Here is a 71,925-nt window from a genome sequence, read left to right as displayed (position 1 = left end):
GTTTTGGGAACTTAGCAGTTTTATGTTATGAGGCAGTTTGTTGTAGAATATTTTTACCTGATTGTTTTGAGATATTGAGTGTCTGCTGTTTCACTTGTAATTATTTTCCTTCTTGTGTTGTGTATTTGACTGTATTTTGCCCAAATTCGTAGTATTTAGAATAATTGTTATTGAATTCTAGATGTAGGGAGTAATAATCCTTTGCAAGATGACTTATACTTGTCTGAACATTATTTTTAGTGTTCACTTTTGAAGCCTTAGTATTCTGGTAGTAATTAATCTGTAATGTAGGCATTTTTCTGATAAATTAGACTCACTTAGTTGTTTCACCACATAGAAGTTGCATGATGGTTTACTGCTGATGATGCTAATCTGCTCTTCTTATGTACTATGTACGATGTAGCTTATTTGAGTAATTGGAATTTTGTACTGAACATAGGATTGCTTGTCTATTTTATTCCTATGTTGTTGAGTTTGTCCATATATGCCTTGGAAGAATCTAGATATATTGTGTTTGAAGTTTTATGTTTCTCTAAGGTTTCAGCTATGTAGTTTCTCACTCTGCTATCGGTGTGACTAATGATTTCTCTTTCTGAATGCCATGTTGGTTTCTGTTTATTCTTTTTTGCTGCTTGAATCTGACTTAGGTTGTTTGCTTTTTTATATATCTTTTATGTTTTACTTTTTTAGATATTCTTTTTACATAAAAAATTCAAAGTACATTGTTAAAGTCAAAGTGTTAAAATTATTTTTTCAAAATTAAAGTTTTAAAAGTACAATTTTTTAAAATTGAAAGTTATAATAGTACATTTTTGGTAAGTTGTTAGTATTGTTTGTTAGTAGTTTGTTTTGTTGTTAAAGTAAAATATGTTAGTTAATGTAAAATTAAAGTAATTAAAATTTAAAAATTGTGGAATTATTATAAAATAGCATTCAAAATATCAAAATAGTAAAGCCATAACAAATACAAAACAAACAAACAAATATAGATCTAAAAAAAAAGCAAACAACCTAAGTCAGATTCAAGCAGCAAAAAAGAATAAACAGAAACCAACATGGCATTCAGAAAGAGAAATAATTAGTCACACCGATAGCAGAGTGAGAAACTACATAGCTGAAACCTTAGAGAAACATAAAACTTCAAACACAATATATCTAGATTCTTCCAAGGCATATATGGACAAACTCAACAACATAGGAATAAAATAGACAAGCAATCCTATGTTCAGTACAAAATTCCAATTACTCAAATAAGCTACATCGTACATAGTACATAAGAAGAGCAGATTAGCATCATCAGCAGTAAACCATCATGCAACTTCTATGTGGTGAAACAACTAAGTGAGTCTAATTTATCAGAAAAATGCCTACATTACAGATTAATTACTACCAGAATACTAAGGCTTCAAAAGTGAACACTAAAAATAATGTTCAGACAAGTATAAGTCATCTTGCAAAGGATTATTACTCAATACATCTAGAATTCAATAACAATTATTCTAAATACTACGAACTTGGGCAAAATACAGTCAAATACACAACACAAGAAGGAAAATAATTACAAGTGAAACAGCAGACACTCAATATCTCAAAACAATCAGGTAAAAATATTCTACAACAAACTGCCTCATAACATAAAACTGCTAAGTTCCCAAAACATATACAAATACAATCAATAAAAACTACTTGAAAAGGGAAAACTGACTACAGTCTCACAGACTTGATGTAAAATAACAGCAAAACTTAGAAGCATGCACAGTCAATAGTGCTCAATTTGCATACAGTTCACATGCAAACTCTCATGAAAAGGTTCAAAGCAGTCTCCCAGCTCAGTTCTCATCTATACTTGGACAACAAAATCCTGCAAGAAATTCTCAGAAATCCTACCTTTCCTACACTTGCTTGAATAGCTAAAGTGCAATCTTCATACTAAAATATTGAAAAAAGGCATATCTATGTACATAAAAGTGTGAACAGATGTGTTTGTCTGTGTGTACTCTTAGATAAATTGATAAAAAAAGCAATATAGTTATAAATCAAAGACTATACCTAATAATATTAATTTCAAAATAAGCTGATAGAAAAAGATATAATAACTACAGTATAAGCTTTTAATTTTTGTTAATTACAAAAAAATAAAAGTTAAATACAGTAAATAAACTTGGTCCCTTACATTGAAAAAGGAACATAAATTGAGAATATTTGAAAATAAAATCCTTAGGAAAATACTTGGGCCTAAAACAGATGAGGAGACAGATGAGTGGAGAAGATTACATAATTTAGAAGTACATAATTTGTATTCATGTCCAGATATTATTAGAATGATTAAATCAAGAAGACTTAGGTGTGTAGATCATGTGGTACGAATGGGAGAGGAAAGAAGAGTATACAGGATTCTTGTTGGGAAACCTGATGGTAAAAGACCAATAGGAAGACCAAAACAAAGATAGAGGGATAATGTAGAGATGGACCTAAAGGAAATTGGTAGGGAAGGAAAGGAGTATATAGATCTTGATCAGGACAGGACAGATGAAAGGCATGAGCTTCTGCAGCCATGAACATTCGGGTTTAAGAAGACTAGAGAGTTAGTTAGTTATACATTAAATAAGCATAATATTTGGATTGTAAGTAGAGAATATAACAAATGTACAAAGCATTGTGCGAAAACTATGTCAACTTTGCATTATAAGCAGAAAATTAAACCAGTTTGCCTTAGAAATACATTTTAAGAATAGCACAAAATAGCATGCGTAATAGAAAATTAAGGAAACTTTCTGATGCATAAAAGTACTGACTAGTGCTGAATGAATCAATTACTGTAAAATATTATTCTCTGATTCAAGTAATTTAACTGTAAACATTATCTTTTGTGTGTAAAATATAATTGTTAGTTGCACTGATAAGTACAAATATTAACTTTATACGCATTCATATACTCTAAATAACATAACTTTGATATATAAATTAGTAACAATTTGTTAAAATTAAGTTAAACTGTAGAATTGTTTTCTTAAATAAATATAAAGTAGTAAAAATACTAAACAAATAATTCCTTCTTTTCCTATTTAAAGGATGCCAAACAGTGTAAACCAGTGGTTAGTGGCTGAATAACATAAAATTTGAAGGCAGTAACAAAATTTTTAAAAAATACTGTTTTTACCTAACTTTGTGAATTAAATACTACTATATTTTGTCAAATTATAAATAAAATATACCTATTTCTTTGGTATTTGTACTAAAGTGAAGAAAATGTTACTAAAACTTGGCTAGTACAGTAAATCTGAGAGTTTTAGCTTTATTTGTCCATAACTGGATATAATTGTAACTTGTTAATCTCGCCAAACACAATCTTTACCTCAATTTTGGAAGCTAGCTGAACTTTAGCGTTTCGAATTACATATAGTGAAGGCCTCTATAGTGGAAAAATACACCCAGTCTGTAAAAATTTGGAAATGTTGTCTCCTTCTCTGTCGAACCAGACCAAGAGTGTTCTCAAGTGTTTCAATATATTTCTCAACATAACTAACTTTTCAAGAAAAGAATACCTTGTGCCCAGATAGCTTAGTTGGTATAGCGTTAGGCTTTTAACCTATCTGTCCAGGGTTCGAGTCCCTGTCTGGGCGATAACAATTTTTAAATTTTGTCATCGGGTCTTTAGCAGAATGGATATAAAATATGTTTACAGTCTAACAGATTATTATTTATCTAAAATTTTGCAAATAACCTTTTAAGTTTCTCAAATATCAGCATCTTTAGCTAACAGTACAGCATAACCAGTATTATTATAATAGAAATGTTCTGGTGGTAGAACCTACACCTACTGTAATATCTCTGTGGTATTAACTTACATGCAGCCCATAACTTTTGGGACTGTTTCTCCTCCGTTACATTTCCTCGCCATTTACCCTTAGCGTCGCGATTAGCCTCAGAAGCAAAAAAAAAGCGAAATCTTATATTTGTTCTTTTTATATCTCTGAAACCACCTATACTATAGAACTACATTTAATGAAATTTGCAGTCTTCCTGTTTGATCTGTTAAATAATCCAGTCAATAAAAATATACTTACATAGAAAAATCCTGATACAGTTGGATTCTCAAAAATATGTACAATCAGTGTTCTTGATACATTTAGCACCTGAGATAGTATAAATCAAAATCTAGTTAGTGTTGGCCTGTGTGCTTCTGGTACATGTAGTTACTTGAAAAAAGCAAATATTGGTTGTGTAAAAAATAGCCTCCTAGTGAAACAGTAAAAAATCAACCTCATTTCCTCGTAATATTAGCTGTAAATGCTTCTTGCAGGTTAACAAAGCTCTGGCGTGTGATCCTACATCACCTAAAATCCTTTGTAAAGTTCGTGTTGTCCTATAAATTGTCGATATACATACTAAGTCTCTAGTTACAGCCTAAGCTTTTAGCTTCAATAAATGTATTTTAGTCCTCGGAGACATATATTGATCTTAGAGTAAAAATAAACCTCGTATAATATAACAAATGCAAATAACACAGATACTGATGCACCCAAAAAAGCCAGTAATACTTCAAAAGTACCCTGAAAAAGGCTATAAGGATAAATTATTCTTCTAGCATAGAAAAAAGTTTAGCAAATGGACCTATGGTTCATATAGTCAATCGTGTGTGAACTTCGTCTTGTCCTGTGAATTGTCAATATATTGATAAATGGTTATATTTAAAAAGAAAAGAAACAATGTTGGTAAGCGTCCAAATATGGACCCTCGATAAAGGGGTTTCAGACCTCATAGATACACAATAATTTTCGTTACACTAAAAAATTGCCCTCGTATAAAGGCAAATAGTCGAAATGTTAAACATTTCGTGTACTTTATCCAGTAAGCCTTAGCTAGAAATACAATAACAGCGTTACAGACATAAAAATTAAGCAAGCTTTGATATTCTAGTGGCACATAATAAGTATAAAATATCCTTTAAAATAATGGATGGGGTATCTGAGATCAAAATTTTCAAGCCCTCTCTCCTGCATAAATAGGCTCTAGAATTCACTAAGCCTCAAAATAATATTGGGTACATAAAATAAAAAGCTGATGGAGAGTGATGCTGATCACATCATCTCCAAACAGCAAAAACAAAAGTATATGGATGGAGCCCTACCTCATATATTTAGGAAACTTTACCTAGTATAAAAGTTACAAAATAGTCAGCAAACTCTAAAATAAACAAACTTTCCTACATAGCAGGCGTAACCTGACCTAAATAAATACATATAGAAATACAAAACAAAAAAATGGCATAGTGGAAATCAGTAAACCCTAATAATAATAATAATAATATATTCTGTGGATTACATTTTAGCTAAAAGTACTTTTTCTTTAGTGTTTTTGAAAAAATTTAAATAAATACTAAACTCTAAGTTAAAAATTTGTAAATGTATATATGACACAAAACAAAATAATTAAAAATTAATACATACCCTGCAAAAAATCAGTAAAAAGTTGAAAACATCTCTTTGTGCATCCAAAATATAGTAACAAATCCTTCCTGACTGGATTAAATTGTGTTATTTGAGTAATAGTAAGCCTAAACTTGTAAAATAAAAGGGTAAACCTTGACGAAACACACTTCATGTGTATAAAATTTAATTCAAAACACCTCTCTCTTTCTCTTTCTCTCTCTCTCTCTCTCTCTCTCTCTCTCTCTCTCTCTCTCTCTCTGTGTGTGTGTGTGTGTGTGTATCTGTGTGTGTGTGGATGTGTGTGTGTGGATGTGTGTGTGTGTGTGTGTGTGTGTCTGTGTGTGTGTGTGTGTGTGTGTCCAAACACGTTCAAATCGTGTTATTTGAGTAAATATTAGGCTAAACTTGTGAAATAAACAAATAAAAGTTGAGCACACACACTTTGTGTGTCGAAAATATAACTAAAAGTATTTCCTGAATAGTATAAATAGTGTTATTTTGGTAAAAATGGGTATAAAATTGTAAAATAATAAATTAAAAAGTTGTGAAAATATATTTGTGAGTCCAAAATTTAATAAAAAATGTTGCCTGAATAGTACAAATAGTGTTATTTTGGTAAAAAATTAATATAAAGTTGTAAAATAATAAGTTAAAAGTTGAAAAATGTCTTTGTGAGTGCAAAATTTAATAAAAAATGTTGCCTGAATAGTACAAATAGTGTTATTTTGGTAAAAAAATTAACATAAAATTGTAAAATAATAAGTTAAAAGTTGAAAAAAAATGTCTTTGTGAATCCAAAATTAATGAAAAAATGTTGCCTGAATAGTATAAATAGTGTTATTTTGGTAAAAAATTAATATAAAGTTGTAAAATAATAAGTTAAAAGTTGAAAAATGTCTTTGTGAGTGCAAAATTTAATAAAAAATGTTGCCTGAATAGTACAAATAGTGTTATTTTGGTAAAAAATTAACATAAAATTGTAAAATAATAAGTTAAAAGTTGAAAAAAAATGTCTTTGTGAATCCAAAATTAATGAAAAAATGTTGCCTGAATAGTATAAATAATGTTATTTTGGTAAAAATTAACATGAAGTTGTAAAATAATAAGTTAAAAGTTGAAAAAAATGTCTTTGTGAATCCAGAATTTAATGAAAAATGTTGCCTGAATAGTATAAATAGTGTTATTTTGGTAAAAATTAACATAAAGTTGTAAAATAATAAGTTAAAAGTTGAAAAAATGTCTTTGTGAATCCAAAATTTAATGAAAAAATGTTGCCTGAATAGTATAAATAGTGTTATTTTGGTAACAATTAACATAAAGTTGTAAAATAATAAGTTAAAAGTTGAAAAAATGTCTTTGTGAATCCAAAATTAATGAAAAAATGTTGCCTGAATAGTATAAATAGTGTTATTTTGGTAAAAATACATAAAAACTTGTAAAAGATTTGACATAAAGTCAAAGTTTGGTAAAAAAAAATAAACTCAATGTTATGTTAAATAGCACACAGTAACATAAATTTACTACCTAAATCAATAATCAAAGGGTCCTAGGTTTGTTACCCCGTGATAAAAGCAAATAGTGAAAACTGTAGGCCCAGTCCCTGATAGGTCTCCCTTTTTCCTAGTACATATAATAAACCCCTACGCTTCGTTCTCCTTGTTCAAAGTAAAGTTCTCGCTCCAATCTAATTGGGTATCCAAAAACCTCGCTAAAGCGTCCTGTGCCTTAGAGCAACCCTGAGCGGAATATTAATTGGCGGCGGAAACCGGTTCTACAAGCGACGCATAGCTTCAGAGATTTGACCATTGCTGCGCATTCTCAGACATCCTTTGTTGTCTGGTTGAATCCCTCCCCTGCCCTACGGCATTGCATACCTTTCTCCTGTTCTTGCGTACTGGTTAACCTTGAAAAAACCGGTTCTGAAAACCTACCGACGCGATCTCTGATTGGTGAATCAGGTTCCTTCTTTGTTCTGACATTGTGACGTCATTTGACCTTGAGCGCACTTCCCCCAAATTCCTTTCTCCTCTACCTGCGCGGAGTTCACCCTTGTCTGTCTGGCATCAGACTCAGCTCACACGTTATACATAGTTCGTCTCCGCTCAATATATTACATGCCATATAACATTATTACATAGTACACAATAAATATTACCGTTGCATATCGCGGGTTCGAGTACCGGGACCGTCTTCTTTCGTACCGTTACCACCGTTCATAGCAGTTCATAAACCATAGAAAACTTATTTTCAATATTATAAACATTAATATTATAGTTTCATACAATACATACTTTGCAGTAATGAATATAAAACCATATGCATAGCGTTTAGTACCTCTAATTACCTTCTATATACATATTTTTCATAAAATAAATAAATATATATTCATAAAAAGTTATAAACATGCAAATACATAAATGTAAAGTATTCTAAGTACATGCAAATAAATTCTAAGTACGTGCAAATTAATTAAAACCCGTGCAAATTAGTTATAAGTACGTGCAAATTAAATTGCGAATATTAAATAGCGATTGAGCTTATCTCAGATACCAACTACTGTTCCTCGTTCCGTTAACTGTTAATATTGTTCTACAAGCAGTTCATTTACTTTCGTAATGCTCTGTACTTGAAGTTTCCATTTTCGTCACCAACGCACTTTTACAAACTTATTTTAGCGAGAAGCATCAAAATGTAATAATTCGTACATGTTATGTGTTCGTAAATTTAAAAAATAATGATTTTCCCATAAATACGACTATGATAAATGAGTCACACCATGTGGAAAACTATTTACGTGGACTAGTATTCCATTCCTATTTTCCTTTTTAATTTCTTCCACTGAAAACATGCTCTTTGTATCTTTTCACTTTTTGTTTACCCTGCAGGAAATATGCATTTAAAATTCTCTTCCCCGTTTTAATCTCCGATACAAGAGAAATAAATTAATATGTTCAACCCTTGATGAGACCATTACTGTAGTGGCGAGAGTTGAAATCGAGTGATTATTGGATTTTTACGATTTGGCTGCTCTCCATTTAACAAATTGTTGAAAGGAGACGAGAGAACAACTATGAAAGCGCCTATGTAACATAAGAGAACAAAAAAGCAGATGATTGAATCTAGAGTAAAATGGCCTTAACGCTGGTGCGGACCGCAAATTGGTGGAACAAGTGGACAGCGGTCAGGTGCAACATTTTGGCAACGTTTTCAAATTACACGAATTAGCAGGAGAAGCTTTTTCTAGTTGCATCGCAGTACACACCTGTGTAAATTTCAATGCTGTACCAAAACAGTAAGAAACTTTTACACGCTGTGTTTCTGGTCTGTGTTTGCCGCTTAGTTTAATTAAAAAACTATGTCCTTTTTTTTTTAAAAAATAATATTATTTTTGACTTATTTTAAAAGGAACGTATTCAGATATGACTATCGTTACTATGTGGTAATCACGTAGACAAATTGTAAAGATGTAAAGTAATGGGATAGGAGCATGAGTGAAAAGAAATGCAGATAATGAAAGCATCTATTCATCTATTAAAATTAAATAATGCTATAATGTAATTTTATTTACATAGTGTACAGAAATGAAGTATAAAATTTCGAATTACAACAGAAAAAACTACAAGACAGAAACAAGAAATTATACTTCCACAAACTGTGGAAGTTTTATGTAACATGGTCGGTGAATCCTTCAGGATGTCAAAGTTATCTGTTGAAAGGCGTGAATAATGCGCGCTCGAAGGTCCACTTTTGACGCCACCCTTGTCTTGTACTGTGTGTTCTTTTGAAGCTCCAACGAAAGAAATCTCATGGGGTAATTTCAGGAGAACTGGGTGGCCATTCAATCGGACCATCGCGTCCAATCCAACATCGAGGTAAATGTTGTTGTAAACAAGCTCTAACCTGCCAACACGAATGGGGAGATGCACCGTCCTGCTGGTAAATATTGGGAACATTCCGTATTCTGGATTCATGGAATAACAAATTGTTGAACATTGTGTGTTCTCATCAAGGTTAAAAAATTCGGTGATAATTAGTTCCATGCAATAACCAGAGCTGTTATGAAATGCCTAATAGGGGCATACGAACGACATTTCACACAGAAAATATAAGGTTCTAGACATAGAATGCGATACAAATATTCATAATTAGCTGATTTCATAGAATTATTAAGTACTTTGTAGTGTTTCCTAACAAATTAAAAAAAAAGGAGTATGATGGCATAGCCTGAATGCGTGAAAAGCATTAACGAAAATGTGTTACGTGTGTGACGCTTTAGAAATGTAGCCAAATTTGATTTCATTTGTCTGTGAAGCATATACGCTACAACTGTAATGATTTTTGTTGGTGAAATTTGCAAATTATATGCATTCGCAATCATCGAAACATTAGTGCAATTAATAACAAAAAATATTTCCAAATTAATTTATTTTATTATAAACATGGAGTAGGACCACTTTTCGTGGAATGCTCCATTTCATGAAACTCTCAGACTTCTGTACTTATAACAAAACCGCTAATAAAACTGGGTTCTCTTCAAATGATGCAATTTTCAGTGATTCGTTTTTGGAGTCTCTCCACACGGATAAGCTAGTGACTGCGCGTCCACGTGTAGAATCGAATTTTATCCCTAAATTGCCTTTCAAAGAAGGCACATGTTCGAAATAGCAATACACATGTTTCCAAAAACACATTAAACAATATATTGATTGTTAGGCCTCCTTTATTGCAAAAACAATTTCAATAAAGAGAAAAATATGACTTTCATTTTCCTCATGCTTCTTGCTATAAACAATACACGATGAGACAATATATCTGGTGGATAAATGGAATGTGTGGACACGTTAACCTTTCGTCTGTTGCCCACTGTCTCTAGTTCCGGGTGTGTGCTTTACACGTGGCCATTTATTCATGATTATTTTGGCCAGAACCACAACGAGTTAAGAACATTTATGGCTTTAAATGTGTTTTTAACATAAGGTTTTTATTCCTTTCAGATGTGTCTAATCAAAACTCTTTGTTGCTGCCACAGAGAAGGCTCCTTGTTGTTGATCTCCTCTGACCTTCATGACCTTGACCTATTTTCGGCCGGCTGCCGGGAGATTTCCCACCTCTCCCCGGAAGGTAAGCAGACTATGCTCTTAAGTTACTCGGCCTTTTTTTAATTCATTAAACTTATATATCGCAGAAGCAGTTGTAAGATGGAAGCACTTCGTTCATTGGTTCAGAACTCCAAGCACCCAGGAAATAGGTATTGCAGTATTTTAAAAGGCACATTAAAATATTTACATACATACATACATTTAGCTTTTGGGTGGCTTGCCAGAAGGTTGGCCCTTACACCCCACACCTTCCATATGGCTTTCTTGATTATCACATAAGCAGTCGATGCTCAAAATCATTTGAAAACTATATTCAAAAATAGGTATATCCAGTGACGGTGCAACTAGCGACTTTGGGCTGGGAGAAGTTATTATCCCCGACTTTGGCTATTTTTTATAATCATAAAAGGAGCGAAGAATGCAATAAAAGCAGCATATCGGACTGTAAGGTCAAACACTCCCTCTTACGAAAATCCTGGACACGCATCTGCTACATCAGATTGCTAAGCCAAGCATTTACATACCTATCGCTATTCTGAGTTATTGCTTTGGAGAAGTAGCAATTATCCAATCCATATGTCATTCGCGATCTGTTTATGGAAACCTAAGGGTTATACAAGTACGCAATTACTTACAAGCGGATGCCACGGTCTAATTGTGGGTTGTGACTGGCTTCACTCTTGAACTTAAAACAACACAAGCAACCAAACCTTTACTTGTATATATTGTATTCGTTTATATACTATGTCAATGGCTGAGGGCCCCTTAAAGGCCTAATTTTCTCCGGGCTCTCCCGCACTGCGGCTTCTAGATCCAGCACTGAATGACGGTATCAACAAACTGATATCACGCTATGGCGAATGCTTAAATGGGCATGAAGTGGAGTGAAGTATGTAGTTCTCTGTAGTTTTCTGTACCATAAAAGATATTATTTGCAGTTTGTGTTTTACACCTAAAGGTTCCTTTTTACTGGATGACCCTCATATGTACAGAACACAAGATGAATACATCCTGCGAGACTGTTGCTTGTTCCCCTATTTGCTCCCTTGTCCCCTGTTTCACGTCTCGCAACATCTACGGCGTTTTTATTAACAAGAATTATATTTTTTAAAGTGATTTTAAGAAAGAAAATAAGATGATAAAAGTACAAAAAAATATATGTTCAATAAAAGAAAGCATACATTACATTCAATTATTGAGGTAGCAATAATGTTGTTATTATAATAACAACGTTACTTTACGTATTTTCTGGATAATTTAGGTGATGTCTCTAATTCCGAATCCTAGGCTGAATTTCACACACAAGGACAAACCAGGAGAGCACATAAATTGTAGAATGAAAAGTGTTGTATTCGCAGTTTAGGCAGCTGGAACGACCAAAATGGTTTAATGTTTTTAAATTTATAAACATGTTATATTTAGCACGTTCGAGTTACATGGTCGTTACGATTTTTAAATATTTTTCCTGGATTCATAATAATTCTATTTTCACAAATTTATGACATCCTAAATTACGTATGTCAACTGTTTACGAAACGCGTTTCTATTGTCGACTTAAGTAGTACAGCAAAGAGAATTCCACGCCCGAAAATGAGGTATAGTGAGGTACACAGTGTTGCCAACCTCTTACTCGAAAAAATAACCAAGGTTTTTCTTTTTCGGTCTAACCTAACCTCAAACAAGGAGCTGGCAACCTTGCTTGAGGCTTTTCTCGCAGTGTTGCCAGCTGGGGCTCGGTGGGGCTCAGTGCCAACCTCTTACTCGAAAAGTTACCAAGGTTTTTATTTCTTGGGCTAATCTAACCTAACGCGAGGAGCTGGCAATCTTGCTTGAGGCTTTTCTCGCAGTGTTGCCAGCTGGGGCTCGGTGGGGCTCGCAGTGTTGCCAACCTCTTACTCGAAAAAATGACCAAGGTTTTTATCTTGGTCTAACCTAACCTCAAGCAAGGAGCTGGCAATACTGCTTGAGGCTTGTCTTGCAGTGTTGCCAATATTTTACTCGAAAAGTTACCAAGGTTTTTATTTTGGTCTAACCTAACCTAAGGCAAGGAGCTGGCAATCTTGCTTGAGGCTTGAGGCTTGCTTTAATTAATTGCATAAATCAAGGTTGCCAACCTACTGGTATTTCTACCATGGTTTTTTTACAAAAAAAAGAGAGAGGGGGAAGAGTTAAACAACCGACAATGCTGCCAACACCTACCTATAGTTTTTCTTACTTGATAAGGGTTTAGCCAATTTATACACTGGCGTAACATACACACACTGTGCAATAGAGCCGGCAACAAATATATACTGCCGTAAAAGAGAGATGGCAACACAGTGCGTGTGTGCGTGTATAATATGTAGCATTATTAACTAGAGTGTGTTGGCAACCTACCTGCAATTAAAAAAAAACTAGAGACGTCAATGTTGCCGTAAGATAAAGAGGGAGACTAAGCTGGCAACAGTGGTGAGCGAATATGCCTTATTTCCAAGTTCTGGGCGTCAATGTATATCGGGATTTTTGTAAAAATCTTATCGCGGGAACGATGTGCTGCACATGCATATGCGCGCACCTGTATTGTGACGCAAACAAACAAATAAATAATTGTTGTTTTTTAGGATTCCTGGCCCCTAACCCCGCCAGGGTGCGTGGTGCCCAACCCAAAAAGGTTCTAACGGCTGCGACTCTAGATAGTCGCACCTCTGTAGGGTTTCACGTGTTTTTTTTTGTATGGTAGTGGTGGTGTCGGCAATAGTGGGTGGGTTAATTGTTGTCGTAATATTTTGGTTATTTGGCAAAATACTGCTAGTAACTAGAGGAGTTAGCGTGGGAACGTGAGGCGGCGGCATCTAATTATCTCCTTCGCCATTATCCCCACCGGAAGGTCTACTCCACCCAGTTACGGCCAGTTTTTTTTGTGCGGGTGACCTCGGTGGGAATAATGGCGGCGGAGACAATCAGATATTATCGCCTCACGTTCCCACGCTCATCATGATTTGGATCGCTGCCTTTGGAGCTTTCTGCGTCACTGGCGTGCCCAGCAGCGAAACCAACACAATATCACCGGAAGGTCTACTCCACCCAGTTGCGGCCAGTTTTTTTGCTATTCTTCGCACATCAGTTGCAGTCGAGTATTGCTACTGGGTAGTCGCATAAAAGTGTACGCTATACCAAGTGTAAATATCAAGTGTAATAGAAGCCGAATTAGTTTGGTCTGTCAGGTGAGTACCATATCAGCATAAGTTATACGCACACAAGTTGCTTGACTAGCTATAAAACTAAAATTTACGCAGTAAGGCTAATCGAAACTGGGTCTACAGTGGGATCCGAACCACTTCCACTGGGTATCGAACTTGGAGTTTACAATTATACAAGTGTACAGGGGAAATTTTATTTTTTTTGAATTTGTTGATACTCTCGATTGGATTTTGTTGTTTTAAGTCTATTTTATGCATAGTAAGGCTAATCGAAACTGAGCCTACAGCGAGATCCGAACCACCTCTGCAGGATATCGAACTTTGAGTTTAAAATTATACAAGTGTACAGGGGAAACTCTATTTTTTGAATTTGTTGATACTCTGGATTGGATTTTGTTGTTTTTTAAATCTATTTTATGCACAGTAAGGCTAATCGGGACTGGACCTACAGTTTCAAGAACTACTTGTGCGGGTATCGAAGCCGAGATTACAAGGCTATTGCAGTGCTATCGCAGAGGCTGTTGGAAGTACTGATTGATTTGATGTTTTAAGTCTATTTTATGCACAGTAAGGCTAATCGGGACTGGACCTACAGTTTCAAGAACTACTTGTGCGGGTATCGAAGCCGAGATTTTTTGATTATAATGCTACCGCTGCGCCATCGCAAAGGCTAGTAGAAGTACATAGTTATTCGAATCTTATTTATTTAGACTTACAGTCTAAAAAAATATCATGGTATTATTATTTCTGCAATTATTTGCAATCTTGGCCAGAGAGAGGAGAAGAGGAAAAAAAAATAATATTTTTGTTTCAATATCGAACCTATATTTTAAATTTATACATGTGTGTATGCGTGCAGGGAGTATTTTTTTTTGATCGGGTGGGTTGTAAGGTGAGTGAACATGTAGGAAAAATACTGGTATATTAATTGATTGATTGATTGATTTAGTTTATTTTATTTTGCGTTTTGTGCCTCTTGGCTAATTTGCGAAGATGGGGGTGAATGATGAAATTGATGAATGGATATTTACAAACAACCAAACCCAAACGGGATTCGAACCCGGGACCCTTGGCATCGCAGCACGATGTCCTAACCACTTTTTTTTTTTTTTTTTTTTTTTTTTTTTTATTTCCTTTACTATTTACATCTGATTATAACAAACTTTTCATGATTACTATACTGGTTTTACAAACTAGGATATATTACATTTAGAAAATTCGCATAGACATTGTTCTTTTTGTTTGCCGACATATTTTGAAATGTGTGCCTTAAATAATGCACAAATTGTTCATGAAAGTCAACTTGCTGATAAGTAGAGGCAAACCAAGCATATTGCCCTAGTAACCACAATACACTGTTCTGTTTCTTTTTAGGGAAATAACTAAAATTGGGAAACAGAAGATGATCAATTGTAATATTCTTCTCATTGGTACGACAGATGACACTTACGAGTTTCGCAACATATTTCCATGACGTAGCGGTTATTAAGCATTCACTGAGCTTATGCACTAAACTATCAGGCACGTTACATATTAAACATAATGATGAATCTGCCATGTTCAGATCATAGAGTTTCACTCGAGTCAGCAGTATTTGATGCACTATAACGAACCACGCCGATCGTATTCTTGTTGCGAGATGCCTCGCGTGTATATTTTTCCACACCACAGGCCAACGACCTTCCGGGTGTCTTGCAACTATCTTTACAGCCTGTTGAGACGCTACACGCATTCTTCTGTACATGTGCGACACCACTGGAACAGGCAGGCTAGGAGTTTGTAACAAGCCATAGCAGATCTCTACTAAGGTATCACGGAGGTACCTAAGGTTGTGGGGGAGGTTAGTCACGTTTATGGGGGGATCCAACTGTATATGGGCCAAGCAGTCTCGAAGAACATGACTTGTAAGGCTATCAGGGCTCTGAATCATCGTCTCTATGTCCGCTTGAATGCGGAGCGCCTGGCTCTTGTGGTGCAAGTGTGCAAGATTCAAGCCTCCCCCAGCATTATCTAAACACAAGGTCTCGTGATTTACACGTAACAACTGCCCATTCCAAACAAACCAGTTGACTGCACTTTTCAGCTTTGTTACATCCATCATTCGCATCGGAAGTATTTTGGCTATAAACCACACTTTCGAAAGAGCATACACATTAACAAACGTGACTCGTGATTGCAAGCTAATGTTTCGAAACTTATTAATTTGTAGCACTGCTTTTACACTCCCAATCACTCTATCATAATTTACTTGTATCATTCCTTGCAAAGAAGGCGTAAATACTACACCAAGTATTTTTACAATGTTTACAACAGGGAAGTGTTGAACTGGTGTGTGTGGTGGAGAATTATTTAAAAACATCAAACAGGATTTCTTTACATTTATGTGAAGGCCTGAATACACCCCAAATTCAGTCGTTAGTTTATGAACCGTATCCACATCAACAGGTGACTGAACTAAAATGGTGACATCATCCGCATAAGCTAAAACTTTTAGCGACTTTGACAGAATAGTTATTCCTTGTAACCGTGCTTCCAGAGAGGCAAGCAGGGGACTTAGGGAAATACAAAAAGCCAACATGGATAAGGGATCTCCCTGTCGGACACCTGTGACAATGCTAAGCGTTTTTGTTAGAAACCCATTAATCTGTATTTTCGATTCAGCATTGTTATATAGCCCTTGCAGTGCTGAGAGAAAATTCCCCCGTATGCCCCTTTTGTGGAAAACATGAAACATATAATTATGGTTCAGCGAATCAAACGCACGTTCGAAGTCCAAAGCTAAAATCGCTTGATCCTTTAACTTTTTCTTATTATGATTACTGGTAACCACTTCACGCAGCGTTTGCAACACTGCATAAATGTTTTTATTTTCACCATATACATATTGCATGTCCCCCACCAAGTTGCTTGAGTACGGCATTAAACGTGCAAGCATACATCGTGTGAAAATTTTATAGTCGGTGCACAGGAGTGTAATGGGGCGATAATGAGTGATCTCTGTCGGCTTTGCACATTTCGGTACTAATACTATAATACCTGTCTTGGAAGTCTTGCCCATTTTATGTTGCTGAAAGGCCGCGTTGACCCACTCAGTTAAAGTCTGCCCCACTAGCGTCCAAAATGTTTGAAAGAAGCACGTAGGAAGCCCATCCACACCAGGGGCGGAGAAAGGCTTTGACGCTTTCACCGCTTTATATACTTCTTCGAATGTGAAATCCTCATCAAGCTTAGTTCTATCATCATCGGAAAGTACTTCCGTAACTGCATCCACAACAGAATCATAATTTGAATTGGCAGGTTGGTGCTGCGAAAACATCCGAACATAATGCTCATATATTGTACGTTGTATGTCCTTAGGTGCTATGATTTTATTACCCGCTCCATCTGCGAGTTCAGTAATGAGTTTCCGTTGTGCATTTTGTCGTTCTTGTATCACGTGACTAATCGACACCGCTTCTTCAGGGTCAAACTGAGGCAGTCTACTTCTAATTTTTGCACCCATACGTTTGTGGGCGGTCATATTTAAGAGTATTGCTTGTATACGTTTAATTTCCGTATGAACCGGTCGTCCTGCCGATGCTTCTTCTATTAATTCACGCAACACACGATAATAAAAGTGATATTTATTATTCCAGTCACGAGACCTCTCTTTACAGAATGATAAACAGAAACGTTTAACTGCCGGTTTTAGGATTTCATCCCACCACCGAAGGATGTCAGTACGTCGAAGGCGATGCGTCTCCCAAAATCTCCATTGCTCATGAAATGCTCGTTTAAATTCCTCATCAGATAAAATGGACGTATTCATTTTCCAATACCCATATCCCCTAGGCACTAAGGGAAGATCAATGTTAATTGCCATTATCACCGCCAGGTGGTCCGAAAAACATGTAGGGGTGAGAGAAATCGAAGTAACTTTCTGACGCAGTGCCGGGGTAACATAGAACCGGTCTAGCCGGGACGCACAATTGTCTCTAATATAAGTATACCCCTGCTTATCAAAATATTTATCTGTCCAAACGTCCACCAATTTAAAACCAGACACCAATTTTTGGAGGGAATTAGATGTTGCAAAACCAGGACGTTGATCTTGTGGAAGCAAGACGCAATTGAAGTCGCCGCCACAAATGATATGTTCCTTTACACCTTGCAGTTCAGCCGCCACATCTGTCGCAAAAAAATTGTTCCTCTGTGATCTCTGATTTGTACCTGATGGGGCATATATATTGCATATCCAAACATTTGCCAATTTCGCACATATAATTCTCCCATTAGGGTGACACACAACGTTAGTAATGGGCACCGTATTTTTCACGAGAAGCGCCGTCCCCGTTGCCTGACAATTTGCATTATTATATACTACTATAGATGGGGGCAGTTCAAAATTTATCACTTGAACTTCCTGGAGAAAGGCTATATCGAGAGACGACTGGATAAAAAAGTCACCCAGCGCCTCTTGTTTATTCCTGTTTTGTAATTTGTTAATGTTAATCGTGCCTATTCTGAGTGTTGTAAACATATCTATTGTAATCGTCCTACATGTTATCAGGGACGCTGTATCCCCCTTATTGCCAAGGCTCTCCTTGTAACCATTATACCCGACATTTACACCACAATACAATAAAACCAATAGATGACAAAAGTACCACATCAAGTAAATGGAACAGAGTGGTACAAATCGTTGATCTTCTTTACAAAAAGAAGAAACTTATATATACAAAAAAAAAATATATATATACTCAATCACTCTATCATACCTATCAGTCCCCTATCAAAAGCCCTTCTTATAACCACAATCATTACACTCTTACAAAAATTACTTAAACCTCCTCAACATTACTACTCAGTCCACGCAATCAGTTTGTGGAAAATTTAGTACTATTAACACTGTTACCTTTAGGTACATTGCCTAATTTTTTTTTTCTAACTAACCTGTTTATAATCATGTTTAGTGTTGTCAGTATCCACTCCACTCTCTCGAAGAAATATTATAGAAGGTACACCTGCAGTATTTTTCTTCTTTTTTTTTTCTATGACGCACACGACAAATAACTTTGGATACTACACTAGGGGTGGTCACTCCTTCCTTTCTTCTGTTAGTGCAGATACCCATGGGTGTGGACTCAGGACTCCCCAGATACCTGTGGATGTTGAGGCAGAGCTCCCCCTGGTTTTTTCTTCTTGCTTATTGGCGGGACGAATCGTGGTCTGGATCGCTTGTGTCTTGAAGAGCGTCGTTGTCCTTTATCCGTGTTAATTGCCGGAAATTCATCCTCTGTTTTCGATTCATCCCCGGATCCACCTTCTGTGCCGGTGTCTACTTTCTGGAATTCTATCTTCTTGTCTGCTTCATTTCCGAGTTGTGAGGGAATTCCTGAGGTGTGTTGTACCTTGTCAGGTCCATCTAGTGTTGTTAAGGGGTTGGAGTTGGAGCTGGAAGGTTGGCTACTCTCTTCATTTTCACCTACACTTTCACCTTGTTGTTCGTTATGTATTTTGTCTTTTTCGGTGCTCTTCTTTTGGCTTGGGTCGTTTGGTGTTAACTGTGTTTGACGCTCTGGATCCGTAGCGGGTGTCTCTATTGTTTCATTCGTGAAATGGGGGTTGGATCTATGGCAATTGACCTCTTCTCTTAATGTTGTATTCGAGTTTTGGGGTCTTGTCAGTACTGGAAGTACTGTAGGTTGGGATACCATAGGGGTCGTTCCAGTGGTCAAATTAACAGGGACTCGTCCAGTTCTATTAACGCGGGGTCGTCGCGAGGGGCATTCTGAGAAGTTATGTCCCTCCAAATCACACCCACTGCACGTACGTACTTGACCAGAATAAGTTACCCAGTACCTGTCTCCTTGTATGGTAATGTACGAAGGGATTGCTTTCCGCAGGGCCATTTTAAACACAATGCGCCCCGTTCGTGTTCTATAAATATGTTCTTCTGAATACCTCTCTTCCTTTACGTTCAGCACTTCACCGTATTCACTAATTACATTACGAATCGCATCGTGGCTTAATTCGTCTGGCACTACATGCACACTTACAAAAACACTCTGCTGGTCTGCCCATTCCACGTCTATTTTATGCCGTCCGTCTGCATCATAATAGGGTACTTCAGCTCCATAATCATTTAATAATCGCTCACCCACAACTTTCGTTACAAATTTCACAAATACACAGTTTCGATAGTAATCAATTTCAAAACTTTGAACTTGGTTCGATGTCACACCGTACGTGTTATGAAACCACTTATGTAAATCCAGCGAAGTAGGTCTAGATTTTACACTACGAAAAATAAATTTCAACGTATTTTGTCTCTGTACCGGCATGTTTGTCTTCCTTCTAGTCTTTCTCACTTAGCATGTACGTACTACAAAACAGTGCTTGCTCAATTCAACTCAAGAGTATTTGCCTTACCTGCCACACGGAAAACAGCGAACGCGAAAACACGATCTGCACGCGGCCGCGTGTGCAGCTAGACTGTACCACTCGGCCACAGGGTCGGACAAGTACTGGTATATGCATAGACCAAAGTTACATGGTTCTAGGCCCCATAGGAGCCGAGAAAATCAATGTCTTGGAAAATGTCTTAAGACAAATATCTTAATCTTTAAGAAAGTCGACTTCCGGTCTGTCAAGATGTTACTTCCGGTCTGTCAAGAAAATTTTCTTAAGACAAAAATCTTAAGATGTTTTCCAAGACATTGATTTTCTCGGCTCCTAATTGAGCTAGGATGATGATTTTAGGTTTGTTGGATAGGATTTGACGAGAACTATTCGACTGGCAAATAAAATCAATTCCACCCCCTCAAGTTTCGGAAATACAGACAATTTTTTTATTTTTTGAGAAACTTGATTTGCTGGCTTAGTTTTTACCCTATTTCGAAAATTTTAATAGTATTCGATACAAAATTAGAAGTACTCTACAACCTAATGGAGGGATGATGACTAGTGCCTGCTGTTTTTGAGTTATTTTGGATTAAAATTTCAAGATGTAATTTCTAAGATGTTTTGTAATTTATAAACTATGGGTTGTAGGAAAACGATTCTTGCTCTATCTGCTATTGCCCGACAAATACTATAAACACAAATAAATTTTTTAAAAAAATAAAGATCGAAAATAATTTTGTTTTCTGAAAATAAAAAATATGTGTATGGAAAAAAATACGATTGTGTAATTTTTTTATGATGTATGTTTGCATATAAAAATAAGTATACCTGAAAGTTTTAGAATTTCAAAATAACTATATATATATTTGCTATTATATCAGCCAAAACAAAAAAAATATATATAAACAAGTATATTTTCATAGTTTCACACCTCTACTAGATTGGTAGAAAAATATACTAGTGGGCAATAAAATCTGAAGAAAATTCGTGTCTAGCGAAAGTAAGCTAAATAAAATTACACATACATACAATATTTATTGTGTTTTTTTCCATCTACAATCATATTTTTCTTATATATTTTTTTATATTTTTTTATAGAGTTGATTAAAACACATATTTGAGGAAGACAACGCTTCCCATATATAAATAAACATACCCCGAAAAAATGCCCTCTATGAAAAGTTGCCCTGTGTGCAAAAAAACTATATTAAGCAAAAATTTTGCAAGACATTGTCGCACCTGCGTGCCAGACAAGCATTTGGCTGCCACTGAACTGTGTTCCGGATGCAATAAACATATTACGATTGCGTATGCCAAGAAACATAAGCTTACTTGTCTAAGCAAAAATACATCTGGGGCACAGCCTTCGACCTCCACCAAGAGAGAGGCAGAAGCAGCCACCATCAATGCACCACCCGCCAAACGTGTCAAGCATGTGGCGAAAGCGAACCAGTCTGCTTTCCAGCATTTGTTAGAAGACTTTCCTTTTACTTCGGAGGACTCATGCGACGTGCGTAGCTTTTTGGAGAACGTGCAAGCCCAAATTATTTCCATTCTCGGCGATGCGCTTGCAACGCACTCTACCAAATTCTACGCATCGCTTTGTTGCTGGTACAAGAAGCCGTCTGATGAAATTTACAGCTTCTGCCACAACACCAAGGCGAAGACGCTGCATTTGGCGGATGTCGACAACCTCGAGGACATCTACAACAAGTTTGTCGAGGAGCTGCTGGCAAAGCAAGAAGAACATGAAGCTAAGGGCTCGGGGGGTTCGCTGTGTGGTGAGCCTCACGAGCTGCGCGTCAAACTTTCCAAGTTTGTGCCTCTCTCCGCCTCCAGCTACGTCCGCTTACCAAAAGCAATTGCGGCAAAGACGGCCGTCCTGAACATCCAAAATAAAGATAACAAGTGCTTCGTATGGTGTGTGCTTGCGGCGTTGCACCCTGTTCACTGGAAAAACCATCCACACCGAGTTAACCACTACCTACCCTATGAGCCAGAGCTGGAAGATGCCATTGCTGGGATTGACTACCCGGTGGAGGTCTCGGACATTCGCAAGTTCGAGGCCCGTACACACAACCCTCGGTTGGCCATCAACGTTTATGGCCTCACCGACAAAAATGTGGTGTACCCCATCCGGGTGAGCGACATAGACAACAATGATGCTCGAGAAATCCATCTCCTACTCATCAAGAACGAGACCCATCACCACTACACTCTTATTCGCTCCCTCTCTAGACTTGTGTCGAGTCAAAAAAGCAAGCATCATGGTAGCATAGAAGTTTGTCGAAAGTGTCTGATCACTTTTGACAACCAACAACAAAAACACCAGAGCTTACAAGAAGAAAACATCGCTGCCGAGAAGCTTGCTAACCACAAGCTCTACTGCAATGCCAACGAGCCGGGGGTGGCAGTCTTACCCAAACCTGGCACCGTGGAGCGTTTCCACATGCACGGTGCCATGGTGGAGCACCCCGCTATCATCATCGCGGATTTCGAGGCCTTCCTCAAACCCCTGTCCACTTGCGATCCCGATCCTGAAGTTTCTTCCACCACCCCTTACCAACTCCACGAGGCATCCAGTTTCGCATATGTTGTGGTGCGACGAGATCAACACATCGCCCCCGAGCCCTACGTGTACCGTGGTCCCGACGCAGCCAAACACTTCCTCGAGAGGATGGTTGTCGAGGCCATCGAGATAAGGAGGGTACTGTTGACCCCCAAGCCTATGCTCCCACTGTCCCCCAACGATCAACGAAGACATGACGAGGCCATCGCTTGCCCTGTCTGCGTCGAGGAGTACACCGCCAACAACCGTAAAGTCCATCACCACGATCACTTTAACGGTAGGTACGTTGGTCCTTGGTGCAACAGATGTAACCTTAAGGCCCAGGACCCGCACTTTATCCCTGTGTTTTTTCACAATGGCTCGGGATACGACTTCCACCACCTGATCAAGCATCTTGGGTACGACAACGCAAGAATCAATGTCCTGGCACAAAACGAGGAGCGTTACATCAGTGTGAGCAAACAAGTGCCGATCCCAGCATCCGACTCTACCGTCGAGCTTCGCTTCCTCGACTCCCTGAGGTTCCTCCCGGCAAGCCTCGATGCTCTCGCAGGGAAGCTTAGCGACGAGCAAATACTCATCACCTCTGCAAATTTTCCGAACTTGGACGTCGGTCTCTTCAGGCGTAAGGGGGTCTACCCCTACGAATACGTCACCGACTCTACCAAGTTTGCGGAGACGTTGCTACCTCCCCAGGCGAACTTCTACAGTCAGCTACGAGGCTCGGGCATCACCGACGAAGAATATCACCACGCCCAGTCCATGTGGTGCGAGCTGGGTTGTCGAACTCTCGGAGACTACCACGACGCCTACCTCAAACTTGATGTGACGCTCCTCGCCGACGTGTTCCAGACGTTCCGTGCAACCGCAATGAAGATTTACCAGCTGGATCCCGCCTACTTCTATAGTCTCCCCGGACTGGCGTGGTCAGCCATGTTTCTGGTAACGAAAATCAAGCTTGAGCTTCTTTTGGACGTGGACATGGTGCTGTTTGTGGAACGCGCTATCCGGGGTGGAATGGTCCAGGTGTCGCAACGGCACGCGCACGCCAACAACCATCACATGGCTACTAGCTACGACTCCACCCAACCGTCGAGCTACATCATGCACACGGATGTGAATAACTTGTACGGGCACTCCATGATGCAGCCACTCCCCTTTAGAGGGTTCGAGTGGGCTGATCCTTCCAACTTCGACGTTGAAGGTTTTGACGATTCGGAACATGGGTTCTTCGCCGAGGTGGACCTTGAGTTCTCCAAGAACGTGCAGGATTCGTTCTGCGATCTTCCCCCTGCACCCGAGTTCAAGTGTCCACCCGATTGCAACCAGAAGAAGCTCGTCATGGATTTCGAACCCAAAAAGAATTACGTCCTTCACTACCAGAATCTCCGGTGGTTGATGCAGCAAGGGGTCACAGTCCACGCAGTTCACCGTATCCTCAAGTTCGAGCATTCTCCGTGGTTGCGTCCATATATTGAAGTTAACACTGAACACCGCACCGCAGCCACGTCCGAGCTTGATAAGGATTTCTTCAAGCTCATGAATAATGCGGTGTTTGGCAAGACCATGGAGAATGTACGGAATCGCGTGGACATAAAATTGGTGACGAGGAAAGAGCGATGTCGTCAGCTTGTCGCGAGTCCATTGTTCAAGTCTCGAACAATCTATAACGAGCAGCTGGCTCTGATTCACATGAGGCAAGGTGTGGTGAAACTCACCAAGCCCATCTACGTTGGAGCCACGGTTCTGGATCTGAGCAAGCTCCACATGTTCGAGACATACTACGACATATTACGTCCACACTACGGCCACAACATCTCGCTTCTCTACACGGACACGGACAGCTTGGTGTACCACGTTCACACAGCCGACGCATACGGGGATATAGCCACAGTTCCATCTTTGGTTAACCTCTTTGACACGTCAGGCTATCCCCAACCGAACCAGAGCGGTATCCCGGCCCGCAACAAGAAGGTGCCTGGCAAACTCAAAGATGAGAAGGACGGAGATGTGATTCTCGAGTTTGCAGGTCTTCGCGCCAAGGCCTATACCATCAAAGCCGAGGGTAGCGTTACCAAGAAGGCCAAGGGTGTCGGCAGACAGGTGGTTCGGGAGCATCTCACATTCGAGGACTTCGTGGATTGCCTCAAGACCAGGTCGTCGGTTCTAAGAGCAGAACAGCGCATCCAGAGCGTCGACCATGTGTTGACCACCAACAAAGTGAGGAAGATTGCCCTGGATCCCAACGACGACAAGAGGTGTGTTCTCCAATGTGGAATCCACACACTGCCGTGGGGGCACTATCGCTTAGCAGAAAGCAAAACCTGCAACATATGCCCATCTTCAACAGAAGATTCATAAAACAAAAACAAAAAAAAACAAAAAAAATCATTTTGTTAGTTATTACAAAAAAAAACACTGACTGTCATTACAAAAAAAACTTTGACCGTATTTTAAATAACCAGCATACCTATGAATCTCTTTGGTTTCCGAAAACAAACCAACATGGAGACTGTACACCGCGCGACGACAGATCATGAATTTCTACCTTCCATGTTAACTAAACTCAACGGTCTACTGATTGTTCACCTTAATAGCATTTGGACGAAATTGGATGACGATGTAGGCAAGATGTTTTATGTCTTTAACAACAATTTACATTTTTACAAAATTCCGATCGATGGAAAACTTCAAATTACCGTGAATCCGGAAAACGTAGGCGAAATCAAAATATCTACCGGCAAGAACATTTTTCGAATCAAGCACGACAAGATGCTTTCTAACATTACGTACGATGTTTCTGCAGGAGATTGTTTATACGTGGAACTCCTAGGAGATTACGACAAACTTATTCCTCTCTTCGTAGAATTACGAATCGTCTATCCTATTATAAATAACCGTTAACCAAAATGCCTAACGATATTTTCGGCAACACCAAGCGTGTAGACCACGCAGAAGAGATTCTCATGTTGGACGTCCGAATTAAAAAGTTGAGGAGCGATTTGATTGCTTTGCAGGAGACCTTAAACAAAAGTTTAGAGTCCGAGATCGCTACGCTCCAAACGCAATGTCTCGACCCCATTCTGAAAATCGATTCCGAACTGAAAACGCTCATAAAAAATTATGTCGACGTACCTTCTTACGACAACGTTCAAAATATACAGTTGAGCGTGGATAAGCTTCAAAATGATTTGGCCAAATTGCAGCAATTTCAATCGAAAAATGAAGATTTGGAAAAATTGAAACTCGAAATCGAAGAACGAACTTCGGCAATCGAAAAGAATTTCTCTGAACTTCAAACCGTCGTGAAGGATATTGATGTAGAACGCTTGCATGTTGTTGTTTCCAAATTACAAGAAGAATTCGCCAGCACGTTGGAAGAAATTAAATCCAAGTTACAGACTTTGGAAGATACCATGACGAACCTACCATCGTCAGACGAACTGCAAGTCATCGGCAAAAGCGTCGCGAACATAAAAATTCAATTGGAGGCTTATCAAGATTTCGAACACATTCAAACCACCATCGCTACGCTTCAGGCATCTCTGGAGTTGATCAACGAAGAAATTAAAAATATTCACGCTGAAGCAAACGCGTTGACGAGCATACAAGACACGTTGAGCACGGTTCAGCAGAAGATCGAATATTTAGAAAATTTGAACGTCGAATCAAACCTTGCTCATTTTCATCACGTACTGGACAACATACAGAATGACTTGGAATCGTTACGGACGAGCGTACCTTCGAGCGAAGATTTGGAAAAATTGAAAACGGCGGTGACGGCACTATCCGATTCGAGCGACATCAAAAGTTCATTGAGCGATCTCGAGAGTAGGGTGGCCAATCTCCCCACCTCAAAAGAATTACACGCTTTGAAAAGGAGCATATCACGTATGCTGAAACGACTAGAAACGGAAACGGCGAACGTGGAACAGATTCGAGACGAACTTGCTTCGCTGGTGTCGACGCTGCCCACTTCGCAGAGCGTCGCCGACCTTCACACGCAGTTTACCGAGATGCGAAGCATCGTGAACGATCTCACCGAGAAAAGTTCGAAATTGAATCAAGTCGAGAACCTTCAGAGTATCGTCGTCAACATCAGAGATCAAGTTGGAGTGTTGGAATCCACGCAGGAATCGACGCTGGCCTCTTTCGGTGCCAAATTACAAGAACTCAACGAAAACTTCAAGCAGTTGAACGTGGAAGTGAAAATCAAGCCGTCATTTTCTACAGTAACGGATACCATCGTCGAACATTTGTTGCCCGTACAAAATACACTGGGACAGCTTCACAGCAACCTTGTTAGCGTCGATACTAAATTCGCTAAACTGCATTCTCTGCAAGCCATCGAAATCAACAGCGTACCCAATCAACAGAGAATCTCCACGTTCGTCGAAGGTAACAAACTGTACATGTTACATCCTTATCATCCGTACTACAAGTTTCTCCTCGATGGCACGATTCAGATAAATGAATTTTCGTACTGGTCTCACGGCAGAAAAGCTAGCGTTCCCACCATGACCTTGATATCGAATCGTGGTGTCCAGAAAGCAGGAAACATTCCTCTGGCACGTTGGAACGAAACGCGCAACATATATGAAATACACGAAGACGAAGATCTTACCGTTTTTGACGTGAGTGCCGGCGATAAGCTGATCGTTCAAAACACGAGCGAAGTGCCACCCTCTTTGAATCCCATCACGCTGGTGCTTCTCTTCAAACGTAATCTCTAAAAATGTCTAGGCAAGCCATCGTCGAAGAATTGCATAAACCTGCACGTCGCAACTACGAACGTTTGGCGGTGGTAACCAAGGGAATCGATGACCTCTGGCAAAGTGACCTCGTGGAGATGAGTAGCGGCAATTTGAAAAATGTGCATAAATTGAACAAGGGCAACAAGTACCTCCTCACCGTCATAGACACGTTTTCGAAATTCGCATGGGCTCTACCTTTGAAAGCCAAAACGGGGACATGCGTCACGGAAGCATTCAAGACAATTTTTCGCGAAAGCGACAGACGGCCTCGGTTTTTGCAAACGGACAGGGGGAAGGAATTTTACAATGCCGTATTCCAAAAGTTTATTCAAAAACATGACATTCGACATTATTCGACCTTCAGTTACATCAAAGCCAGCATCGTGGAAAGATTTAATCGAACCTTGAAAACACACATGTGGAAACGATTCACGCTTCGAGGAAATTACAAATGGGTCGACATACTGCCGGAACTCGTCGACACCTATAATAATACGGTACACAGAACGATAGGCATGAAGCCAGCTGACGTTACGAAATCTGACGAGCAGCGTTTAATTTCTACAGTTTACTGTCCAAAGTACACTCCCACGACTACCAAAAAATCAAAATTCAAAATTGGAGACCAGGTGAGGATCAGCAAATTCAAACGCACCTTCGAGAAGGGATTCACAAAAAATTGGAGCACGGAACTTTTTACGGTGGTTCGAGTTTTACCCGGAAACCGACACACGTATATAATAAAAGATAGTAGCGGCGAGATTTTGAAAGGAAGATTTTACGAAGAGGAACTCTCTAAAACAAAACATCCCGACACGTACCTCATCGAGAAAGTATTGCGTAGGAAAGGCGACAAACTGTTTGTCAAATGGCTGGGACTTCCGGAAAAAAGTTGGATCGACGCGAACGAAGTGATCTTGTGAGTACGTGGAACGTGGTGAAGCGTCTACCGGATTCGGAAAGTCAAACGAAAAAAAAGAACGGTGAGTTGCTTCCCGACAGCATCCGCTGTCTGATCGTAGGTCCTTCAGAGTGTGGGAAAACAACACTGCTCGTGGACAATTTTCTCCTCGCACCGAATTGGTTAGATTGGAAGAACAGGCACCTCTACGTATTTTCGAAAAGTCTCGAACAAGCGAAATACCAGCAACTGATAAAACTGTACGATGGTCTGGACATTGCAACGTTCTCTTCGGAAATAAAACCACTCCACGATTGTCGTGAAAATTCAGTCGTTGTGTTCGACGATGTCATCCTGGAAAATCAAAATGAAATTCGCAATTTTTTCACGCAAGGTCGTCACAAAGGAATAGATTGCTTCTTCCTAGCTCAAACGTTTTCCAAAATTCCAAAACAGTTAGTACGCGACAACGCTAATTTCATATGTTTGTTTCGTCAAGATCACACCAACCTCAAGCACGCGTACGATGACTACGTAGGCGGAGACATGAACTACAATCAATTTTCGGAACGCTGCTGCTCCCACTGTTGGAACAGTGACGATTTCGGATTCGCGACGATCGACATGACGAGAAAACCTAACGAGGGAAAATACAGAAACAAAATCAACGACTTTCTAAACGTTGCAACGTTGTGAGAAACGATGAGTATAAATAACGCTATGACGAAACGAAAAATCGAAGACGAAAATCTCAAGCTTCGCGATTACCTCGCGAAACGCTTCAAAGGTTGGAAATCCGAGAATCGCGGATTCTACGAAGAGAAGAAACGTCAAGATCAACCTGTGATCGACGCCATCGGCGATCTAGGTAAAGAAATTAAAGGTGTCACGGAACAAAATAAAAATTTGATCAACGAACTCGTACCACTTGCAGCTAAAAATTACACCGTACCCACGCCCATTTCGAGCATTCCTTCGACGCCGTTCGAACTAAGAGACGTACCGCCACGACGTCGAGCCATAGGTAGCACGTCGTCGTCTTTGGATAAGATCGAGTTGGGACCTTTGGCACGAGACTACCTGAGCACGGCGAAATTCGACAAGGATGAAGTGTTCGGATTGTATCCGAGCATGGAGAGCAACGAAGGCGGCGGTGTGGTTTGGAAGATTGGAAAATCGAAAGTTACCTTCGAAGGCAACGACATTAAAGTTAATTTAGGCGAGAAGGATAGTTGGAACAGGTATCCGGGTACGGTGGGACTGTGGGAACTCGTTGCCAAAAAGCAGCCGAAAGATTACACCGACGAAGATTACCAGAGTTACAAGGAAATTTTGATCATGACGGATGCCTTATACCAAAACAACGACGCCTCGCAGAATAGGGTCAAATCCAGCAGCGGCGAGAAGTACAGAAATCTCATCAAGCCGATATGGAACCAGGTGAAAACAGGCAGCGGCGTCAAACTCTACAACACCCTGCCCAAAGAATTCGTTTGGGTGGACGACGTGCGCAAGCTCATAGACAGGTTGTTGGTTATTGCAGGAGAGGAGACTGCAGGCAATCGTAATTTCTACAACGAGAAGGTAGGAATTGTGGACATGATCAGCACAAAACTTTCCAACTTCATCGTGAACGACGACAAGGGCATAGGTTACCTCATTAAAATTATCAACACGCTGCCTCCGAGATTCTGGAACATGGCCGAAGGAAAGGGACTCGTGAACGACATCATCAACAAGTTACCTTTCGAGATGCATTTACCCGGCTACCAGTACTGCGGACCAGGTACCAAACTCGAGAAAAGATTGAAGAGAGGAGACAGGGGTGTGAATCCGTTGGACGCCGCATGCAAAGATCACGACATCGCTTACAACACCACTCGCACCGAACTGGATGCACGTCACGAAGCAGACAGAAAGTTAGAGCACGCAGCTTTCGAAAGATTCGTCAGCAGAGACGCTTCGCTGGGAGAAAGAGTTGCAGCACTGGGCACCACCATCGCCATGAACACAAAACAAAAACTTGGGTGGGGTATATAAATAACATACAGTAAAAAAAAAAAAAAAAACACATCATGTCTGGTATAACCGTCTTGCCACACGAACTGTTGTGTAAAATTTTTAAACACGCAGTAAACGGAGATGTTAATAAACTTTTAATCATAGCGAGATCAACGCCGGAATTTCGCATCCCTTGTGAAATGGCTGTTAAGGATTATCTTCGGGAGATCAGTGGCATGAGGTGCGGTGATCTCGACACTCTTCTTTCGGCTGCAGGGGAAAAATTAAACGAGAGGATGGACGAACTGCACGAGGCGAGGCAGGGAAGAAGACAATACACGGATGATTGGCGTAGATCTAAACAAGAGACGGAAGATATTATCACGCACATCATCGTGTTTTCCGAAGCACGAACTTTTTTCCTCTGTCGAAAACTTGATATATAAATAACACACACACTGAAAATTTCTCTTCAATATGACGACTGAAAAAATGAGTGACTTTCAAGCATTAAAACAAATGCTAAATTTGTCAGTAGAGTATGTAAAAATTCAGGAATTAGAAGTGGACAAACCTTACACGATAACTTCCGGTTCAATTGTTTCTACCCAGTATGGTCCCAAGGCGCGTTTGTTGCTCAACGCACAATACAGTCTATTTTTACCAGATCGATACGCTAACATGTTATCCGACGAGAAGCTAGCTATTTTAATCGAGAACAAAACTCAAATCGTGTACAAGGGTACAAAAGAACTTCTTGGTAAGAAAACAAAGCACGTAATAGAATTTGTGTAACAGCTCTGCGCGAAGTATATCCTTGAAAAAAAAAATTACACGGAACAAAAAAATCTCAGAACATTTATATATAAATAACATACCGAAAAAAATTACACAAAACAAAAAAAATCTCAAAACATATATATAAATAACATACCGTGAAGATAACATATAGAGCATCAACATGAAGCCCAAAGGTGTCGTGTACCAGATACCATACTCCAATCTGAAAAATCTAGGTACCCTCGATGGTTTACTCACCAAAAAACAACGCGAGAAGAAACGTTCTTGCTTGATGAAAGGACACGGAATGAAATTACTTCTCAGCACACCTCAATTGAGACGCTTGCAGCGTTCGCGGAAACAGCAAAAAATCGGAGGTTTCATATTCAGCATCCCAGCCATCCTGGCAGCATTGGGGGCTGTTGGAAGTTTGGCCGGCGGAAGTGCCGCCATCGCGAAAACCGTCATCGACTCGAAGAAGAACAAAGCCGAGTTGGAAGAACAGAAACGTCACAACCTGGCTATGGAGAAGAAGGGGAAAGGTATAACCAAAAAACAAAAAAGCAACCTCGATGCTTTGAAGAAATATAAAAAAAAGAAGAAGCCCTGTCCAACTTCGATATTGAATCTCTGATCGAACTGTTGGGAATAAAAAACTTCAGGGGTGTTTTCATGTCCGATTCTCTACCCTCTGCTGTGAAGAAAAAGGAGTATGGCGTGGTCAACCTGGACAGTTACAAAAATCCTGGTACACATTGGATATGCTACCTCAAAATTGACGATAACAATGCATTTGTTTTCGATTCGTTCGGTGGCACACCACCTGCCAGGTTGGTGAAGTATCTCAGTGTTGCCAACCTCTACTACAATGACAAACGCATCCAGGGTTTCACCGATGTTAACTGCGGCCACCTATGCCTTTCTGTTCTCGCATACATGTCTAAAATAAATAACCCGTCGGTGGAACATTTTCAGAAAGCATTGTGGAATCTTAAATACGATGGGCGTGTTCCATCTCACGAGCGAATCTTCAATCTTGAAACTCACGCTGCACGACGACATCGTCTATCCTAAATCCGTGGCTCTGCGTGCATTCTACAGCATGTACCTCATACCTAACGTCACGCAGCACAACAACAAAATTAGCGTCGGAAGCAAACACATTGTCGTCACGCCAGGTCAATACAATCTTTCCACTTTGCAAGCTCAGTTACCCAAAGGCACGTACCTTTCTCAAAATTCGGTCACGCACAGAGTGGAAATCGTATCGGCAACGGAGACCGTGGACCTGGGCACCATAGGAGAACTTCTAGGTTTCGAGAACAACACCAAACTCGAAGCTGGCATCAAGCACACGGCAGTCAATATTCCTAAATTTCTAGCCATCGAAACTCTGAACGTTCACTGCAACGTGGCGAAAGGTATGATCACGAAATCCTCGGACGGGGAGCTGCTGGGAAGTCACAAGCAGACAGGAATCATAGCTACGTTCAAACCCAGTTCCGAATTCATGGAACCGATCATCTACACACCCTCTTCGCCGATCTATTTTCCAGTATGCCGCAACCGCATAGACGACATAGAGTTGGTGGTGACAAACGAGAAAGGAGACGTGGTGGATTTCGCAGGTGCCACTACGACGGCCATCGTGGAGATCAACGTATAATAAATAACACACATAGTGAAAATGGAGCAAATCGAAAGTTACGAATTGCAATCTTTCCCTCCGAACCGTCGCACGTTCGCCAATCTCAACGAAGCAAACAGGGAGATCGAATACGACGTGGACGTAGGCGATGGGTTCGTTCATCCTCACAGAGCGGACCTCTATCTTCAATTCGACGTGGTGAAGAAGGAAAACGGAGATGCGTTTCCGCCCAATGCAAATTTGATACTCGTGGACAACTTCGTGCCTCACCTGTTCTCGCAGGTGGAGGTGAGGAAACACAACACCGTCATAGACAGAATAGATTATCCAGGCATCACGTCGACGGCAGTGGGAACATTGAAATTATCCAAAACAGACGCAGCATACTACCAGGCGGGAGGATTCGAAGCGGGGACCAAAATATCGACTAAAAGTCACACGGTGCTTTTTCCCATGCGTCTGCTGCCGGGATTCTTCTCGGACTACAAGGAGATCATGTGGAAGGGAGGATTGCGCGTCACGTTTCGAAGAGCGGCCAACGACAACGACGCACTGATGCGATACACCAACTTGAACGCCGACGGCACGCCGATAGCCAACACATTACCTGAAGCGGCCAAGTGCGTCATCCGGAGCATGGAATTGAGAATGCCGATCGTAGAATACGAAACAAACTACGCCCTCAAGTACAAAGCGGAGATCTTGAAGAGTCCGCAGGTACCGATTCACTTTCACGGTTACCAGTGCGTGCAGAAGATGGCGTCGGGAAGTCACATGGAATTCGACGTGACGACGCAGTTCAACAACATACAGTTCGACATGCCAGATTTCGTCGTCGTGCTCTTTCAGACCGGGCGCGATAACAACCAGGAAAAAAATTCCAGCATGTTCGACGACTGCAAGATCAAGAATGTTTATCTGAAGAATGGCAGAAACGAAGTGTTCCCGCGCGAGAATTACAACCTCGACATGACCAAAGACGATTACCTCAAACTTTACGAAGCTTACACCTCTTTCAAACGCGTGACCGAGGGAAGCATGGACATGTACTACACGCCCAGCGAATTCAAAACCCGCAGACCCATGTTCGTCATCAATACCACGAAGAGGAAGCAGGTGGTGGTCAACGATCGAACCAACATCAAGGTCGTCTGCGAGTTCCACGACGCGCTGCCCGAGGACACCGTATGCAGCGTTATCCTGATTGCAGAGAAGTCCTTCGTCCACGACGTGAAGAACGAGAGGGTCACAGAGCAGTTTTAACAAGTTTTTTACATTTTTTTCTTGCACAATAAGAAATTTTTGTACTAGCACAATCAGTTTCAATGGCACAATACGAAAATTTCACTAGTTCAGATCAGTTACAAATGTCTATTTCATTAGTTATCAGTTACAATATCTTTTTTGCACTATAGCACGAGAGACAATCAGAAAATTTGCACAAAAAAAATTTGTTGTTGTTTTTTTTTACACGAGAAAATTAACAATAAAATTCTTTTTTATCGTTTCAGATGCTGTCGAAACATCAAAAACACATACACACACACTAGAAAAAAAGCATGCAACTTTATTTGTAACACACACACATACATTATCCATCTTCATCAAAAAAATATTATAATAAACATAATTATTTTTATCTATATCTCACAATAAAACTCTATATCCAAAAATATTACAACATCAAAATAACACTAGAGTCGTTAGTACACGTTGCATGCATTACGGAGGTCCTCTGTAGGGTTTCATGGAAGTTTGGGGGGAAAAAAAAAAACACGTGAAACCCTACAGAGGTGCGACTATCTAGAGTCGCAGCCGTTAGAACCTTTTTGGGTTGGGCACCACGCACCCTGGCGGGGTTAGGGGCCAGGAATCCTAAAAAACAACAATTATTTATTTGTTTGTTTGCGTCACAATACAGGTGCGCGCATATGCATGTGCAGCACATCGTTCCCGCGATAAGATTTTTACAAAAATCCCGATATACATTGACTCCAGAACTTGGAAATAAGGCATATTCGCTCACCACTGTTGCCAGCTTAGTCTCCCTCTTTATCTTACGGCAACATTGACGTCTCTAGTTTTTTTTTAATTGCAGGTAGGTTGCCAACACACTCTAGTTAATAATGCTACATATTATACACGCACACACGCACTGTGTTGCCATCTCTCTTTTACGGCAGTATATATTTGTTGCCGGCTCTATTGCACAGTGTGTGTATGTTACGCCAGTGTATAAATTGGCTAAACCCTTATCAAGTAAGAAAAACTATAGGTAGGTGTTGGCAGCATTGTCGGTTGTTTAACTCTTCCCCCTCTCTCTTTTTTTTGTAAAAAAACCATGGTAGAAATACCAGTAGGTTGGCAACCTTGATTTATGCAATTAATTAAAGCAAGCCTCAAGCCTCAAGCAAGATTGCCAGCTCCTTGCCTTAGGTTAGGTTAGACCAAAATAAAAACCTTGGTAACTTTTCGAGTAAAATATTGGCAACACTGCAAGACAAGCCTCAAGCAGTATTGCCAGCTCCTTGCTTGAGGTTAGGTTAGACCAAGATAAAAACCTTGGTCATTTTTTCGAGTAAGAGGTTGGCAACACTGCGAGCCCCACCGAGCCCCAGCTGGCAACACTGCGAGAAAAGCCTCAAGCAAGATTGCCAGCTCCTCGCGTTAGGTTAGATTAGCCCAAGAAATAAAAACCTTGGTAACTTTTCGAGTAAGAGGTTGGCACTGAGCCCCACCGAGCCCCAGCTGGCAACACTGCGAGAAAAGCCTCAAGCAAGGTTGCCAGCTCCTTGTTTGAGGTTAGGTTAGACCGAAAAAGAAAAACCTTGGTTATTTTTTCGAGTAAGAGGTTGGCAACACTGTGTACCTCACTATACCTCATTTTCGGGCGTGGAATTCTCTTTGCTGTACTACTGACTTAGTTCAGAAAAATGTTGACTACTTTGAAACTAGCGTTTGCATATCACACGTAAGTAATGGTGTTAATACGTTAAGCAACGTTAATTCTGTTCGGACACAAGTATATTAAAACTTTTGGCAGAATGCAGAATGACCTGAAGTTCGCAGAACCGTATGATCTAAATAAAAAATACCTAGGTAATATATGCAATATTTAGTGCGTAACTTGTGCACACTATCCCAGAATTTGTACACACATGGTTTGCCTGCAAATTGTAATTCAAGGTGGTTGTGCTAACTTCACATAGTTTGAAACTGATCAAAACCTGTGTCATTATTTAGTGCATAATTTGTGCTAATTTGTACACGCCCTTCTAAGTGTGCTTTGGTGTGTGTAAATAAACGAAGACAAACACACACACCCACACACAATGTAAGATTCAAGGAAAAGTACACAAACGCTTTTATTAAAAATCTTTAATTAATTTTTATACTAGCTATATCCTGGAGGGTATAATAATATTCAGTACAGCAATGACTGGAATTGAAGTTTCACCTGCCTTCGTGTCGGTGTGGTTATCACAGCGTGCTACGACGCTCCTGGTTCCAGATTGGAATCCCGGAATGGGTATTGATGTTCTTTGCGAGTTTTCCTTCATAAATTTCATCATATCATCATTCTTTCACATCTTCGCGATTATATATAGGTGGCACAAAAGCTTAGTATATTTAACCAAATCAGCGAAATCAGAAATAGAGGATTTGATAAAAATGCACAATATATTAAATTTTATTTCTAGATAGGCCTACATAGTTTACAATTATTAATAAACACAATCGTTGTTCATCTCTCATATATATATATATATATATATAAAAATATTTTGTATGTAAGCAATCAATAAATAAATGGTTTGTATTTGTCGGATATTTTGATTGGTTTATTATTTTGATATCATTTGGATTATTGTGTCAATTCCATGAATACAAGCTTTTCCATAGTATATCTTTGTATCTTTGAGCATTGATATCTCATGTACGGTATTTTATCGTGGAAGATTAGAACGCAGCAGCTTGGAGATGAAATTCTACATCTCCTTATTTTATATTTTCAGTTATTCCAACAAATAAAGCAGTAAAGACTTAACGTTCTAAGTATTTAAAATTCTACTTTGGTTGGACTACGTGTTGTTCCATTTTTACTTTAAAATGTATTTCATGTAATCCAATTACAGGTTCGTATCAACGATTTAAATTTCAATGAACGTGCCTGGTATAAAAGACGTAAATATCATGTATATTTTTACTTTTTCATAAAATCGCCGCCGGGATTTTGAGCGAGAGAGGCAGGGCTTCACACAAGTAGAATGATGAAGCAAATGCCATCGCAGATAGCTGACGATAGATTTTTGGTCCAGCTGTTTGTATTGAATCAAAAATTCCCCTGTGTGTTTTGTTCAGGCAACACACATTCCTGCCCTCAGGAAGCGGTCTTGTTCAAATATTTGCTGAACTGCGGCTCAAGGCTTCACTATGCGCATTCCAGCCAGAAAATTAGAAGCAACTGTTGGAAAAGCAGTGGTTAACCTGGGTTTTAAAATGAATTCAGTAGAAATTCCTTTGTATTTTGTTTACCTAACGTTGCTAGTCTAGTTCCTTAAGCTCATTGTAACGTTGGGCATGAATGATAATTAGATGAAAGGACAAAGTCAAAGTAAAACAAATTTCCAAGCCAAAACTCGAATCTAAACCTCCTCTCAGAACATTCAAAGCACTGAGCTACCTGTACAGAGAATGTAGATGAAGGAATTCTCTATCCTTAATATGCGTACAATATACACGGTGAATCTAAAACAAATTGACAGATTAAGCGCTGTATAATGATTTGTTAAGGAAAAGTGTTTGTTTCATCAGGAAGCATTTAATACCGTTTTGTAGAGAAAGTCTTGAAGTTTACGAATTCCACTTTTTGTTACTTTTAGTGATGTCAGCATCACGTGAGCGTCCTTGACGTCAGTTGAGCAGCTTGAATTTGCAAAATCAAATTCTGTTACTGTCGTACAGGGTAGTTGTAGAACACCGCATGGCCTTGTAGAACAAGGCAGTCCATGTACGATGGGGCCAAGACATTTGAGGAAACTGGTTGTCTGTGCAAGGGGGAAAAGTGTAGTTTGTAGAAAACTAATCTACCGCATTCCCATCTGTCGTGTTACAAAAGGGTCACATGCAGAAGAATTGTAACTTAGTCATGTAAACATCCGTACATACTCTTCCAACCACATAAGTATTTCAGCCACGTTATTAAAACTCCTTTTTCTGTAATACTTTGAAGCTGTCTATTTATTTTAGGCTCACCCTGTATATTCGTACAATTGGCAAGTTCTATCATTTTGAGCTAAAAGGGATGGATAAAGGGCTGTAGTGGTATGATGATTATATAATTTTTTGAACTTGCCTCATTTAAACAAAGTACTTGATTTATAATATTTTCAATTGCTTACATTAACATATCGTGGAATATGAAGAAAACCTAACAATAAATTACAAATTTACATTTTTCAGCTCGAGGTTACTACTCACGTGTTAACTTCTTGTCTACTAGTATTTTGCAAGGGTTTCTAATTTGAATGTCTTGAGAGTCCGATCACAATTTCTGTATTAAGACTACCGACCTCCGTGGCGGAGTGGTTACCATAACACGCTACAACGCTATGGGTTCCGAGTTCGAATCCCAGCATTGGGATGGCTGTTCTTTGTGAGTGTCTCTTCATGAATTCCTTCACTTAACTTCGCCTTATCTAAAACAACAAGAAAAGCGAAGTAAAATAAACCAAAGCAAGCAAATCAATTTAATTAGACCGGACGAATGAAGTGTTCAACCTTCAATCTAGCCATCCAGATGTCGAGTCCCGACTAGTATAGCTAACTTCATCAATAGCATCTCATCCTCACAGTAGCGATCAGCATAAATTAGCAGAAAAGTGATGTAGAATAACAGGAATACAAGTACAAGTAAAGACGATCGTGGTACAGTTGTCAACAAGTAGTGTGTTTTGTGATAGGATGAGGACAAATATCATACAAATGAAGAGCTCATATGATTAAACAGATTGATTTGGCTATACTTAAAACAATGTCAAGATGTCTATATGAATCAATCGGCCAAGTGTGCACACAGTTGAATCTAAAGAATCTTGAGCCCTACTGTACAAATGAAGAATCACACAGTGTACAAATGAAGAGCTCATATGATTAAACAGCCTGATTTGGCTATACTTAAAACAATGTCAAGATGTCTATATGAATCAATCGGCCAAGTGTGGACACAGTTGAATCTAAAGAATCTTGAGCCCTAGTGTACAAATGAAGAAGCCTCAACAGACAGATTTGGCCATGTGTGCAAAGGCTGAATCTGTCAGTCTGTTGTCTGTAAGCCTGCTAAAGATATAGTATTCTTGATATTGTTATGGCTACACTTAAAACTAAGCCAAAAATGCTCATAAGAGCTTTTGCTTACACAGTAGTATAATGTAATATATGCTTAAATACTTGTTACCTGGAATATGCTCAATATTTTAATTGGACACCAGCCTCAACTTGCATATCTAGTACTAAGACAATGCATTTTGCAGAAGCCTTCTAGAATTGCTCTGTGACTCTCTCGTTTCTTACATAATAAACATATGATTTTTCACCTATAAGAATAACACTACATATGGTGTCATCAGGGAGTGTATCATGGAATTCACATATAATTTTAATGTTTGTCCTGTCATTAACCACAACTTGTTTCCTTTTTGAAGTGTTGATGACAAACATGGGTCTCTGTGCTTTGAATTCATGTGGTGTGTAATACATGTCTGTATTGTCAGTGGTGACCCTTTTGTATGCTGTAAATGCTTCATATAATTTAAGAAAATCATCCTTGGACATGTTTAAATTATAATTTTCTCTAGGGAACACCTCATTTCTGCCATTTTTAAGATATATGTTTTGGATGTTGCAGTTATCAAATTTACTTGAATTTTTTTCCTGATTATTGTGTCTTCCAGTTTGAAACAGTACCACCACAAAATCTGGCATGTCATATTGTATACTGGAGAATGAGTTTGTAGCATCAAATTCATAATAGCTACCAGTGGCAGGCTTCTGCACACATTGATATGTATAAAATTGTAAAGGCACCTGTGGATTTTTTAGGATATCTGCTTTGTATTTAAGAGCATAACTGGCCTCATATTCAACTACTGGCATTCTTAGCTCCATAGTCAGAATAAGGCACTTGCCCTCATCAGGTAGGGTATTAGGCAGAGCTTCCCCTGTAGAGTTTAATGAACTGTACCTCATCAAAGCATTATTATCATTGGCAGCTCTTCTAAATGTGATTCTTAAACCACCCTTCCACATAATATCTTTGTAATCTGAGAAGAATCCTGGCAACAGGCGCATAGGAAACAGCACTCTGTGGCTCTTAGATATTATTTTATCACCAGCCTCAAATCCACCTATTTTGTAGTAAGAAGCCTCGGTTTTGGATAATTTTAGTGTGGCCAAAGCTGTGGAGGTAATACCGGGATAATCCACTCTGTTTATAACAACACCATGTTTTCTGATCTCAATTTCAGAGAACAGATGTGGCACAAAATTGTCTACCAATCTTATATTTGAATTTGCCGGATAATCTGTACCATCGAGCTTTACAACATCAAACTTGATATATAAATCTGCTCTGTGGGGGTGTATAAAACCATCCCCTACATCAAGATCAACCTCAATCTCTGTGTTGGGTTGATTTAAATTTGCAAATGTCCTCCTGTTTGGGGGGAATGATTGTAGCTCATAACTCTCAATATTTTCCATTTTTTTTGTATGTATTTTTATTTAAATATTAATTTCTATGATTGCAGTTGTTTTGGCTCCAGCAAAATCAACTAATTCTTCTTTTTCATAAGTGACCATCAACTCAATGTAATCTATTCTATTATGGCACACAGGAAAATATAATGTTGGTGATGGAGTGTAGATTATCGGCTCCATGAATTCATAGTTAGGATTGAATGTTGCAATGATGCCAGTTTGTTTGTGAGTGCCTATGCCATCTGATTTGGTGATCATACCCTCGGCCACATTACAGTGAATATTTAGAGTCTCTATGGCTAAGAATTTAGGTATATTAATAGCAGTGTGTTTGATAGCTGGTTCAAGTTTTGTGTTGTTCTGGAAGCCTAACAGCTCTCCTATAGTACCCAGATCCACTGTTTCTGTAGCAGACACAATCTCTACTCTGTGAGTGACAGAATTTTGAGTTAACACTATACCTCTGGGTAACTGAGCATTTAGAGTAGATAGATTATATTGCCCTGGAGTGATAACAATTTTTTGATCACCAACTGCAATTGTGTTGTTGTGGTGTGTAATATTAGGGATTAAGTACATGCCATAAAATGCTCTGAGAGCTATTGTTTTGGGATACACTATATCATCATGTAATTTGAGTTTCAATATTGAATTTTGGCTGGTGAGATGGAATACCCCCATGATGTTTCAGATACCACAGGGCTTTTTGAAAATTTTCAATTGATGGTTTATTTATTTGAGACATATATCTAAGAACAGATAAACACAAATGTCCACAATTAACATCTTTGAAATTTTGAACACGGGCATTATTGTAATAAAGATTAGTTGATTTTAGATATTTTACTAAATTTTCAGGTGGAACACCTCCAAATGAATCAAACACAAATGCCTCATCTTTTAAATATTTAAGATAACAAATCCAGTGAGTGCCCTGATTTTTGTACTTATCCAAATTAACTATGCCACACTCTTTGTTGAGTGGTTGTTCTGGTAAAGAATCAGACATGTACACACCTCTCAAATTTTTGATGCCCAGTGGCTTGATTAAAGCTTCAATATCTTGGTTTGTAAGCGGCTCTTGTTTTTTTAAACTTATTCATGGCTCTCTTAACACCTTTGCCTTGTTTTTCCATAGCCAGATTATGGCGCTTCAATTCATCTAATTCTGCCTTATTCTTCTTGGCATCTATTACTGTTTTTGCTATAGCAGCTGATCCCCCAGCCAAGCTCTACAGCCCCCAAAGCTGCTAAGATGGCCGGGATAGTAAATATGAAGCCACCTGTATGCAATTTTTTTCTAGATTGCTGTAATTTTTTTAATTGAGGGGTACTAAGTAAAAATTTCATACCATGGCCCTTGGAAAGACAAGAGCTTTTTTTCTTGCGCTGCTTTTTGGTTAGAAGGCTATCAATAGTTTTAAGAGATTTAAGACCTGCATAAGGTATCTGATACATAACACCCTTGGCCTTCATCCTAGGTTTATTATATACATATTCTGGGATTACATAGCTTAATTAAGTGGCTTAAATTTATTTAATTTATCACAGCCCCCACCCCAGTTTTTGTTTAGTGTTCATAGCTATGGTGGTCCCCAATGCTGCTATTCTCTCACTTAAAGAAGCATCTTTGATTACAAATCTACCAAATGCAGCCTCTTCTAATTTCTTGTCTGCAACATGTCGCCTATCAAGATCAGAATGTGTGTTGTATGCTATGTCATGGTCTCTACAAGCAGCATCTAGAGGATTAACACCAGGGTCACCTCTGTTTAATCTATGGTCCAATTTTGTACCGGGACAACAATACTGATAGCCTGGAATGTGTAGTTCAAATGGCAGCTTGTTTATGATGTCATTAACCAGCCCCCGACCATCAGAGATATTCCAAAATTTAGGTGGTAGAGTATTAATAATTTCTATAAGATATCCAATGCCCTTAGTGTCATTCACTATAAAATTAGACAATTTGGTGCTTATCATGTCCATAATTCCAACCTTTTCATTGTAAAAATTGTGGTTGCCAGCATTTTCCTCCCCAGCTATGACCAGCAACCTATCTACAAGTTTCCTGACATCATCAACCCACACAAATTCTTTAGGCAGGGTGTAGTATTGTTTGATTCCACTACCTGTCTTTATCTGTGACCATATGGGCTTGATTAAGTTGTTGTATTTTGCTCCACTGCTAGACTTGTCTCCTTTTTGTGTGGGATCATTGTTCTGGTATAGAGCATCTGATTTTATTAATATTTCCTTGTAGTGCTCATAATCTTGATCTGTATAGCTGCCAGGCCTTTTCCTAGTCATCAGTTCCCACAATCCAGGTGTGCCAGGATACTTAACAAAACCACCTCTTTCTCCAAGATGAGATTCTGAATATACTATCAGATCATCTCCCATAAATGTTACTCTGAAATTGTCAACTCTATGTATGATGCTACCATCACGCTCTGTGTCAGCATATAAGCCAAAGACCTCATCTTTGTTGTCTTTAGGTGTGCTTAAATATTTTTGAGCAAGAAGACCCAAATCAATAGGATCCTGAGTAGCTTCAATTCTTCGAGGAGCAACAGGACTAGGTGTATGAATACTAGAAAGTGGGGTTATTCAATAATCTAATATGTTCCTAGCAGCTACAGGTACAAGCTCTGTGATCAAATTTTGATTTTGCTCTGTAACAGTTTTGATATTTTTACCTAATTCACTAATAGCATCAATAATAGGCTGTTCTGTTTGCTTGTGTTGTTCATAGATTCCTCGGTTCTCTGATTTCCATCCCTTAAATCTTTTTACAAGATAATATCTTAATTTAAGATCATCAATGATTGGCCTTTTCATGATTATTTATATATGTTTCAATGTCTAGAAAATTGTTGATTTTATTTCTGTATTTACCACTATTGGGTTTCCTTGTCATATCAATTGTGACAAACCCATAGATGTTCCGGTTCCAGCACCTACTGCAAAACTTGGAAAAATCATTGTAGCTCAAGTCCCCACCTACATATTCATCATGTATGTGTTTGAGGTTGGTATGATCTTGATGAAACACACATATAAAATTGCTGCTTCGGTATTTTTGAAAAAGTTTGTGCCAGGTAGAAGCAATCTATGTTTTTGTGTCGGCCCTGTGTAAAAAATTTCTAACCTTGTTTTGATTATCCAGTATAATGTCATCAAACACAACAACAGAGTTATCAAGACATTCATGGAGTGGCTTAACATCTGATTCAAAAGTGGCTATATCCAGTCCATCATATAGCTTCATCAGCTGCTGATATTTTAATTGTTCCAAGCTCTTAGAGAAAACATACAAGTGCCTGTTTCTCCAGTCTAACCAGTTGGGTGCCAATAAAAAATTATCAATCATTAGTGTAGTTTTACCACAAGCCGATGGCCCAACAATAAGACATCTAATATTATCAGGCAGCAGCTTGCCATTTCTCTTAATCTGCTGTTCAGGATCTGGCAGTCTCTTTATAACATCCCAGGTGTTCATAGTATCACCTTGTCTGCCTCGATCCAGCTGTGTTCTGGGAGTCCTAGCCATTTGACAAGTATCTTGTTGCCTTTTCTGCGGATGATTTTTTCTATGAGATATGTGTCAGGCTGCTTAGTTTTGCTGAGTTCTTCTTCATAAAACCTGCCTTTGAGAATTTCTCCTCATTGGTCTTTGATTATATATGTGTATCGAGTCACAGGTATAACTTGAACCACTGTAAATAATTCAGTGCTCCAGTTTCTGGTAAAGCCTCTTTTGAATAAGTGCTTATATTTGCTGATTCTTACTTGATCACCTACCTTGTATTTGGCTTTTCTTGTTGTTGGCTGGTATCTAGGTTAATAAACAGTACTGATCAATTTTTGCTCATGAGATGAAGTTACCTCATAGGGTTTCATGTTGATTGTGGAATGGACCGAGTTGTTATATCTATCTAAAAGTTCTGGTAGGATTGTGTAGCCATTTATAATTACCTTGAAGGGTAAATTGTTTATACATATGATTTTTTAGGGTTTTGTTGAATCTTTCAACAATAGATGCCTTGAGATCACTGTAACTCGAGTAATGTTGTATTGACTGGCTTTTAATAAATTGTTGGAACACAGAATTATAGAATTCTTTGCCATTATCTGTTTGCAAATAGCGCGGTGATCTTCCACTCTGATTGATGATTGTCCTGAAGGCTTCTGTAACACATTTTCCAGTCTTGGATTTGAGTGGCACAGCCCAGGCAAATTTTGAAAATGTATCTATGACAGTGAGTAGATACTTGTAGCCCTTGTTGATCTTGTCTAAGTTTTTCAGCTGTCCACTTGCCATCTCAACCAAGTCACACTGCCATAAATCATCTATGCCTTTTGTAACCACTGGCAGTCTCTTATAATTATGTCTGGCTTGTCTGTGTAATTCATCAACAATAATTTGTCTAGACATAGTATGTAAACAAGAATATTGCAACTATGGGATGTTCAGCAGCTGATACTACAGGATTTTCTAAATACAGTTTGTCTCCTATTTGTATATTAAATTCCAGAGAACCATCATCTTCAGCATAAGATGTCTCTAATGTATTGGGATCTGTAAAATCCTCTAACTCTACACTGGTTATTTTTGGTTTGTTGTCAGCATTTGTTATTGATAAGGTAGGGTAGTGGTGTGCCTGTGGTTGTAGGCAATATTTGATCTTGATTGGTCTAAGTGTGCCCCCAACAAAAAACTGGTAATAAAATTGTGCAGGGGACAGCATATATATTTTGCCACCTGGTGTAAATGGTGAATCATATTCTTTGTTGGGGATACTGTACAATTCAAGAATTACTGTATGTTTAGGATTCTCGATTAGGCCAGTTATTTCTTTTTCTGCTGTAAGCAATCTACTTGTTACAGATTCAAGGTGCTCATTGATAGTCCTAACAACATCATCATGGCCTGGCTTGATTTTTATGTCCACAACAAGTTTTTTGTATTTTTGGACAATCTCTTGAACCTGGGTGGCAAAAACAGACAAATCATTTGCTTGGTTGGATTCCATGGTCCCTAGCTGTTGCTTGATGTTGGCTACAATTTGCTGTAGATTTTCAACAACTGCCAATTTTGAATTTTGAGCTGTAAGATCATGGACCTGTCTTCTGATATCCTCAAACAGAGCATGCAGTTCATTAATATGTTGATTAGTTGGTAGAGTGGCCACTGTCTGAGTAAGTTGTTTGATCTCTGTCTGGATATTCTTGATATCTTCTGATTTCAATATGCGATTCACAGCTCTCTTAATATTTTTAAGTTCCTGTGATGTAGGCAGATACAGTATTTTGCAAAGATTCAAGTGCCAATTTCACATTATTTAATTCAGAAGCATCAGCCACACTTTGCAAAGCATCTTGGAGCAGGGCTATGTCTGCCTGAGTAGGTGTTGATTGTTGTAAAATTTCAATTTTGTTTGGATATCATCGATCAAGTGATGAAAATGAGATAGCTCAGATTCAGTGTTGAGGTTTTCAAGTTTTGTGATCTGTTGGTGGACACAGGCGAGATTCTAGAGATTCTTGTACATTTGTCAGATCACTTTGCACTGCAGCTATTGTACCTTCAAGATGGGTTATGGTACTCTGAATTTTTCCAAAATCTTCATATGTTTCAAGTTGCAGCTTGATGTTGGCAACACTACGAGTGATAGCACTCAAAGCATCAGAAGATGGCAAGTTGATCATAAAATTTTCAAGTGTCTCAATTTTTTCTTTAACCTCAGCTATGGCATTGTTCAGAGGGTCCAGATTAGGTATCTGTAGTGATTAAATCTGTTCCTTTAGAGTGGAAATCACTAGATCAAAATCTTCTTGTGACTTAATGCTTTTGACAATTGTTTGGAGCTGTGTCTGGACATTATTTATCTGCTCTTCCAATTGTTGTTTCAATTGCTTAGAGTTGGTAGCCTGAGTCTTAAATTTGGCTTGAAGAGCTGCCACAGCTTCCTCTAAATTTTGAAAATTATCTAATCTTGCCAAGTCAGTATATTTTTGAAGCAGCAATTTGAGTTCTGAGTCAATTTTAAGAAGAGGGTCCATGCATTGTGATTGTAAATTTGTAATTTCTAGTTGAAGACTGGCATTGAGTGTGGTTTGTAAAGCTTGTAAATCACTTCTTAATTTTTTGACTCTGACATCAAGTTTCAGAATCTCATCACAGTGATCTTCATGCCTTGTATGGCCAAATATATCATTAGGCATTTTGTTTTAGTGGTTATTTATTATTGAATATCTAATTCTTAATTCTATAAAAAAAGGTATAAGCTTGTCATAGGATCCTGGGACCTCAATATATAAGCAGTCACCAGCAGAAACAGTATATACAGTGCCAGAAATCATGTTTGAGTGCTTAATTCTATAAATATTTCTCCCTATTGAAACCTTGACATCACCCTCGGGGGTTGTAATAAATTGTAATTGACCACCTACAGGTAACTGGTAGTGATTTAAATTATTGTTAAATATGTACAATGTTTTACCTGTTTCATCATCAACATCTGTAAGTATGCTGTTCAGATGAATAATTAACAAACCACTTAATTTAAATATCATAGATTGTATATCAGAAGAGGGTGCTGGTGTTGGCAGGTCCATAATAGCCTGTTTTTTTTAATCCAAATAAGTTCATAGGCATGTTTATTTATTTCAAATCATGCTCTGTAATTGGGCATTGATTGCCACTTTTCAAATCACAATGACCCCATGGTAGAGTATGTATGCCACATGATAAAATGCATCTCTTATCATCATGTGGGTCCAGAGCCACTTTTCTTACAACATTTGTAGTCAACAAGTGATCCTCACTCTGAATTCTGTATTCTGATGTTTTGATTGTGCTACATGATTTGAGGCAATTTTTGTAATCTTCAAATTGGAGCTCTTTGTCTACAGCTACTCTGCCAATGCCCTTGGCTTTTTTGTCAACAACACCACTACATGTTTCAAAACTGTACATCTTGGCCCTTAACCCAGCAAATGCCACAATCACATCACCAAGTGTCTCATCTTTTAACTTGCCAGGCACCTTTTTGTTGTGGGGTTGAATCTTTGTATGTTCACTGGTATCAAAATATTCAAGCAATTCAGGCTGTGACATATCTTGATAGACATCTTCTGTCCGAATATCAAGAATAAAGCTATCTGTATCCATGTACATCAGTTTTACACGATCATTATAAAAAGGTTTCAACACATCATAATAAAATTTTAACATTTGGCCAATTCCAATATCACAGCCCCTACATAAATAGGCTTATCAAATTTAATCTTTGCTTTTTTCATGTTGAAAAGTGCCATATTTTCATCATAAATTCTTCTATAATTGAAATTAGGCTTTGCTATCAATTTTTTGCTCAGGCTGGGGTCAGTAATTAATTTAACATCAGTATGTTTTCTGACATTTTCTATAGTTTTGCATTACACTGAATTTACCATCAATTTAAACAAAGTTTTATCAAACTGACTTATTGCAGATGTTCGAAGCTCTGTGTTTGTATCAGTATTTGGCTTCAACCATCTTGAGTGCCTGAACCTTAAGACTTTGCCAACTTTGGTCACTTGAACACCATGATGCATCAGGAACTGGAGGTTTTTGTAATATATGACATAATCCTGTTTTGGCTGTAGAGTCATCATTAGCTTCTTCTGTTTAGAGCCAGGTGACCTCAGGAATTGGGGGCAGATCAGACAATTTGTTGTGTAAATCATCAGGAATTGTCAGATCAACCTCTAAGAACAGGCCATAGTCACTGTCATCAAAATCCTGAAGATCTTCAATATTGAAATCTTCAACCCACTCAAGCCCTGTATGACGAACTGTCATAAGGTATTCTGGTAACTTGAGTTTCGGGTGTGTGTAGAGTAGCCCAACTCACGTCCTAAGACGATGAACTCGTCTAGTGCAGAGAATTCACGACAGGTGGAATGCCAATGCAGTATAAAAACTTTGTTGCTTTCGTAGATACGCGAGGAGTCGCTAGATGGCTCTGACCGTTGTGCGTGTTGAAATTGTAAATTCCTTTGTTTGATATCCAACTTGCTCGTGGTTTGCGTATGCACTGGGACATTTTGATGTGTCGGCCACTGCACGCATGGACAATTCGCAGTAATGGCAAAAAATAATAAAATTTACAGCGTTTTGGTCTAGATGCCATTGTTTAATTAACAGCAAAAAGTTTATCTTAATAAGCATTACAAAATGTTTTTTAACGCATACACATATTTGTTAGCGTGTGGTTTCTAAATCATGTAAATTGTTGATTGGTAAAGACAATTGTGCTCTGCGAAAAAGGATGGTGGTTATCGATAGGGGTGCGTGGTGATCGAAAAAGAACTTCCGGTAAAGAAAAATGGAGTGAAGAAAGATATGTCACGACGGTTGAGGAAATTGTAATTGTTTCCAGTGGTTTCTGGACGAATCTGACGTCTGCTGTTAGGATAAAACGGCGGATAAAAGCATGGAGTAGAAGTACAACGCAGAAAAAACGTTGGAAATGAGTCGAGCTCTCGGTTCCCAGAGAGGTAAGGAGTGGACTCGTGCATGCTGGATTCTTCGTTCCGGAGACACAAGGTAAGGAAACTAAATTTCCTTAAGTGACTTTGAGAAGAAGAAAATTCTCGCAAATCGTGGAACCTACGGTTACGCAAAGTTCGTTTAAGAGATAGCTATCTCGCGTGTGTTGGAACTTATGTGACACGGTACTAGTACTCGCTACGAACCATGCGATAATTACAAAATGGCCATCGACGCCATGTCTGAAAAAGGTTGTGTGCACACATAAAACGAACTATTCTCGTTCGAGAAACGTACAATACATGCTAAAATAAATGAGTAGCATGTTCCCAGATTGGTTTTGCGTCAATTTTAGGAAATAATATGGACTTTTGTAACCCATTTTATATAACATAAAATGTGCATGCCAAATGACTATAAATGGTAATTTTTCAATCACGTATCGACAGTTGTTTCACGTCTCATAGTTCAATAAGGACTGATTGATAATGCTCTCATAAACAGGAAACATGTGTTATTTTCAACTCAATAAATAAGTTCATTGTTTCTTGTGTTTATATTTGCGTTCTTCAACATTTCTTTCATTCGTATTTGGTTGTTTGTGTAAATGCTTTAATGATTAATTCTTCCACGGAGGGGGGAAATTTCGCATGTGTAATTTGGGTTAGTGCTGTTACTATGGAAAGTGGTTATTGTTAGTTGTAAATTAAGTATTTCTATTTGGAATCTTAAGGTATAGAAATTTCTTTCGCAGTGCGCTGCGCGCGTCACCGGCGTTACCAGGCAAATTTTCGCAAAACAAATAATTCGAACTAATGACATTAGCACGTCTCAAGATTGTTGAATCTCAGTTGTTGAGTAGTTGCAGCCTAGTTTAAACCCAAAAAATAGTTTGAACACATTTTTTTTTGTTCACACATAAAAGTTTGAACGATTGTCATGTAGCTCGTCGTAAGATTACGAGGACTCAAGTGCAGAGGGGCTGCGGTATTGAATTTCTTGTAGGGTTTCAAGTAGGTTAATCTTTAGTTGTTTAATTTCCGTTGTTAAAGTTAATGTTAATAATGGGAACAGAACAGGAACCGGTAACATTAGATTCCTTGTTCGCTTTTATCAAACAATATGAGGAAAGGAACAAGGAATGCACTGAGTTACTGAGATCAGAACTCAGAGAAAGCAATCAGTTGCTCAAAACAGAACTCAATGAAAGCAATCAGTTGCTCAAATCAGAACTCAGAGAAAGCAATCAGTTGCTCAAAATAGAACTCAATGAAAGCAATCAGTTGCTCAAATCAAAACTCAGAGACAGCAATCAGTTGCTCAAAACAAAACTCGCAGCTCATACAAGTAAGGTAGTGGGTAAACTGCAGTCTGATCTAGAGGGCACTAGTAAATGCATTTTAGAGCTGCAGCAAGAAGCAGTTAAAACAAATGAGGGTCTGCACGATCTCACGTTTTCAGTATCACAGTACAGGGCTGAGTTGGTAGAAAAAAGGCATGAGTCTTTGACAAAGGAGTTTGATTTGTCAGGGAGTAAAGTTGAACTGATGAATGGTGTTGTAACTTCTTCTGCGGTCACCAATTGCATGTGTACTTCACATTCGGTCGAACATGACCACTGCGGGCCTCCTCGATGGCGCAGTGGTAGCGTCGTTGCTTTGTATTCAAGGGGTCCCGGGTTCGATACCCGGTGGAGGCACATAGTGGTTCGGATTCCACTTTAAACTGTAGGTCCAGTCCCGATTAGCCTTACTGTGCATAAAGTGGACTTAAAACACCAAATCAATCAATCAATCAAAACATGACCACTGCACAGGCACTCTGATTTCCTGGTCAGAAAGTTATGCACAGAGTACCAGCGAAATGAACCGAAACAGAACGTTAGAGCAAGAACACCACAAGGGTAATAAAGGAGAATATTTGATAAGCAAGGAGTGGTTTTTTGGGGTGTCGGGTAACAGAGACGAGTCTTTCCCTGTCGACTTTTGCACAAAAGATGCATCTTTCCCAAAACCGAGCTTGCAAATTCCTTTACTGGGTGTTGGTTCTAAACAAAGTGGTTCTTCGGGTTCATCTTCGTTGTGTAAGCGTGTCTACACGGTGCAAGTTGATACAGGATGTCCAGAAAGTAAGGTGGATTCTCATTGCCTACGCTCAAATGCAGTATCATCTCAGAACAAATCTATCCTGTCTGTAGTGTCAGTTGGGGAAAATAGTATTGAATTACCTGTAGTGTCCAAAGATCAAGATCATTCAGTACACAACGTAGTCATACCAGTAGTTGGTTATCCATTGCAGACTGTTGTGAGGAATTCAGTAATCGAACCCAGAAGTTGCATTAGGTGTGGCCCCATGCGTTTCCCCATGCCCAAAAGAATTGCCAGTATGGTATGTGTCGTTTATTTCATGAAATTAGGGACTGGTTATTCAGTGAGATACAGGAGGCGCATTAGAGTTAAAATGAAGTCACTTACGGACCCACCTGACAAGAAAACTTCGGTAGTCAGTCGAACTGTTGCTGGAGGGAGAGTGTCTCTCCATCCAAGCCATATTAGGAAGAGAAGAACAAAAGGGTCTCCTCGGAAAAGTACCAGCACAAAAGTTTTGGGGGAAATTTTGAGTATTTGTCTTCTCTTGGCTTTGTCTCTTTGGTACAGGATTAGAATGATCTGGCATCGCACTCATGTCAGAAGAAAATGGCATGGGATGCATATGGTTTGCTCAAAGATGAAGCCTGATGAGATCATCGGAGCGATCATCACTCTTTAATCAGTGAAAGTAACTTCGCTTTGTACAAAATGTAAATATTAAAGATAATATATTTAATTTGAAGGATTTAATAACGTATGTATCTTTGGGTAGTTTAAAATAAATTTTTGAATATAATTATCATTTGAATACTATTTTTTTTTATTTTGAAACGTCAGTTCAGTTGGGGTCTAGTGTCAAATTTATAGCTCAGGAAAGATATCTGATAGACAGTCTGATGCGGGAAATTTGAAATGGGAGCATTTAACAAGTCAAGCAGCCTCACTATCATTTTGGAGCCAACAGCCTTTAAGTGGGCAGTATCATTTTGAATTTGTTGTTACATGTGCATGCAAGTTTCATTATAAAATATTGTGCGAATTTCTCAGGGGTAGAATCGTGTTGATTGGCGTTCTAAAGAAACGTAGGGGAACATCAGGGACACTAGATGTTGTATTTGTTCGTCCTTTGTAAAATACGTCTCCACGCATAGGAAATGTGAGAACGATAAAGTGTTGAGGGGACATTTGCCATTAGTATAGGCTTAGTCCTGACACAAGTTCGTCTGGAGTCTGTATTTTGGAGAGTTTAAGTAACGACATTCAATAGGTTTGCTTTCTCTGTATACATGACATGGTGATGGTAGGGGGTATCTGAGATATGCCACCCGATGGTAACCAGTATTCAAGAGGGAACAAATTAATTTCAATTAATCTTGCATGGCAGCATAAAATTATAAGTCATATAAAACGTATCTTTGGTTTACTCAAGGCGAGTATCCTGGTTCGGTTCCAGTATTAATAACAAAAATGTTAGTGGTACATTTGGTGGCAGTGATTGCGCGCCATGTAATTACGGGGCTGTTGACGTCAGCTGTTTGATGTAGCTTCTGGCTTTGGTGAATTCTCCTTGCACAGTCGCATTTAAGGTTACTGAGTTTGTCCAAACATCGAATTGTGTTTGTAAGAAAAACATATTTCTAGCTATCTGACACACCAAATTTTGAGTTTTATGGGATCTATTTTGAATATAGATATTGTGTATTAGTAAATTTAACATGTTAAAGGATTCTAGGCTGTCATTAATAGATTGTGTGGCAGGAGAAAAAATGGATCACCAGTCGATAGAAAATTGTAAAGTTTGGAATTGTTCAGAGGACAAGGTAAAAATGTGGGTGAAAAGATTACTAGATTTGAATTTGGAAGGTATGGATGAATTGTTACAGACGATGGGGTTTAGCTGTGAATCAGACGTTGTAGTTAAAGACAGTGTAGATAAAGGTGGGGTAAGGGAAGTGTAAGGTTAAAATTTCTCGTATGGGTAAAGTGAGATTGAGCCTGCGGCGGGCGAGTTGACCAAGTAGGTGAAATTTCTGCGGCATACTAGCATGCGAGATGAGCCTGAAATCTTCCTGATTGCTCCAAAATAAGATAAAACATTTTCAATGATAGATTGCTCAAGGGTATTCATCTCATTAACATTAGGAACACCACTATTTGCATTGTTGTTGTTGTCAGATCGAAGAAAATTCCAACTGCAGCGCAAAAGGGTAGTAACACACAAGGCTCATACTACGCCTTTAAATAGTGATTAGCTCAGATAGAATGAATCCAGAAGCAAAGTAAAAGTTGTTTAGGTAGTTCCATGGGGGTGATGTTGAGTTTGCGGGTGAGGGCAGGTATGATGTGGTAAAGGTCAAGTTAGGTTATGCTTGCGGCGGGCTAATAGTCAAGTAAGTATAATGTTGCGGTGGGCCTATACATTTATTTGTTTCCTGCTCCAACCAAAAATATACAAGCCACTATGTTTTGCAAAACACATGCGGGGTTCCTTCTTTCTGGAGAATGATGGAGTCACCAGGGTTGGTGATCTGGGATGTCGCATATTGTAAACAATAAATTAATATGTCTGTATATAGTAAATATGTATATTAGTGAATATGTAGAATATGAATGTTTATTTGATGTAAGTCTAAATTTAGTATTGTATCAAAAGTATTGTATGAGGGTTCAGCCCTATGTTGGGCGCCATTTATGACGAACTGTCATAAGGCATTCTGGTAACTTGAGTTTCGGGTGTGTGTAGAGTAGCCCAACCCACGTCCTAAGACGATGAACTCGTCTAGTGCAGAGAATTCACGACAGGTGGAATGCCAATGCAGTATAAAAACTTTGTTGCTTTCGTAGATACGCGAGGAGTCGCTAGATGGCTCTGACCGTTGTGCGTGTTGAAATTGTAAATTCCTTTGTTTGATATCCAACTTGCTCGTGGTTTGCTTATGCACTGGGTCATTTTGATGTGTCGGCCACTGCACGCATGGACAATTCGCAGTAATGGCAAAAAATAATAAAATTTACAGCGTTTTGGTCTAGATGCCATTGTTTAATTAACAGCAAAAAGTTTATCTTAATAAGCATTACAAAATGTTTTTTAACGCATACACATATTTGTTAGCGTGTGGTTTCTAAATCATGTAAATTGTTGATTGGTAAAGACAATTGTGCTCTGCGAAAAAGGATGGTGGTTATCGATAGGGGTGCGTGGTGATCGAAAAAGAACTTCCGGTAAAGAAAAATGGAGTGAAGAAAGATATGTCACGACGGTTGAGGAAATTGTAATTGTTTCCAGTGGTTTCTGGACGAATCTGACGTCTGCTGTTAGGATAAAACGGCGGATAAAAGCATGGAGTAGAAGTACAACGCAGAAAAAACGTTGGAAATGAGTCGAGCTCTCGGTTCCCAGAGAGGTAAGGAGTGGACTCGTGCATGCTGGATTCTTCGTTCCGGAGACACAAGGTAAGGAAACTAAATTTCCTTAAGTGACTTTGAGAAGAAGAAAATTCTCGCAAATCGTGGAACCTACGGTTACGCAAAGTTCGTTTAAGAGATAGCTATCTCGCGTGTGTTGGAACTTATGTGACACGGTACTAGTACTCGCTACGAACCATGCGATAATTACAAAATGGCCATCGACGCCATGTCTGAAAAAGGTTGTGTGCACACATAAAACGAACTATTCTCGTTCGAGAAACGTACAATACATGCTAAAATAAATGAGTAGCATGTTCCCAGATTGGTTTTGCGTCAATTTTAGGAAATAATATGGACTTTTGTAACCCATTTTATATAACATAAAATGTGCATGCCAAATGACTATAAATGGTAATTTTTCAATCACGTATCGACAGTTGTTTCACGTCTCATAGTTCAATAAGGACTGATTGATAATGCTCTCATAAACAGGAAACATGTGTTATTTTCAACTCAATAAATAAGTTCATTGTTTCTTGTGTTTATATTTGCGTTCTTCAACATTTCTTTCATTCGTATTTGGTTGTTTGTGTAAATGCTTTAATGATTAATTCTTCCACGGAGGGGGGAAATTTCGCATGTGTAATTTGGGTTAGTGCTGTTACTATGGAAAGTGGTTATTGTTAGTTGTAAATTAAGTATTTCTATTTGGAATCTTAAGGTATAGAAATTTCTTTCGCAGTGCGCTGCGCGCGTCACCGGCGTTACCAGGCAAATTTTCGCAAAACAAATAATTCGAACTAATGACATTAGCACGTCTCAAGATTGTTGAATCTCAGTTGTTGAGTAGTTGCAGCCTAGTTTAAACCCAAAAAATAGTTTGAACACATTTTTTTTTGTTCACACATAAAAGTTTGAACGATTGTCATGTAGCTCGTCGTAAGATTACGAGGACTCAAGTGCAGAGGGGCTGCGGTATTGAATTTCTTGTAGGGTTTCAAGTAGGTTAATCTTTAGTTGTTTAATTTCCGTTGTTAAAGTTAATGTTAATAATGGGAACAGAACAGGAACCGGTAACATTAGATTCCTTGTTCGCTTTTATCAAACAATATGAGGAAAGGAACAAGGAATGCACTGAGTTACTGAGATCAGAACTCAGAGAAAGCAATCAGTTGCTCAAAACAGAACTCAATGAAAGCAATCAGTTGCTCAAATCAGAACTCAGAGAAAGCAATCAGTTGCTCAAAATAGAACTCAATGAAAGCAATCAGTTGCTCAAATCAAAACTCAGAGACAGCAATCAGTTGCTCAAAACAAAACTCGCAGCTCATACAAGTAAGGTAGTGGGTAAACTGCAGTCTGATCTAGAGGGCACTAGTAAATGCATTTTAGAGCTGCAGCAAGAAGCAGTTAAAACAAATGAGGGTCTGCACGATCTCACGTTTTCAGTATCACAGTACAGGGCTGAGTTGGTAGAAAAAAGGCATGAGTCTTTGACAAAGGAGTTTGATTTGTCAGGGAGTAAAGTTGAACTGATGAATGGTGTTGTAACTTCTTCTGCGGTCACCAATTGCATGTGTACTTCACATTCGGTCGAACATGACCACTGCGGGCCTCCTCGATGGCGCAGTGGTAGCGTCGTTGCTTTGTATTCAAGGGGTCCCGGGTTCGATACCCGGTGGAGGCACATAGTGGTTCGGATTCCACTTTAAACTGTAGGTCCAGTCCCGATTAGCCTTACTGTGCATAAAGTGGACTTAAAACACCAAATCAATCAATCAATCAAAACATGACCACTGCACAGGCACTCTGATTTCCTGGTCAGAAAGTTATGCACAGAGTACCAGCGAAATGAACCGAAACAGAACGTTAGAGCAAGAACACCACAAGGGTAATAAAGGAGAATATTTGATAAGCAAGGAGTGGTTTTTTGGGGTGTCGGGTAACAGAGACGAGTCTTTCCCTGTCGGCTTTTGCACAAAAGATGCATCTTTCCCAAAACCGAGCTTGCAAATTCCTTTACTGGGTGTTGGTTCTAAACAAAGTGGTTCTTCGGGTTCATCTTCGTTGTGTAAGCGTGTCTACACGGTGCAAGTTGATACAGGATGTCCAGAAAGTAAGGTGGATTCTCATTGCCTACGCTCAAATGCAGTATCATCTCAGAACAAATCTATCCTGTCTGTAGTGTCAGTTGGGGAAAATAGTATTGAATTACCTGTAGTGTCCAAAGATCAAGATCATTCAGTACACAACGTAGTCATACCAGTAGTTGGTTATCCATTGCAGACTGTTGTGAGGAATTCAGTAATCGAACCCAGAAGTTGCATTAGGTGTGGCCCCATGCGTTTCCCCATGCCCAAAAGAATTGCCAGTATGGTATGTGTCGTTTATTTCATGAAATTAGGGACTGGTTATTCAGTGAGATACAGGAGGCGCATTAGAGTTAAAATGAAGTCACTTACGGACCCACCTGACAAGAAAACTTCGGTAGTCAGTCGAACTGTTGCTGGAGGGAGAGTGTCTCTCCATCCAAGCCATATTAGGAAGAGAAGAACAAAAGGGTCTCCTCGGAAAAGTACCAGCACAAAAGTTTTGGGGGAAATTTTGAGTATTTGTCTTCTCTTGGCTTTGTCTCTTTGGTACAGGATTAGAATGATCTGGCATCGCACTCATGTCAGAAGAAAATGGCATGGGATGCATATGGTTTGCTCAAAGATGAAGCCTGATGAGATCATCGGAGCGATCATCACTCTTTAATCAGTGAAAGTAACTTCGCTTTGTACAAAATGTAAATATTAAAGATAATATATTTAATTTGAAGGATTTAATAACGTATGTATCTTTGGGTAGTTTAAAATAAATTTTTGAATATAATTATCATTTGAATACTATTTTTTTTTATTTTGAAACGTCAGTTCAGTTGGGGTCTAGTGTCAAATTTATAGCTCAGGAAAGATATCTGATAGACAGTCTGATGCGGGAAATTTGAAATGGGAGCATTTAACAAGTCAAGCAGCCTCACTATCATTTTGGAGCCAACAGCCTTTAAGTGGGCAGTATCATTTTGAATTTGTTGTTACATGTGCATGCAAGTTTCATTATAAAATATTGTGCGAATTTCTCAGGGGTAGAATCGTGTTGATTGGCGTTCTAAAGAAACGTAGGGGAACATCAGGGACACTAGATGTTGTATTTGTTCGTCCTTTGTAAAATACGTCTCCACGCATAGGAAATGTGAGAACGATAAAGTGTTGAGGGGACATTTGCCATTAGTATAGGCTTAGTCCTGACACAAGTTCGTCTGGAGTCTGTATTTTGGAGAGTTTAAGTAACGACATTCAATAGGTTTGCTTTCTCTGTATACATGACATGGTGATGGTAGGGGGTATCTGAGATATGCCACCCGATGGTAACCAGTATTCAAGAGGGAACAAATTAATTTCAATTAATCTTGCATGGCAGCATAAAATTATAAGTCATATAAAACGTATCTTTGGTTTACTCAAGGCGAGTATCCTGGTTCGGTTCCAGTATTAATAACAAAAATGTTAGTGGTACATTTGGTGGCAGTGATTGCGCGCCATGTAATTACGGGGCTGTTGACGTCAGCTGTTTGATGTAGCTTCTGGCTTTGGTGAATTCTCCTTGCACAGTCGCATTTAAGGTTACTGAGTTTGTCCAAACATCGAATTGTGTTTGTAAGAAAAACATATTTCTAGCTATCTGACACACCAAATTTTGAGTTTTATGGGATCTATTTTGAATATAGATATTGTGTATTAGTAAATTTAACATGTTAAAGGATTCTAGGCTGTCATTAATAGATTGTGTGGCAGGAGAAAAAATGGATCACCAGTCGATAGAAAATTGTAAAGTTTGGAATTGTTCAGAGGACAAGGTAAAAATGTGGGTGAAAAGATTACTAGATTTGAATTTGGAAGGTATGGATGAATTGTTACAGACGATGGGGTTTAGCTGTGAATCAGACGTTGTAGTTAAAGACAGTGTAGATAAAGGTGGGGTAAGGGAAGTGTAAGGTTAAAATTTCTCGTATGGGTAAAGTGAGATTGAGCCTGCGGCGGGCGAGTTGACCAAGTAGGTGAAATTTCTGCGGCATACTAGCATGCGAGATGAGCCTGAAATCTTCCTGATTGCTCCAAAATAAGATAAAACATTTTCAATGATAGATTGCTCAAGGGTATTCATCTCATTAACATTAGGAACACCACTATTTGCATTGTTGTTGTTGTCAGATCGAAGAAAATTCCAACTGCAGCGCAAAAGGGTAGTAACACACAAGGCTCATACTACGCCTTTAAATAGTGATTAGCTCAGATAGAATGAATCCAGAAGCAAAGTAAAAGTTGTTTAGGTAGTTCCATGGGGGTGATGTTGAGTTTGCGGGTGAGGGCAGGTATGATGTGGTAAAGGTCAAGTTAGGTTATGCTTGCGGCGGGCTAATAGTCAAGTAAGTATAATGTTGCGGTGGGCCTATACATTTATTTGTTTCCTGCTCCAACCAAAAATATACAAGCCACTATGTTTTGCAAAACACATGCGGGGTTCCTTCTTTCTGGAGAATGATGGAGTCACCAGGGTTGGTGATCTGGGATGTCGCATATTGTAAACAATAAATTAATATGTCTGTATATAGTAAATATGTATATTAGTGAATATGTAGAATATGAATGTTTATTTGATGTAAGTCTAAATTTAGTATTGTATCAAAAGTATTGTATGAGGGTTCAGCCCTATGTTGGGCGCCATTTATGACGAACTGTCATAAGGCATTCTGGTAACTTGAGTTTCGGGTGTGTGTAGAGTAGCCCAACCCACGTCCTAAGACGATGAACTCGTCTAGTGCAGAGAATTCACGACAGGTGGAATGCCAATGCAGTATAAAAACTTTGTTGCTTTCGTAGATACGCGAGGAGTCGCTAGATGGCTCTGACCGTTGTGCGTGTTGAAATTGTAAATTCCTTTGTTTGATATCCAACTTGCTCGTGGTTTGCTTATGCACTGGGTCATTTTGATGTGTCGGCCACTGCACGCATGGACAATTCGCAGTAATGGCAAAAAATAATAAAATTTACAGCGTTTTGGTCTAGATGCCATTGTTTAATTAACAGCAAAAAGTTTATCTTAATAAGCATTACAAAATGTTTTTTAACGCATACACATATTTGTTAGCGTGTGGTTTCTAAATCATGTAAATTGTTGATTGGTAAAGACAATTGTGCTCTGCGAAAAAGGATGGTGGTTATCGATAGGGGTGCGTGGTGATCGAAAAAGAACTTCCGGTAAAGAAAAATGGAGTGAAGAAAGATATGTCACGACGGTTGAGGAAATTGTAATTGTTTCCAGTGGTTTCTGGACGAATCTGACGTCTGCTGTTAGGATAAAACGGCGGATAAAAGCATGGAGTAGAAGTACAACGCAGAAAAAACGTTGGAAATGAGTCGAGCTCTCGGTTCCCAGAGAGGTAAGGAGTGGACTCGTGCATGCTGGATTCTTCGTTCCGGAGACACAAGGTAAGGAAACTAAATTTCCTTAAGTGACTTTGAGAAGAAGAAAATTCTCGCAAATCGTGGAACCTACGGTTACGCAAAGTTCGTTTAAGAGATAGCTATCTCGCGTGTGTTGGAACTTATGTGACACGGTACTAGTACTCGCTACGAACCATGCGATAATTACAAAATGGCCATCGACGCCATGTCTGAAAAAGGTTGTGTGCACACATAAAACGAACTATTCTCGTTCGAGAAACGTACAATACATGCTAAAATAAATGAGTAGCATGTTCCCAGATTGGTTTTGCGTCAATTTTAGGAAATAATATGGACTTTTGTAACCCATTTTATATAACATAAAATGTGCATGCCAAATGACTATAAATGGTAATTTTTCAATCACGTATCGACAGTTGTTTCACGTCTCATAGTTCAATAAGGACTGATTGATAATGCTCTCATAAACAGGAAACATGTGTTATTTTCAACTCAATAAATAAGTTCATTGTTTCTTGTGTTTATATTTGCGTTCTTCAACATTTCTTTCATTCGTATTTGGTTGTTTGTGTAAATGCTTTAATGATTAATTCTTCCACGGAGGGGGGAAATTTCGCATGTGTAATTTGGGTTAGTGCTGTTACTATGGAAAGTGGTTATTGTTAGTTGTAAATTAAGTATTTCTATTTGGAATCTTAAGGTATAGAAATTTCTTTCGCAGTGCGCTGCGCGCGTCACCGGCGTTACCAGGCAAATTTTCGCAAAACAAATAATTCGAACTAATGACATTAGCACGTCTCAAGATTGTTGAATCTCAGTTGTTGAGTAGTTGCAGCCTAGTTTAAACCCAAAAAATAGTTTGAACACATTTTTTTTTGTTCACACATAAAAGTTTGAACGATTGTCATGTAGCTCGTCGTAAGATTACGAGGACTCAAGTGCAGAGGGGCTGCGGTATTGAATTTCTTGTAGGGTTTCAAGTAGGTTAATCTTTAGTTGTTTAATTTCCGTTGTTAAAGTTAATGTTAATAATGGGAACAGAACAGGAACCGGTAACATTAGATTCCTTGTTCGCTTTTATCAAACAATATGAGGAAAGGAACAAGGAATGCACTGAGTTACTGAGATCAGAACTCAGAGAAAGCAATCAGTTGCTCAAAACAGAACTCAATGAAAGCAATCAGTTGCTCAAATCAGAACTCAGAGAAAGCAATCAGTTGCTCAAAATAGAACTCAATGAAAGCAATCAGTTGCTCAAATCAAAACTCAGAGACAGCAATCAGTTGCTCAAAACAAAACTCGCAGCTCATACAAGTAAGGTAGTGGGTAAACTGCAGTCTGATCTAGAGGGCACTAGTAAATGCATTTTAGAGCTGCAGCAAGAAGCAGTTAAAACAAATGAGGGTCTGCACGATCTCACGTTTTCAGTATCACAGTACAGGGCTGAGTTGGTAGAAAAAAGGCATGAGTCTTTGACAAAGGAGTTTGATTTGTCAGGGAGTAAAGTTGAACTGATGAATGGTGTTGTAACTTCTTCTGCGGTCACCAATTGCATGTGTACTTCACATTCGGTCGAACATGACCACTGCGGGCCTCCTCGATGGCGCAGTGGTAGCGTCGTTGCTTTGTATTCAAGGGGTCCCGGGTTCGATACCCGGTGGAGGCACATAGTGGTTCGGATTCCACTTTAAACTGTAGGTCCAGTCCCGATTAGCCTTACTGTGCATAAAGTGGACTTAAAACACCAAATCAATCAATCAATCAAAACATGACCACTGCACAGGCACTCTGATTTCCTGGTCAGAAAGTTATGCACAGAGTACCAGCGAAATGAACCGAAACAGAACGTTAGAGCAAGAACACCACAAGGGTAATAAAGGAGAATATTTGATAAGCAAGGAGTGGTTTTTTGGGGTGTCGGGTAACAGAGACGAGTCTTTCCCTGTCGACTTTTGCACAAAAGATGCATCTTTCCCAAAACCGAGCTTGCAAATTCCTTTACTGGGTGTTGGTTCTAAACAAAGTGGTTCTTCGGGTTCATCTTCGTTGTGTAAGCGTGTCTACACGGTGCAAGTTGATACAGGATGTCCAGAAAGTAAGGTGGATTCTCATTGCCTACGCTCAAATGCAGTATCATCTCAGAACAAATCTATCCTGTCTGTAGTGTCAGTTGGGGAAAATAGTATTGAATTACCTGTAGTGTCCAAAGATCAAGATCATTCAGTACACAACGTAGTCATACCAGTAGTTGGTTATCCATTGCAGACTGTTGTGAGGAATTCAGTAATCGAACCCAGAAGTTGCATTAGGTGTGGCCCCATGCGTTTCCCCATGCCCAAAAGAATTGCCAGTATGGTATGTGTCGTTTATTTCATGAAATTAGGGACTGGTTATTCAGTGAGATACAGGAGGCGCATTAGAGTTAAAATGAAGTCACTTACGGACCCACCTGACAAGAAAACTTCGGTAGTCAGTCGAACTGTTGCTGGAGGGAGAGTGTCTCTCCATCCAAGCCATATTAGGAAGAGAAGAACAAAAGGGTCTCCTCGGAAAAGTACCAGCACAAAAGTTTTGGGGGAAATTTTGAGTATTTGTCTTCTCTTGGCTTTGTCTCTTTGGTACAGGATTAGAATGATCTGGCATCGCACTCATGTCAGAAGAAAATGGCATGGGATGCATATGGTTTGCTCAAAGATGAAGCCTGATGAGATCATCGGAGCGATCATCACTCTTTAATCAGTGAAAGTAACTTCGCTTTGTACAAAATGTAAATATTAAAGATAATATATTTAATTTGAAGGATTTAATAACGTATGTATCTTTGGGTAGTTTAAAATAAATTTTTGAATATAATTATCATTTGAATACTATTTTTTTTTATTTTGAAACGTCAGTTCAGTTGGGGTCTAGTGTCAAATTTATAGCTCAGGAAAGATATCTGATAGACAGTCTGATGCGGGAAATTTGAAATGGGAGCATTTAACAAGTCAAGCAGCCTCACTATCATTTTGGAGCCAACAGCCTTTAAGTGGGCAGTATCATTTTGAATTTGTTGTTACATGTGCATGCAAGTTTCATTATAAAATATTGTGCGAATTTCTCAGGGGTAGAATCGTGTTGATTGGCGTTCTAAAGAAACGTAGGGGAACATCAGGGACACTAGATGTTGTATTTGTTCGTCCTTTGTAAAATACGTCTCCACGCATAGGAAATGTGAGAACGATAAAGTGTTGAGGGGACATTTGCCATTAGTATAGGCTTAGTCCTGACACAAGTTCGTCTGGAGTCTGTATTTTGGAGAGTTTAAGTAACGACATTCAATAGGTTTGCTTTCTCTGTATACATGACATGGTGATGGTAGGGGGTATCTGAGATATGCCACCCGATGGTAACCAGTATTCAAGAGGGAACAAATTAATTTCAATTAATCTTGCATGGCAGCATAAAATTATAAGTCATATAAAACGTATCTTTGGTTTACTCAAGGCGAGTATCCTGGTTCGGTTCCAGTATTAATAACAAAAATGTTAGTGGTACATTTGGTGGCAGTGATTGCGCGCCATGTAATTACGGGGCTGTTGACGTCAGCTGTTTGATGTAGCTTCTGGCTTTGGTGAATTCTCCTTGCACAGTCGCATTTAAGGTTACTGAGTTTGTCCAAACATCGAATTGTGTTTGTAAGAAAAACATATTTCTAGCTATCTGACACACCAAATTTTGAGTTTTATGGGATCTATTTTGAATATAGATATTGTGTATTAGTAAATTTAACATGTTAAAGGATTCTAGGCTGTCATTAATAGATTGTGTGGCAGGAGAAAAAATGGATCACCAGTCGATAGAAAATTGTAAAGTTTGGAATTGTTCAGAGGACAAGGTAAAAATGTGGGTGAAAAGATTACTAGATTTGAATTTGGAAGGTATGGATGAATTGTTACAGACGATGGGGTTTAGCTGTGAATCAGACGTTGTAGTTAAAGACAGTGTAGATAAAGGTGGGGTAAGGGAAGTGTAAGGTTAAAATTTCTCGTATGGGTAAAGTGAGATTGAGCCTGCGGCGGGCGAGTTGACCAAGTAGGTGAAATTTCTGCGGCATACTAGCATGCGAGATGAGCCTGAAATCTTCCTGATTGCTCCAAAATAAGATAAAACATTTTCAATGATAGATTGCTCAAGGGTATTCATCTCATTAACATTAGGAACACCACTATTTGCATTGTTGTTGTTGTCAGATCGAAGAAAATTCCAACTGCAGCGCAAAAGGGTAGTAACACACAAGGCTCATACTACGCCTTTAAATAGTGATTAGCTCAGATAGAATGAATCCAGAAGCAAAGTAAAAGTTGTTTAGGTAGTTCCATGGGGGTGATGTTGAGTTTGCGGGTGAGGGCAGGTATGATGTGGTAAAGGTCAAGTTAGGTTATGCTTGCGGCGGGCTAATAGTCAAGTAAGTATAATGTTGCGGTGGGCCTATACATTTATTTGTTTCCTGCTCCAACCAAAAATATACAAGCCACTATGTTTTGCAAAACACATGCGGGGTTCCTTCTTTCTGGAGAATGATGGAGTCACCAGGGTTGGTGATCTGGGATGTCGCATATTGTAAACAATAAATTAATATGTCTGTATATAGTAAATATGTATATTAGTGAATATGTAGAATATGAATGTTTATTTGATGTAAGTCTAAATTTAGTATTGTATCAAAAGTATTGTATGAGGGTTCAGCCCTATGTTGGGCGCCATTTATGACGAACTGTCATAAGGCATTCTGGTAACTTGAGTTTCGGGTGTGTGTAGAGTAGCCCAACCCACGTCCTAAGACGATGAACTCGTCTAGTGCAGAGAATTCACGACAGGTGGAATGCCAATGCAGTATAAAAACTTTGTTGCTTTCGTAGATACGCGAGGAGTCGCTAGATGGCTCTGACCGTTGTGCGTGTTGAAATTGTAAATTCCTTTGTTTGATATCCAACTTGCTCGTGGTTTGCTTATGCACTGGGTCATTTTGATGTGTCGGCCACTGCACGCATGGACAATTCGCAGTAATGGCAAAAAATAATAAAATTTACAGCGTTTTGGTCTAGATGCCATTGTTTAATTAACAGCAAAAAGTTTATCTTAATAAGCATTACAAAATGTTTTTTAACGCATACACATATTTGTTAGCGTGTGGTTTCTAAATCATGTAAATTGTTGATTGGTAAAGACAATTGTGCTCTGCGAAAAAGGATGGTGGTTATCGATAGGGGTGCGTGGTGATCGAAAAAGAACTTCCGGTAAAGAAAAATGGAGTGAAGAAAGATATGTCACGACGGTTGAGGAAATTGTAATTGTTTCCAGTGGTTTCTGGACGAATCTGACGTCTGCTGTTAGGATAAAACGGCGGATAAAAGCATGGAGTAGAAGTACAACGCAGAAAAAACGTTGGAAATGAGTCGAGCTCTCGGTTCCCAGAGAGGTAAGGAGTGGACTCGTGCATGCTGGATTCTTCGTTCCGGAGACACAAGGTAAGGAAACTAAATTTCCTTAAGTGACTTTGAGAAGAAGAAAATTCTCGCAAATCGTGGAACCTACGGTTACGCAAAGTTCGTTTAAGAGATAGCTATCTCGCGTGTGTTGGAACTTATGTGACACGGTACTAGTACTCGCTACGAACCATGCGATAATTACAAAATGGCCATCGACGCCATGTCTGAAAAAGGTTGTGTGCACACATAAAACGAACTATTCTCGTTCGAGAAACGTACAATACATGCTAAAATAAATGAGTAGCATGTTCCCAGATTGGTTTTGCGTCAATTTTAGGAAATAATATGGACTTTTGTAACCCATTTTATATAACATAAAATGTGCATGCCAAATGACTATAAATGGTAATTTTTCAATCACGTATCGACAGTTGTTTCACGTCTCATAGTTCAATAAGGACTGATTGATAATGCTCTCATAAACAGGAAACATGTGTTATTTTCAACTCAATAAATAAGTTCATTGTTTCTTGTGTTTATATTTGCGTTCTTCAACATTTCTTTCATTCGTATTTGGTTGTTTGTGTAAATGCTTTAATGATTAATTCTTCCACGGAGGGGGGAAATTTCGCATGTGTAATTTGGGTTAGTGCTGTTACTATGGAAAGTGGTTATTGTTAGTTGTAAATTAAGTATTTCTATTTGGAATCTTAAGGTATAGAAATTTCTTTCGCAGTGCGCTGCGCGCGTCACCGGCGTTACCAGGCAAATTTTCGCAAAACAAATAATTCGAACTAATGACATTAGCACGTCTCAAGATTGTTGAATCTCAGTTGTTGAGTAGTTGCAGCCTAGTTTAAACCCAAAAAATAGTTTGAACACATTTTTTTTTGTTCACACATAAAAGTTTGAACGATTGTCATGTAGCTCGTCGTAAGATTACGAGGACTCAAGTGCAGAGGGGCTGCGGTATTGAATTTCTTGTAGGGTTTCAAGTAGGTTAATCTTTAGTTGTTTAATTTCCGTTGTTAAAGTTAATGTTAATAATGGGAACAGAACAGGAACCGGTAACATTAGATTCCTTGTTCGCTTTTATCAAACAATATGAGGAAAGGAACAAGGAATGCACTGAGTTACTGAGATCAGAACTCAGAGAAAGCAATCAGTTGCTCAAAACAGAACTCAATGAAAGCAATCAGTTGCTCAAATCAGAACTCAGAGAAAGCAATCAGTTGCTCAAAATAGAACTCAATGAAAGCAATCAGTTGCTCAAATCAAAACTCAGAGACAGCAATCAGTTGCTCAAAACAAAACTCGCAGCTCATACAAGTAAGGTAGTGGGTAAACTGCAGTCTGATCTAGAGGGCACTAGTAAATGCATTTTAGAGCTGCAGCAAGAAGCAGTTAAAACAAATGAGGGTCTGCACGATCTCACGTTTTCAGTATCACAGTACAGGGCTGAGTTGGTAGAAAAAAGGCATGAGTCTTTGACAAAGGAGTTTGATTTGTCAGGGAGTAAAGTTGAACTGATGAATGGTGTTGTAACTTCTTCTGCGGTCACCAATTGCATGTGTACTTCACATTCGGTCGAACATGACCACTGCGGGCCTCCTCGATGGCGCAGTGGTAGCGTCGTTGCTTTGTATTCAAGGGGTCCCGGGTTCGATACCCGGTGGAGGCACATAGTGGTTCGGATTCCACTTTAAACTGTAGGTCCAGTCCCGATTAGTCTTACTGTGCATAAAGTGGACTTAAAACACCAAATCAATCAATCAATCAAAACATGACCACTGCACAGGCACTCTGATTTCCTGGTCAGAAAGTTATGCACAGAGTACCAGCGAAATGAACCGAAACAGAACGTTAGAGCAAGAACACCACAAGGGTAATAAAGGAGAATATTTGATAAGCAAGGAGTGGTTTTTTGGGGTGTCGGGTAACAGAGACGAGTCTTTCCCTGTCGGCTTTTGCACAAAAGATGCATCTTTCCCAAAACCGAGCTTGCAAATTCCTTTACTGGGTGTTGGTTCTAAACAAAGTGGTTCTTCGGGTTCATCTTCGTTGTGTAAGCGTGTCTACACGGTGCAAGTTGATACAGGATGTCCAGAAAGTAAGGTGGATTCTCATTGCCTACGCTCAAATGCAGTATCATCTCAGAACAAATCTATCCTGTCTGTAGTGTCAGTTGGGGAAAATAGTATTGAATTACCTGTAGTGTCCAAAGATCAAGATCATTCAGTACACAACGTAGTCATACCAGTAGTTGGTTATCCATTGCAGACTGTTGTGAGGAATTCAGTAATCGAACCCAGAAGTTGCATTAGGTGTGGCCCCATGCGTTTCCCCATGCCCAAAAGAATTGCCAGTATGGTATGTGTCGTTTATTTCATGAAATTAGGGACTGGTTATTCAGTGAGATACAGGAGGCGCATTAGAGTTAAAATGAAGTCACTTACGGACCCACCTGACAAGAAAACTTCGGTAGTCAGTCGAACTGTTGCTGGAGGGAGAGTGTCTCTCCATCCAAGCCATATTAGGAAGAGAAGAACAAAAGGGTCTCCTCGGAAAAGTACCAGCACAAAAGTTTTGGGGGAAATTTTGAGTATTTGTCTTCTCTTGGCTTTGTCTCTTTGGTACAGGATTAGAATGATCTGGCATCGCACTCATGTCAGAAGAAAATGGCATGGGATGCATATGGTTTGCTCAAAGATGAAGCCTGATGAGATCATCGGAGCGATCATCACTCTTTAATCAGTGAAAGTAACTTCGCTTTGTACAAAATGTAAATATTAAAGATAATATATTTAATTTGAAGGATTTAATAACGTATGTATCTTTGGGTAGTTTAAAATAAATTTTTGAATATAATTATCATTTGAATACTATTTTTTTTTATTTTGAAACGTCAGTTCAGTTGGGGTCTAGTGTCAAATTTATAGCTCAGGAAAGATATCTGATAGACAGTCTGATGCGGGAAATTTGAAATGGGAGCATTTAACAAGTCAAGCAGCCTCACTATCATTTTGGAGCCAACAGCCTTTAAGTGGGCAGTATCATTTTGAATTTGTTGTTACATGTGCATGCAAGTTTCATTATAAAATATTGTGCGAATTTCTCAGGGGTAGAATCGTGTTGATTGGCGTTCTAAAGAAACGTAGGGGAACATCAGGGACACTAGATGTTGTATTTGTTCGTCCTTTGTAAAATACGTCTCCACGCATAGGAAATGTGAGAACGATAAAGTGTTGAGGGGACATTTGCCATTAGTATAGGCTTAGTCCTGACACAAGTTCGTCTGGAGTCTGTATTTTGGAGAGTTTAAGTAACGACATTCAATAGGTTTGCTTTCTCTGTATACATGACATGGTGATGGTAGGGGGTATCTGAGATATGCCACCCGATGGTAACCAGTATTCAAGAGGGAACAAATTAATTTCAATTAATCTTGCATGGCAGCATAAAATTATAAGTCATATAAAACGTATCTTTGGTTTACTCAAGGCGAGTATCCTGGTTCGGTTCCAGTATTAATAACAAAAATGTTAGTGGTACATTTGGTGGCAGTGATTGCGCGCCATGTAATTACGGGGCTGTTGACGTCAGCTGTTTGATGTAGCTTCTGGCTTTGGTGAATTCTCCTTGCACAGTCGCATTTAAGGTTACTGAGTTTGTCCAAACATCGAATTGTGTTTGTAAGAAAAACATATTTCTAGCTATCTGACACACCAAATTTTGAGTTTTATGGGATCTATTTTGAATATAGATATTGTGTATTAGTAAATTTAACATGTTAAAGGATTCTAGGCTGTCATTAATAGATTGTGTGGCAGGAGAAAAAATGGATCACCAGTCGATAGAAAATTGTAAAGTTTGGAATTGTTCAGAGGACAAGGTAAAAATGTGGGTGAAAAGATTACTAGATTTGAATTTGGAAGGTATGGATGAATTGTTACAGACGATGGGGTTTAGCTGTGAATCAGACGTTGTAGTTAAAGACAGTGTAGATAAAGGTGGGGTAAGGGAAGTGTAAGGTTAAAATTTCTCGTATGGGTAAAGTGAGATTGAGCCTGCGGCGGGCGAGTTGACCAAGTAGGTGAAATTTCTGCGGCATACTAGCATGCGAGATGAGCCTGAAATCTTCCTGATTGCTCCAAAATAAGATAAAACATTTTCAATGATAGATTGCTCAAGGGTATTCATCTCATTAACATTAGGAACACCACTATTTGCATTGTTGTTGTTGTCAGATCGAAGAAAATTCCAACTGCAGCGCAAAAGGGTAGTAACACACAAGGCTCATACTACGCCTTTAAATAGTGATTAGCTCAGATAGAATGAATCCAGAAGCAAAGTAAAAGTTGTTTAGGTAGTTCCATGGGGGTGATGTTGAGTTTGCGGGTGAGGGCAGGTATGATGTGGTAAAGGTCAAGTTAGGTTATGCTTGCGGCGGGCTAATAGTCAAGTAAGTATAATGTTGCGGTGGGCCTATACATTTATTTGTTTCCTGCTCCAACCAAAAATATACAAGCCACTATGTTTTGCAAAACACATGCGGGGTTCCTTCTTTCTGGAGAATGATGGAGTCACCAGGGTTGGTGATCTGGGATGTCGCATATTGTAAACAATAAATTAATATGTCTGTATATAGTAAATATGTATATTAGTGAATATGTAGAATATGAATGTTTATTTGATGTAAGTCTAAATTTAGTATTGTATCAAAAGTATTGTATGAGGGTTCAGCCCTATGTTGGGCGCCATTTATGACGAACTGTCATAAGGCATTCTGGTAACTTGAGTTTCGGGTGTGTGTAGAGTAGCCCAACCCACGTCCTAAGACGATGAACTCGTCTAGTGCAGAGAATTCACGACAGGTGGAATGCCAATGCAGTATAAAAACTTTGTTGCTTTCGTAGATACGCGAGGAGTCGCTAGATGGCTCTGACCGTTGTGCGTGTTGAAATTGTAAATTCCTTTGTTTGATATCCAACTTGCTCGTGGTTTGCTTATGCACTGGGTCATTTTGATGTGTCGGCCACTGCACGCATGGACAATTCGCAGTAATGGCAAAAAATAATAAAATTTACAGCGTTTTGGTCTAGATGCCATTGTTTAATTAACAGCAAAAAGTTTATCTTAATAAGCATTACAAAATGTTTTTTAACGCATACACATATTTGTTAGCGTGTGGTTTCTAAATCATGTAAATTGTTGATTGGTAAAGACAATTGTGCTCTGCGAAAAAGGATGGTGGTTATCGATAGGGGTGCGTGGTGATCGAAAAAGAACTTCCGGTAAAGAAAAATGGAGTGAAGAAAGATATGTCACGACGGTTGAGGAAATTGTAATTGTTTCCAGTGGTTTCTGGACGAATCTGACGTCTGCTGTTAGGATAAAACGGCGGATAAAAGCATGGAGTAGAAGTACAACGCAGAAAAAACGTTGGAAATGAGTCGAGCTCTCGGTTCCCAGAGAGGTAAGGAGTGGACTCGTGCATGCTGGATTCTTCGTTCCGGAGACACAAGGTAAGGAAACTAAATTTCCTTAAGTGACTTTGAGAAGAAGAAAATTCTCGCAAATCTTGGAACCTACGGTTACGCAAAGTTCGTTTAAGAGATAGCTATCTCGCGTGTGTTGGAACTTATGTGACACGGTACTAGTACTCGCTACGAACCATGCGATAATTACAAAATGGCCATCGACGCCATGTCTGAAAAAGGTTGTGTGCACACATAAAACGAACTATTCTCGTTCGAGAAACGTACAGTACATGCTAAAATAAATGAGTAGCATGTTCCCAGATTGGTTTTGCGTCAATTTTAGGAAATAATATGGACTTTTGTAACCCATTTTATATAACATAAAATGTGCATGCCAAATGACTATAAATGGTAATTTTTCAATCACGTATCGACAGTTGTTTCACGTCTCATAGTTCAATAAGGACTGATTGATAATGCTCTCATAAACAGGAAACATGTGTTATTTTCAACTCAATAAATAAGTTCATTGTTTCTTGTGTTTATATTTGCGTTCTTCAACATTTCTTTCATTCGTATTTGGTTGTTTGTGTAAATGCTTTAATGATTAATTCTTCCACGGAGGGGGGAAATTTCGCATGTGTAATTTGGGTTAGTGCTGTTACTATGGAAAGTGGTTATTGTTAGTTGTAAATTAAGTATTTCTATTTGGAATCTTAAGGTATAGAAATTTCTTTCGCAGTGCGCTGCGCGCGTCACCGGCGTTACCAGGCAAATTTTCGCAAAACAAATAATTCGAACTAATGACATTAGCACGTCTCAAGATTGTTGAATCTCAGTTGTTGAGTAGTTGCAGCCTAGTTTAAACCCAAAAAATAGTTTGAACACATTTTTTTTTGTTCACACATAAAAGTTTGAACGATTG

At 38.9% G+C, this 71,925-nt stretch overlaps 1 protein-coding gene across 1 annotated transcript; it reads left to right on the top strand.

Moving 5' to 3' along the window:
• Window positions 1-13,645: 13,645 nt before the first annotated feature.
• Window positions 13,646-25,088, top strand: LOC145978080 (uncharacterized). The gene is made up of 2 exons (XM_083110498.1): window positions 13,646-13,734; window positions 21,193-25,088. Exon 2 carries the CDS (start codon window positions 21,260-21,262, stop codon window positions 25,022-25,024), a length of 3,765 nt encoding a protein of 1,254 aa, XP_082966624.1. The 5' UTR covers window positions 13,646-13,734; window positions 21,193-21,259; the 3' UTR covers window positions 25,025-25,088.
• Window positions 25,089-71,925: the final 46,837 nt, after the last annotated feature.

This window comes from Lepisma saccharinum, chromosome 24 (assembly GCF_977018435.1).
Source record: "Lepisma saccharinum chromosome 24, izLepSacc3.1, whole genome shotgun sequence".
In the NCBI taxonomy this organism is placed as follows: domain Eukaryota; kingdom Metazoa; phylum Arthropoda; class Insecta; order Zygentoma; family Lepismatidae; genus Lepisma; species Lepisma saccharinum.
This window is presented reverse-complemented; position numbering and strand designations above follow the sequence as displayed.

Bases quoted from the DNA above. Each gene is read 5' to 3' on its own strand.
- LOC145978080 (XM_083110498.1), top strand. From the start codon at position 21,260: ATGCCCTCTATGAAAAGTTGCCCTGTGTGCAAAAAAACTATATTAAGC.